This window comes from Neophocaena asiaeorientalis, unplaced genomic scaffold, assembly GCF_003031525.2.
Source record: "Neophocaena asiaeorientalis asiaeorientalis breed wild unplaced genomic scaffold, Neophocaena_asiaeorientalis_V1.1 scaffold196, whole genome shotgun sequence".
Taxonomy (NCBI): Eukaryota; Metazoa; Chordata; class Mammalia; order Artiodactyla; family Phocoenidae; genus Neophocaena; species Neophocaena asiaeorientalis.
In genome coordinates this window covers 756,645-822,964 of record NW_020173929.1, presented here as the reverse complement: position 1 = coordinate 822,964, position 66,320 = coordinate 756,645, and the positions used below count along the sequence as shown (strand labels likewise).

At 44.8% G+C, this 66,320-nt stretch overlaps 1 protein-coding gene and 1 pseudogene across 1 annotated transcript in view; one reads left to right on the top strand and one right to left on the bottom strand.

Annotated features, from left to right (window-relative positions):
- Positions 1–4,381, bottom strand: part of RCN1 (reticulocalbin 1) — a 13,176-nt gene extending 8,795 nt beyond the window's left edge. The window contains exon 1 of the mRNA XM_024752631.1: positions 4,046–4,381. Coding sequence (XP_024608399.1) covers positions 4,046–4,299 — 254 coding nt within the window. The 5' untranslated portion in view covers positions 4,300–4,381. The remainder of the gene's footprint in view (positions 1–4,045) is intronic.
- Positions 4,382–39,434: 35,053 nt separating this feature from the next.
- On the top strand, positions 39,435–40,445 carry LOC112404560 (quinone oxidoreductase-like; annotated as a pseudogene).
- The last annotated feature ends 25,875 nt before the right edge of the window (positions 40,446–66,320 follow it).

Below are 66,320 nucleotides of genomic sequence, written 5' to 3'. Positions count from 1 at the left end.
CAAAAAAAAAAAAAAAAAAAAACCAGTCAGGGATGAAAGAGCCTTGACATTTATTCAAGAAACTTGACCAGCTAAGCAGCTGCAGGAGCCTCAACCCCTTGCTCTTAAGGTGAAGACCCCTATGCCCACTGGCATCTCCTGCTCCACAGCTGGCCCAGGTTCCAGCAATTCCCCACTGGACTTCACTAAGGCACCCCAAACCCCTGTCCAGAGCAAACTTCAGGCTGGGAACTCAACAGTGTCCATCTCTAGGCCAAAAGGCCCCAAGCTAGGGATGCCATCCCTGAAGGAAACTTCAAAGACACCTGCAAGCTATTTCCAATGTTTAAGAAAGTTTTACCCTAGTAGTCCATTTACCTGGGATGATGTCATACAGGCTAATTAGGGATTTGTTTCTTTGCTTTGGGCTGGAATTTTATCTTTCTTACTGTGAACGGAAGTTCAAATCGGCAGTTACTCTTTGATCAATTAGAAATGGAAATGAATTCATTAGCACTTAAATCCCCATCTCCTATCCGAACCTGGGTAGCCCAAGCTCCTGCTTCTCAGGAAGGTGTAAACTTTACTAACAGCTTTGACTTGTCCCTTCATTTGCAATTTTAACAGGTCTCAAGACCAAAAGACTAAACCTCAAGTATCTTCCTTCCAGGAAATCACAGCTAGACACAGCAGAATTCTTTCAACCCAGTGCAGTGTTCAGCCTACCTACTGTGCGCCAGACTCTGCTCCAGTCCTGGGGACACAGTGGTGGCATGCCCATCGTTATCCAAAGCCAACTGAGAGGCAGAATCTCAAACCAGCAAAGACCAAACGACATCAGACAGTATACAACCTGTTTTTCTGGAAAGGACAGCATCTAATCTATGCCAAAGAAATATCCAGGACATAGCTCAGCCCGACACGTAGTGGGAGCTCAATAAATATCTGTTGGAAGCATATATAATCTTAACCTCTCTCTTTAAAAATATCAAACATGAGCTCTAGGGATAGGAGGCTATGATGTAAATAAACCAAATGCTATAATCAGAACACCTGGACCCCAGTCCTGTGTGATCCTGGGCAACTGACTTGACTCTCTGAGTCTCAGTTTCCCCATCTGTAAATGGAACACCTACTTTACAAGGAATGTTGTGAGGAGTAGAGGAGAGAATGTGTGCCTTTCCTCACTAAGGATGACAATCCCCTCCACAGGAGGATGGAGAACTCAACAAACAGGTAACAGGTAATGGAAGTAAGCAGAGCGTCCTGGGAGCCCGGGGATCCCCTGACAGCTGCCAATAAGGCTGCCCAGCTCTGCTCCAGACAATGACTGCCTCATGGAAAAATGGGCCATGGGTGTCAAGAGAAGCCGGAAATCGGGGGCTGTATGGGAAATCGCTTTGATGTTAAATGTTGGCAAGTAATTTACATTTTTTTCTCAGACTGCGCAGCACATTTGTGACTGCATGAAGCCTCTGGGTCCCCACTTTTTTTTTTTTTTTTTGTCTTCAGGGGCCTTAGAGCTGTCATGTTTTCAGAATCTATGGGCAGATGGTGGTGACAAAGCTGCCTGGATCCAGTCATGCTCCTGCCTCTGCAGTCCGGACTTGGAGGGGACTGTTGCACCAGGAGCTGTGGACAGAGAAATGGCTTCTTACGCTCTGCCAGTCCCATACCGCACCCATCATTTCCAATGCTCCAGCCTCCTCTGCATTTAGCCCAGATTTACCTTATAGGTGAGCGGTGTGTCCACTACCCATCCAGTGGCTCAAGACCAGAAAACAGATGCCACCCTTGACTGCCCCCTCGTCTCCCCCACCCACCCTGACGCTGAGCCAAAAGCAAGCGCTGTCAGTCCCGCCTCCAACGTGGCTCTGCGTTTACCCTCTCCCGCTGTGCCTGACTTAGGCGCGCACGGCCACCCTGTGCCCCTGGTCTTGCCATCCGTGCCTCAGTTATGTTCTCTGCCCTACTGCCAGTCCAACTTTCCTAATGAATTTTTGGGATGATGACATTTCTACCATGTACAGAATAACGTCTAATCTCCACCTCACAGAGGTCCTTCCTGCTCTGCCCTCGGCCTCCTCGCCACTCCCACCTCCCACTTTTCCTGCCCTGTCCCTTTACTGTCCCAACACCCCGAATCCACAAGAACAGATTTCAAAACCTGTATAAGCAGGCTGTTCTCTCTTCAGATGCCTTTCCCTGCTTATACTCCTGGTAACCTCTGAGTCGTGCCACAAGCTCTGGTCAGGTGACTTCCCAAACCCCCAAGTTACTTTCTCCAACCCGAAGCCTCAGGGAGCTCCTTTTCTCCGAGATGCGGTCATTGTGGCTTTTACATGCCACCATCACAGCAATGATGCGTAGCATCTGCTTGAATCTCTCCCCTCCGCATACGATTATAAGTACTTTATGGCCTAGAACGTAAGGTTTTATTTTTGTAGTTGTCAGGTATCTAACACGGTACCTGGAATACAGTAGCCATTCAAATGTTAGTTGCGTGAATCAATGGATGCAGATTGACGTATATACACTACTATGTATAAAATATATAACTTATAAGAACCTGCTGTATAAAAAATAAATAAAATTAAATTAAAAAAATAATGAATGCAGCTAAGGTGTTCATACAAGGGTCAAATGCAGACCAACTCCATTACCACTTACTCATCACCACTTGCTCTCTTACTCATCATGATGAAGGCATTGAACTAGAAGCCTTACGACTGCAAAGTGGAGTTCCCTACTCCAATCCCTCAAACCTCTCCTCCTCCTCCCTGGTGACAAACGGCTGCCACCCGGGGCCCCAGGATAAATCAGCTTCCAAGTGCCTCAAGGCAATACAATGGACTGAACTCCTCAATGGCTCCCTTTGTTAAAGCCCAAACTGGAAGAGAAAGTACTTCTCTGCAAAATAAAAGGTGACTGTTGGGAGGTGACTTTGAAGCTCAAAGATGTTTTTATCAGAGCAGGCAGATGGTGCACCTACACAATAGGTATAATTTAGCCTCATATTCTAACCAACCACATTGGCCTTTGGTAGCCCCCATCAGCACAAGGATGGCTGTGTTCTTTTTTTGTGCAACAGGCCAGAAAGACCCTCCACCCCCAGGAACCAGACTCCTGGAGGCCTGGTGCCCAGTAGGCAGGGCTCTTGGGACCCTCCCTAGACGGGTCTCCATCTGGGATCAGGCTGACTGCTGATTCCTCTGTGGAAGGGTTCCCAGATACATTTGCACAAAGCTCAAGTGTCTCCCCAGGGGCCGCGGAGAGGGTGCACTGAGATGTACCCAAGTTTTGTTTCCCAGGTTTGGTTCCTGACTCAACTGCCTTCAACAGTGAAATTCACAACCTGTCACCACACCACCCTCCAGCTTTTTGCCCCCAGCTGCCAAAAGACTGGGTGCCTCTGCTGCCATCAGAAACTACTGGAAACAGAAAGGAGGACCAGTTTCCATTTCCACCTCCCGTCCCCAAATGCCCCTCTCTTCTTAACAACAGGATTTTTATACCCCTTACTTCCGATATCGGGGCGATTAAGCAGAAGGCAAGAACACCCCAGTCCCGGCCCAGGGACATAGGCCAGGAATCAACCCTCTCCGGCTGCCCCTTCATCTTCTACCCTTTAATGATAATCCTTGAGACCTTAGCAGTGTCTCATGCCCTCCTCTCTTGTTATGCGGGGGAAGGAGAGAAACCGGGAGGGTGGGGAAGAACTCATGTCACTAAAAGGCCACCATGGACAAATTTTTCTTTTGTACGCTCTCTCCCCTCCTTTCTGATGCAACCCAGGGGAGGGGGCGGGCCCTGGCCGTCCTGGCTCCCGCGACCGCTGCCACGTTCTCGCCTCCCCCCGGGAAGCCACCCCGGCCCCGGCGGCGATCAGCACGCAGGGTCCCGGGGCCCGCGGGCAACTTTGCCCCAGCCCAGCCGCCGGGCCCGCCGGGTCCCCGCCCTTGGGTCCCGGCGCCCGATTTCTCTTTCGCTTTGCGGCTGGCGGTCCGCGCGGCTTCCGCGCGAGTGGCCCAGCGGGCACCTGCGGAGCCCCCGAGCGCGGCCTCACCCCAGCCTCTCCTTGCTCTCCTCCGAGGTGAGCTGGTCGAAGGTCTTGGAGTCCTCCTTGCCCAGGAAGGCCTCGTGGTCGTACTGGAAGCTCTGGTTGTCCTCGGGCGGCCGCTCGCCCAGCTCCGAGTCGGGCCGCACCACGCGCTCCTTGCGCACCGTGGGCTTGGCCCGCAGCGCCGGGGGCGCCAGCACCAGCGCCAGCAGCAGCCCCAGGGCCAGCCCCAGGTGGCAACCGCGGCCGCCGCGCGCCATCGTCGGGAGCGGAGAGCGGCCCGCGGGGAGGGACCGAGCGAGCGATGAGAGCGGCGGCTCGGGAATGCGTGCTCGAAGCGAGCGCGGCGGCTAAGAAGATCGGGAAGTTCTTTGTCAAGCAACAGATGTTTGGGGTAAAATTCCCTCTCCCCTTTCGGTTCCATAGAACTGAACGGAGGGAGGCGCTGGCTCTCCCCAACTTCCAGCTGGGAGCCCGAATCTCAGCCCCAGACGCCGCCCCAAGAAATGCTCTTAAAACAAATTCAACCCCACTTACGCAAACTTGGAGTGTGATTAGAAACGCAAAGAGACTGGAAGGAGACCCGGGTGGGCGAGGTCTCCTAGAAACAAGGGTCGCAAACTCAAACGTGGTGGAGGGCCAAGCAGATGACGTCAACATGACGAGGGACCATCTTAACAGAGCAGCCCTGTGCACTCCGGCTGCCGGGAGGAGTGCAGGCCCCAAGTTGGCAGATGGTCTCAAAAGAAGTCAGGATCTCGGATGTCTGCTTTCATTTCTAAAGGATGGCAACTCACTGTACAAAAGGACTACATGTCTTAAACAAATCTTGTCTGTACGTTGAATCCGGCGTAATGCTACCGCTATAGAGAAGCTCTGTAGAACTTTATGCAGTGATGAAAACGTTCTATATCTGGGCTGTCCAATAGGGAGAGGCTAGTGAGCACACTTGACAGGTAGCTAGTGTAACTGAGGCATTGAAAATTTAACTTAGATTTAAACTTAAATAGCCACGTGTGGCTAGTGGCTGTCATATTGGACAGTTCAGGTAGAGCAATGATTCTTTGTGTGTTACAGCCTTTTGAGGCTCACTGAAAGCCATGGACCCTCTTACAGAAAAATGTACATACAGCTACAGGCTTGGATGTTTGATTAAAGTGTCAGAGGATGCACGGATCTTCTGAAGCCCCACTGTGTGCCCCAGGTTATGAACCTCTAGTAATCTAAAACTGTGGTTGGAGAGGAGCCCACCCCAATAGCCCTGGGCAGCTGAACTCCTAGAGCTTCTCCTTCATCTTGCTCCATCCCCCATCCTTGATCCTCTAGAAAAGGTCCCTGGGCTGTGCTTCTTGCTCTTGCAATAAGGATAACAGGACATTATCAACAGCAGTATAGGTCCAAGTACCTGTCTTTTGAAGACTTCTTTCAATTAGTGAATAATGATTGTGTGCCTTCCATGGCCTAAGCACTGGACTGGGTGTTGAGGGTACACTGGGGAACATGACAGTCATGTTTTTTGGAGAACTATAGTGTATGTGAACAAATATTCATTCATTCACTGACTCACTAATTCATTCATTCAATATACTGAGCACCTGCTAAATGTCAGGGCTACGCTGCGCACTGGTTTACTGAGTAGCCACAGATGGCAAATCAGCATGACAAGTTGTTGGGGAGGTAGGCATTCAGTGTCATGGGTTATGTCAGAGGGGATCGATCTGGGAAGGCTTCCTGGAGGAAGGGACATCTAAACTAAGACAGAAGGTGAGAGGGATAAGCCAGGCAGCAGGAGTTTGAATATATGAGAGGAGGATAAGTTCTGTGTGAATGGGCAGAGAGCATTAGAGTTTGAGGTAAAGTCCTTGTGATCCTGTACATCCCCACTGGTTGGCAGCGAGACCCGGATGTATTCCTTGGTGCCTCACCCCCCATGCACTGCCTTTGCATGAGACAGGAAGTGCTATGCTTGAGTGTCTTGTCCCCCACTGCCTGTCCAGAGGCTTGGATTTCAAGCAATAAGAAGCATTTCTTTGGGTGTGTAAGAGCTCCCCATTGAAACGCAAGGGGCCCCGAGGCAGGTGGTTTAGTACCTTCTGTGCTCATCTGGCAAGCAGGATGTGATTTGTTGAGTGGCGGGGGTGAGGGGGAGGAGTGGGATGAGGCACAGAGCCAAGAAGATCAAAGCTAGAAAAAGAGGAGGAGGATAAAGAAGGGAATGAGAAAGTGGGTGGAGTTTGGAGCCAGCCTTTGCTTATTTGCTGTGTTGCTAGCGGCAGGCCTGGGCCCCTGGGATTGATGCAGACTCTCAGGAATGAGAATGGCACATCCTTTGACCCTGTTCTAGTTGGTTTCCTGCCAGACACTAGTGGTTTCCAACAGTTAGATTGTTCCAGAGGTAGTCTTGGCTCCCATGGGAATTACCAGAGAATTCCAGCACTGCTGTGAATGTGGTAGTTTATATCATTTCCCCTGGGCTTGCCTACATTCTATTCTTTTATATTTTCATTCCTCTACTGTCCTATGAGAGTGAAACAAGTCCTCTCAACCAAAGGATCAGGAATGAATGACGATATTAAATAGTCAAGGTATTTCACTGTGTAATTGCTTTCTTTCATTTTAAAAATTACCTTTTATTTCTTCCTATGTGCATGTATGGCTAAGTATATTGTCATTTTTAATCTTTATTCTTGATGAGGCAAAGGAACCAGAGGCAAGAGGAGTGACATTTAGCAGCAGTTTGTACCAGTGGAAAGGAAAAGCAGATTTCAAAAAGATGGGCTGGTCGGTTGGGGTATGCTGATCTATTATTTCTGGCTGCAAGTAACATCATCAAAGACAACAAAATCCAACCAGAAGTTACTAGAACAATAAGAAAACTTTGTCGTCTCACGGAACAAGAAGTCTCATGTTCGATCAACTTCAGAGTGGTTAATTCAAGTGGCGCTTTTGTTTTTTTCCAAGTGGGTTGATGACATCATCAAGAAACCAGGTTTTCTGTTTTGTGTTTTTTCTCTCAGAAGCAGGGGGGGAAAAAGGAGTGTTTCCTCTCTTAATTAAGAAGAAAATTCTCCCAGCAGACATTCCTTCACATCTCACTGGCCAGAATTGTGTCACAGGCCTGTGCCTGATCCAGTGACAGGCAAGGAGAATGGAATTTCCAGTGCTGATTTAGGCAAATCAAGATTCACTTCCTGGAGCTGGAAGATATGTAGCTTCCTCTGGAGCACGTGATTAGTGTTCTGTTGGCAAGGAAGAGCAAGCCATTGACTGTGTCTGCTAGGGGCAATCATGGTTAACTGCTTTCGAGTTTAAAAGCACCTTCAGCATTCTTCCTTTTTCTACTCCTCCATTCAAAACTGCACACAGTATTCAAGGCTCAACTCAAATGTCACCTTCCCCATGAGGTTTTCCCTTATACCTCCAGTCAGAACTTATTACTTCTCCCTAAGCTTTGTATCTCACACATAACACCTTTCACAGTTTGCTTTGGATTAACAAATCTGTCTCTGTCTCCCTTAATTCTGAATTCATTGAAAGGAAGGACCACATATGATTCGTGTTTATGTGCATAAGTCCAGGGACCAGCACATTTATTGCCTTTCCACACAAGTTGATCCCCATAAGACAGATTAGCCTTGAGGCCAGGGACCATTATTGTTGATTCATCACTGTATACCCAGCACCAAGTGCAGTGCCTCATGCAAACAGGTGCCCAACAGATATTTTGAATAAATAGTAGAATAATAATAGCTACCAATTTCTGCTTCTGGTCAAGGTGGGTGAAGGAAGGGGCTGGATTTACCTTTCCATTTGAAACAAATAAACAAACAACAAAAAAAAAAACAGACAAAATATATGAAACAACAATTTTCAATGCGCTGGACACCAGCAATGAAGGACATTGGAAATAAGCAAGGTGAGTCCTACAATTACCCCAGTTTACTTGCCTTCACGTATTTTCCAGGGCATGGTTTAGAGAGGGGAAACTAAGATGAAGCCTGGCAGATTCCCTGAGTTGAAAAGAGAAAGGTGAGGGTCCAGGGACCAAATCAGCCACATTTCTTAGGAGAGAGAACCAGAGAACACATAGCTGCACAAAGAGAGAACCCCAAAGATCAGAGAGAGGGTCCCCTTGAGTATGCAGTAGACTGCTGATCAGTGCATCCACGAGACTGAGGAATGAACCATCTGCAAGGGGGGGTTTAGAAGGAACAGTGAGTACCAGGAACAATGCCTGTTCCCAGCAGCCAGACGGGAAATTTAGTCCATGGGGCACTGGGTAAAGTGCGTACTCGGTAGGGTCTTGCCTCAGTGATGGGGAATAATTAGCCCTAAGCTGAGCACTAGTCCAGAAAATGTCTAACGAGCACAAAAGCAAGACTTGAAAAAAATCAAACCATTTCCAAGTAACTGAACTTCATCCCGGGAAAAAAGTTCAAGAAAAACTTACGGGAATGCAAAAACTATCCAGCACCCAACAAGGTAAAACTCACAATTACTAGCATCCAATCAGATACAACAAGACATGAAAGCATGACCCATAATGAAGAGAATAATCAGTCAATAAAAACTGGCCCAGAACTGACACAGATTGAAACCAAGTGGGGCCCTGTGGGGCTCCCAGGAGTGGAGGTCTTTTTGTTCCCCATTTCTTGGAGGCAAGACTCCAGCCTGCATGACCTCTCCTGGGTTCCAAAGGGCAGATTGGAACAGTTGCTAATCAAGGGAGGAGCAGCCGTGAAACCACCGAAGGCCAGATTAAGGGGACCAGAGAAGCTCATCAACCACCTGAGATGCTGCACACACCTTAATCTTGTCAGCAACCCCACCCTTGGAGATGACCAGACCCGGTGTTGTGTTGAAACTTTGCAGAAGAAAGAAGAATGCAAGACTGTTACTGCCTTGATCCTTATCACATACTCCTGACCATGAGCCCCAACTATAAGACCTCTTCCTATTCCCCAGGGAGGGGGCCACAGTTCTTGAGGTGCTAGCCTACTGTGTTCCCTCTTTGCCTGGCAAAGAATAAAGCTATTCTTTCTCTTCCTCCAAAGCTCTGTCTCCATATTTCGGTTCGACATCGGTGCACAGAGATCCAAGATTTTGGCATCAAGATGTTAGAATGAACAGAGAAGATTGAAACAGTTATAATTGTATTCAGTGTATCTAAAAGGTTCAGAGGAGACAAGGAAGACACAAAAAAGACTCAAATTGAAAGTCCAGAGATTAAAAAATATTACCTGAGATGAAAAATACACTGCATGGATATAAAGAAAAACTATTGTTTTCATTTACATCACATACAATATTCTCTGAATACCACTACAGTATTTCACTTTTGACACTTCTGACCACCAAGTGTGTCTGGGGTTTTCCCCACACCACCAAGCAATTCTGTAGTACCACCTGAGTCCTACAATTTAACTCAATTCTGACATATCTACTTGGAGATAGTGTCAGATCCCACAGATTAAGGGTTTGGTCCCACAAGACTGTCTCACCCCCAACTTCAGATGGCAATTACAAGTCCAGGTTGCTACCTGTGCTTCTGACTGACCATCTATAGGTTGAACCCCCTCCTTGGTCCAATTAATTTGCTAGAGCAGTTCACAGAACTCAAGGAGAGCATTTTATTTACTGGATTATAAAAGGATGTAGCTCAAGGACAGCCAGATGGAAGAGATGCATAGAGCAAGGTATGTGGGAAGGGACTTGGAGTTTCCATGCTTTCCCTGGGCTTGCCATTCTCCCAGGACCAGGAGGTCTTTACCAGCCCAGAAGCTCACCAAACCCTGTCTTTTTGGGACTTATGGAGGCTTCACTACATAGGCATTCTTGATTAAATCATTGGCCATGAGTGATTAATTCAAGCTCCAGCCCCTCTCTCCTCCTTGGAGGCTAGAAGTTGGAGGATAGGCTGAAAGTTCCAATCCTATAATCGCACGGTGAGTTGCCCTGGCAATCAGCCCTCATCCTTAGGTGCTTTCCAAAGGTCACTTTATTAACATAAACTCAGAGGTAGTTGAAAGGGGCTTGTTATGAATAACAAAGGACACCTTTATCATTCTTATCACTTAGCTCTGTGTCAAGAAGGAGACAAAGGCCAAATATATATTTCATAAAATAAATCACAATATCACAATGGCATTACAAAATATTAATGAACTTGAAGGCACAGCAATAGAAACTATCCTAAAAGAAATATACAGAGAAAAATGAATTTAAAAAATAAAAAGAAGGGGACTTCCCTGGTGGCTCAGTGGTTAAGAATCTGCCTGCCAATGCAGGAGACATAGGTTCGAGCCTTCTGGGAAGATCCCACATGCCGCGGAGCAGCTAAGCCCGTGCGCCACAACTACTGAGGCTGTGGTCTAGAACCTGCGAGCCACAACTACTGAAGCCCACATGCCTAGAGCCTGTGCTCCACAACAAGAGAAGCCACCGCAATGAGAAGCCCGCACACCACAAAAAAGAGTAACCTCCGCTCGCCACAACTAGAGAAAGCCGGCGCGCAGCAACGAAGACCCAACTCAGCCAAAAATAAATAAATAGATTTTAAAAAAATAAATTAAAAAATAAAAAGAGAATCAGTGATATTTGGGACAACTTTAAGTGGCCTATGATATGAGTAATTTGAGTCTGTGAAGCAGAAAAAAAAATTGGAAGAAATAATGACCAAAAGTTTTTAAACTTGATGAAAACTATAACCTGCAGATCCAAGAAGCTCAACAAACCCCAAGCACAAGAAGCATGAAGAAAACGCCATCGAGGCACATCGTAATCAAGGTGTTTACAACCAGTGATGAAGAGAAAATCTTAAAAGCAGCCAGAGAAAAAAAAGTCATCTTAAACTTTTAAACTTAAAAGTATGTGATAAGGATCAAGGTAAAACCAGGGAGAGTCTGTAGCATTTGAACCATGAACCACTCCCTCTCGCTCCCCTTCCAGCTCAGTATGGCAGAAACTCCACTCCAGGTAGGCACAGCCAAGAACAAGGCTCTCCCACAGCTCCCAGTTGAGGGGTATGGTATTTTTCAGGAGGAACAGGCCATCAGCATTTCTCATCTCTCCTAACTATACATCATGGAAGCTAAATCCAGGCAAGTGCAGCTGAAAAGTTGGGTCTCTTCTTGCATGCACCCCTACTCATAAGGTAGAGCCTCTACTCAGTCGTAACATAGTATACCTTTATATCTTTAGTTAGTATATCTAAAGTAGATCCTGATGAATTAAAATGTATAATGTAAGCCCTAGGGCAAGGACTAAAGAAAAAACTAAAAAATGAATAGTGGAAAAAAATCATTAAAAAATCATTAAAGGAATGAAAATGTTACACTAGAAAGCGTTCACTTAATGCAAAAGAAAGCTGCAAAGGAGAACTAGAGAAACAGAAAAGGCAGAAGGGAAACATTACCAGATAGAATTTGGCTCTAATGTAAAAATGAAAGTCACCAGAAATGGTAACTGAAAGGATGAATATATGATACTTTTCTTTTTTCTCTCTTTTTTTTTAAAAAAAATTAATTTATTCATTTTTGGCTGCGTTGGGTCTTTGCTGCTGGGTGGGGGGGTGGTTCTTTAGTTGCGGCGAGCGGAGGCTACTCTTTGTTGCCGTGTGCAGGCTTCTCACTGCAGTGGCTTCTCTTGTTACGGAGCACAGGCTCTAGGCACATGGGCTTCAGTAGTTGTGGCGCTCGGGCTTAGCTGCTCCGTGGCATGTGGGATCTTCCCAGACCAGGGCTTGAACCCATCTCCCCTACATTGGCAGGCAGATTCTTAACCACTGTACCACCAGGGAAGTCCCAAGATACTTTTCTTATATAATATTTTCTTACTATTTAAAACCTTAAAAAATATAATTGACTGCTCAAACAAAATGAATAACAATGTATTGTGGGGTTTATAACATATGCATAAGTAAAATGCATACTAACGATAGTATGAAGGCCATGGGGACAGAAATGGAAGACTGCTGTTTTAAGCTTCTTATATTATATATGAAGGGTGTAATATCACTTGACGACAAACTGTGATATATTGAAGATTGTGTGGTAAGGGTTAATTCCAGCAGGCTAGGCTGAGTGGTTTTGCTAAAGTTTCTGCATAGCACTGACTCCTAATGAAACCATGAAACATACCCATTCATTGTGTTGTCTTGAAACCAAGGGTCTGCGGAATCTGGGCGGTGGTGGGGGTGGGAGGGGCGGATTTTTGCCAGTTGTCAGCATTGTTTATTTGAGATTCCTGGAGGACTCTGCTGTTATGTAGCAAGAATATGCTTATAGGACCAGGCCGCGTGCCCTTTGGGGCTCATTAGTTCTGAGGTGTTCTGTATACATAACAGTGGCTCCTGACCCAAAAGATTACGTGCATTTGGCTATGGCTTTTACGGAAAGGGGGACAACAGGAGATTCCTTCTGACTTTTCCAGACCCAGGACTGTGAGATAGCCTTAGTTTTGATACATGTCTTTACTTTAATGTTGTATATTGTATCCTTTTCCTGTAGGTTTAAAAAGTACTCAGTTAGTTCCAAAGCAGGCAGACAAAAGAGAAACAGGAGAACCCAGGACCGACAAGACAAATAGAAAACAAATAGCAAGATGATAAGACTCAAACCTCACCATGTTAATGATCACATTAAAGGTAATCATATAAACACCCCAGTTTAAAAGGCAGAGATTGTCAAATTGTGTAAAAAAGCAATACACAGCTATATGCTGCTGAAAGAAAATGTACCTTAAATATAAAGACACAAATGAGCTTAATAGTAAAAGAATGAGAAAAAATAACATGCCGACATTAATCAAAGGAAAGTTGGAATGACTATATTTGTATCAGACAAAGTACATTTCAGAACAAAGAATATTGCCGAGAAAAAGTCATTTCATAATCACATAAGGGTCAATTAATCAAGAGAGCACAGCAGTCCTAAATGTTGATACACCTAATGGCAGAGCTGCAAAATAAATGAAGCCAAAAAAGCATTACAAAGAAAAATAGGCAAATACACAATCAGAGTCAGAGATTTTTAAAATGGTCCCTTAATAACTGATGGAACAAGTAGGCAGAAAATCGGCAAATAGTAGACTTGAATAGCACTAACTATGCTTAAGCTGATTGACTTTTTAGAAAATTCTACACAATGACAGCAGAATACACATTATTCTCAAGTGCACAAAATTTGCCAAGTTAGAACATCTTCTGGCCTATAAAATGTCTCAATAAATTTAAATGGATTCAAGTAATATAAAGTATTGTTCTTGGGATGGATGGGCCTGTGACTACCAACTGTTGGATTTCACAGTCAAAGCAAAACTAGTCAGTCAAAAGATTAACTTCAGGCAGTCATAAACTAGCCTGCCTTGGGACTCCCAGTTTCAACTCCAACAAGAAAAGAGCTTAGAGGTTGTCACTCCTGACCTCACAACAAGAAAGAAGCTGAAAAGCAGGGACTTTTCTTGGGCCCACCAGAAAACTGAGGTTGCAGAGCAAACCACCACCATGAAATCTGGAGAGACAAGTAAATGCAGAGAAACGAGGGTCAAGACCAGCTGACCTGGGGGAGAAGCTGCTGGAACCAAAACTTTGATGAGTTGCTGAGGCTGTGTGTGGACTAAAGGGAGACGGGGACTGCCCTGGGGGCTATAGTCTTTTTTTTTTTTTTTTTAGATGTTGGGGGTAGGAGTTTATTAATTAATTAATTAATTTTTGCTGTGTTGGGTCTGAGTTTCTGTGCAAAGGCTTTCTCTAGTTGTGGCAAGCGGGGGGCCACTCTTCTCTTCGTTGCGGTGTGCAGGGCTCTCACTATCGCGGCCTCTCTTGTTGAGGAGCACAGGCTCCAGACGCACAGGCTCAGTAGTTGTGGCTCATGGGCCTAGCTGCTCCATGGCATGTGGGATCCTCCCAGACCAGGGCTCGAACCCATGTCCCCTGCATTAGCAGACAGATTCTCTACCACTGCGCCACCAGGGAAGCCTGGGGCTATAGTCTTGAGAGCAGGGGGTCAGACGTTTTATGGTTTTACCTCCAAGAATCCCACCAGGTTCTCATGGTAAGTGCCAAGAAAAAAATCACCTATGTCTCTGGCAGGTAAACAAGGAAAGTAACCATTCTGAAATATGCCCAGAATGTTCTCCATTACACAGGACTACTCTCTAGTGGGAAAGTCTTTTCAGAGCCTTTTCTCACCTGGGAGAAGAGCAGTTTCCTGTCTCCAGCCTCCTCTACCTTTCTTGTAACAACTAAGGGAGAAGGGGTAGCAAAGAAACATTTGTAAGGGGATGCAAACCCATAGGAAGACTGAAATTTAATCATAAGTTTATACAACACTTCCCTTCCCCCACCCTTTACCACCATATTAACAGGGCTCCTGTAAAATAAGTGGATTGTAGCTGAAAGAACTTTAAGACTCAGACTCTATTTAAGAAGGAGTTCTCATCAAAAAATCTAGAAACAATAAATGCTGGAGAGGGTGTGGAGAAAAGTCAACACTCTTGCACTGCTGGTGGGAGAGAACAGTATGGAGGTTCCTTAAAAAACTACAAATAGAACTACCATATGACCCAGCAATCCCACTACTGGGCATATACCCTGAGAAAACCATAATTCAAAAAGAGTCATGTACCAAAATGTTCACTGCAGCTCTATTTACAATAGCCTGGAGATGGAAACAACCTAAGTGCCCGTCATCGGATGAATGGATAAAGAAGATGTGGCACATATATACAATGGAATATTACTCAGCCATAAAAAGAAACGAAATTGAGCTATTTGTAATGAGGTGGATAGACCTAGAGTCTGTCATACAGAGTGAAGTAAGTCAGAAAGAGAAAGACAAATACCGTATGCTAACACATATATATGGAATTTAAGAAAAAAAAATGTCATGAAGAACCTAGGGGTAAGACAGGAATAAAGACACAGACCTACTAGAGAATGGACTTGAGGATATGGGGAGGGGGAAGGGTGAGCTGTGACAAAGCGAGAGAGTGGCATGGACATATATACACTACCAAATGTAAGGTAGATAGCTAGTGGGAAGCAGCCGCATAGCACAGGGAGATCAGCTTGGTGCTTTGTGACCGCCTGGAGGGGTGGGATAGGGAGGGTGGGAGGGAGGGAGATGCAAGAGATATGGGAACATATGTATATGTATAACTGATTCACTTTGTTATAAAGCAGAAACTAACACACCATTGTAAAGCAACTATACCCCAATAAAGATGTTAAAGAAAAAAAAAAAAGAAGGAGTTCTTAGGGAAACCCAAAGACAACAGAGGAGATAAAAACAAGGACCCTAGAGAAATTTGAGGCCCTTGGCACTTACAGTTACAGCAAACATGAAACACAACTCAACTGCTGGCCAGATTTACATAAAAGTTCACTAAATGTTTTTTTTACCTTAGTTATTATTACCTAATAGGTCATGTCTGCCTTTCAACGAAAAAATTACAAGGCATGACGAAAGGGAAGAACAAACACAGTCTGAAGAGGCAAAGCAAAGATGAGAACAGGGTTTAGATATGATGCAGGGCGTTTAAAATAACTATGACTAATATGTTAAAGTCTCTAGTTGAAAAAGTAGACAACATGCAAGAAGAGTGGGTAATAATGGCAGAGAGATGGAAACCTCCAAAAGGAAATGATAAAATACTGGGGAGTTCCTGTAAGACTCTGGGCACACAGGATCAGAGAAAAAAGGATGCTCTATGTGGACAGCTCATTCCCAAGAAGCAGGGGAGAGGAAGGTACTGGACCACTGATGTGGGGCTCCTTGGGCAGCAGTAGATAGTGAGAGGCCTGGAGTGCTACCTAGTGGCTCCTTCTCCACATAGCAGAACACATCAGAGTGAAGAAGTTTCTCCTAACATCGTGATTTTGAAAGGTATGATTGGCTATAGTGCGAAGAGTATTTTAAAAGGCAGGAAGATGAGTTAGGAAACTCTTGCCACTGTAACAAAGATCACAACTTTGGCATCTTAAATCAAATTATTTTATCCTTGGTGCTATGGAATGAACTGTGTGCCACCTCCTCAACATCCCTGAAATTCATATGTTGAAGTCCTAACTTCCAATGTGACTATATTTGAAGATAGGGTCTTTAGGAGGTCATTAAGATTAAGTAAGGTTTTAAGGGTGGGGCCCTAATTCAATAGAATTGGTGGCATCATAATAAGAAGAGACCTCCTCCATCCCCACCCCTGCATGCACCTGGCCCTAGAAAGGCCATACTAGGATAAGTGAGAAAGTGGTGATCTGCAAGCCAAGAAGAGAGTTCTCACCAAAAACCAACCATCCTGGCCCTCTGATCCTGGACCTTCCTGTATCCAGAACCATGAGAAAATTAATTTCTGTTATTGAAGGCACCCAGCTTGTGGTAGTCTGCCATGGCAGCCAGAGCAGACTAATACATCTGGTAATTATATTTCATGGTACACCTAGGTTGTGTGTAGATGAAGAGGATACCAGTCAAGAAACAGAGAGCCTCGGTGCTTTGTGACAGCCTGGAAGGGTGGGATGGGGAGAGTGGGAGGGAGGGAGACGCAAGAGGGAAGACATATGGGGTCATATGTATATGTATAGCTGATTCACTTTGTTATAAAGCAGAAACTAACACACCATTGTAAAGCAATTATACCCCAATAAAGATGTTTAAAAAAAAAAAAAAAAAAAAAGAAACAGAGAGCCTAAAAATGCAGGAAAGAGCAGGTAACTGATGAAGAAAAGTCTTAGATTGGCAAGGCCTTTGGAAATTAGATGAAATCTAGAGACTCTCACCTAGAAACTGACAAAAAGACCAAATTCCACGTTAATTTCAAAAGATTCATGGATCACGTGGAGTGCCTCTTGGACTCCACATGATCCCCTGGACACTCCTTTACAGAACCTCTGTCCTAGGGGAGTTCTAGGGTGGGCTGAGACCAAGAGCTTTGAAGGGAGCTGCTATTGCTGGGCGGGGTGGGGGTGGGGGTGTGATAACAGGAAACCAGGAGGGCGGAGACATTTGGAGGAGGAGGAAGGGCAGTTGCTGGACCTCACATGTTAGGAGTCAGGGTCTCCATGGAGTGTGAGGTGCTGTGGAATGAAAAGGATGGAAAAGGTTAAGATCGAATTCACATTAGGGAAAAGGATGAGGACATAAGTGGGAATGAGGAAAGGAAATCCTGTGTCTTAAGCACAGCCAGCTGGGATCAGATTATATACAATTGCTGTAGAGTCCATCAGCCTGGTGTATAATTTTCACCAGCTTTATCTGGAGGATTTTAGCAACAGCAGCAGTAGTGGCAGAAAAAAAATGGATTTGGTGTTTACTGAAAATTGAGGATTGGCCGGGAAAGTACAGGGATAGATTTGCTATAAACTAGGAATTATTTAAAATGAAGGCCTACCTGCCAAATGTTAGACAAGGAAGGAAACAAAGAAAGAAAGAAGGAAGGAGAGAGAGAGAGGGCACTCCGTGAGTGATTGGGAGGGAAAGGAGAGGGGGCGGGGGAGGGAGAAAGGAAGGAAAGAAGGAAGGAAGGAAGGAAGGAAAGAAGGAAGGAAGGAAAGATGGAAGGAAGAAAAATAAAGAAAGTCCTTTTAGCCTTTGGAAGGATTAGAACATTAGGTAACCTTGGCCTGCCCTGGGGCATTGAATTTCTTATTCTGAATGTATGAAATTTGACACCCTGTTAGTAGGAACTTAGAAAAAGATCTCTTTTCTTTGTCCACGGCATGTAACTAAGCCCTGTAGGTAGGAAGGTTCTGGAGGTGCTCTACTCTGCTCCCAGTTTCCCCAACTGGGAGGGACCTCTAAGGCTTCCCTGGCTCTAATGGTGGGCTGGGAAGACGGGGCTGGTGTGAAGCCACCTCCACCCACAGAGCTTTTCTTTTCAGGTTTGCTGGTAGGATTAGACAGGTGTGTTCTGCTACCTGCAGTCCTTAGTGAGTCTTGGAAGATGTTATGTTTCCATGTTGCCTCCAAGGATGCTGCAGGAATAACTACCGGTGCCCTTCTCTGCAAAGGGTACTTGAAAAACCTTCAGGTGGTTACCGATAAGCCAAAGGATAATCAAACAAAATGTACTCTATGGCAAAGATTTTTTCTCCCTTTTGAACAATTATACTAGTGACATAAAATGAAAAGTACCCCAAGTCCTATCACCCAGAGATAACCATGTCAGCATCTTGTCGTATATTAGACCTGACACTTCCATATGCAGATGTCGAAATGTATGTTTTATGAAAATGGAGTCGTATTATACACATTGTTTTTCAATCTTCTCTCCCTTCTGCAATTTGTCAGTTTAGTGTGAACATTTCAGGTCAGTTTACAGTCAGCCCTTTGTATCTGTGTCTACGGATTCAACCAACTGGGGACTGAAAAATACTTTAAAACATTTTTTTTAGAAAATTCCAAAAAGCAAAACTTGAATTTGCCATGTGCCAGCTACTATTTACATAGCATTTACATTGTATAGTTATTATAAGTAATCTAGAGATGATTTAAAGTATACAGGAGAGCGTGTGTAGGTTATATGCAAATACTACTCTATATTATATAAAGGACTTGAACATTATCGGATTTTGATATCTCCGGGCAGGTTTGGGAACCAATCCCCCCACCGATACTGAGGGATGACTGTATATCTACACAGCGTTCTTAAAGGCTGCATGGCATTGCACCATTCTTCAATTGTTGAGTCTTTTAACTGCAGCGTATCGGATATCCATTGACAAAATAATGCTATGTAGTGAGAAAACCACAAAATCTCAGTGGCATACAAAAATAAACATTTGTTTAGTTTACAGGTTTGCAGGGGTTCAGCTGATCTGGGCCAGCTTGGCTGCTCTCTGCTGGGCTCGCTTCTGTCCCTGCAGTCAGCTGTGGTTGGCTGAGCCCATTCTGACTTGCTCATATGTCTGGGACTGACTGGTTATCGGCTCCTCTAGGATGGTCCCAACTGGGAAAACTAGGGCAATTCCACTAAGTGCCAAGTGAGTTATCCTCCAGGAAGCTGGAGAATTCTGGAAGAGGCCCCAGTTGGGGGCAGCGGTCCATTTCGAGTTCAGATTAGACATGCTAAATTGGATAACTTTGGGATATTCAAGGGGAGGTTTTGAGAAGTTGGGGTATGCCTTTCAGAGGACAAGTTTGGGCTGGAGTTATTAATATTTTAGTCTTGTGCATTTTAGGTATTAATTGAAATTATAGCTCTGAATGAAATGTCTTTGGGAGAGAAGAGATCTAGGAGAGAGGAGACTTAGAGCCAGGCCTGGAGGACTGGGGTAGAGGAAGAGGAGGCCTGTGTATACCACCGAGACACTCTTGTCAGAGAGGTAGAAAGAGAACAGAAAAATGATGTGTTATGGGAGCAAAAAAGTGGATAGTTGACAAGGCTCTGATAATTGTTGAAAAGTCAAAGAAGTATGACAGTTAGTCTCCAAAAGGGCGGTTGGAACCTAGAGGAGGAGGGAATTCTCATTGGGCAGCCTCTAAATCTTCAGAGATAAGGAGCAAGGTCAAATGCTACAAGATGATGGGATTGGTAATCAGGAAATTGTAGTTGGAAGCGAACTAGTAGTTGGAAGAGATTTGACAATGTTATTCAGGTGGGTGGGGAGTGAATTTAGTGGGGGAACAGAGTGGAATTGCAAGGAAGTTTAGAATAAAACAATAGACCAGAGACCTTTAGCTGGATAAGGAGAACAATGGAAGGAAAATTCTAATGGGTTGGGAGGAAAGAGAAGTCTTGCTAATCTGGCTGTACTGGTGGTGTTGAAGAATGAACCTACCTCCAAGGATGTGGTCTCAGGAAGTGCAGAATAGGGAGCCTGCACCTGCATGTTTAAAGAGTCCAGGTGATTCTGATGCAGGTGGTTCTAGGGCCACCGTTTGAGAAACGCTGCCCTAGGGGCTGGAAAGGGAGCGAAGCTGGCTTGGGGCAGGAAGCCTGTCATGTTCCAATGGGGAAGCCTGCTGGACGGGAGTATTTTTGTTGTTCCAGGGGGCTCTGTAGCTTCCTTGGCCTGAGGGATTACAATTTGACGGCCCAGTTTGTCCAGTAGGACACCCTTCCCAGAGTCCTGGGAGGGGCTCAAACCCAAAGGTGGGTGGCCTTTGAAGTAACCCTGTCTGTGCTTGCCCCAGGGGCTTCTCATCCAGGGACTGTCAAGACTGGTGGTTTTGTTGTTTGTTTGCTTTTGCAACTTTTGATTCCAGAAATAAAAATGGGCTTTCAAAATCAACCGACCAACCAATCAACACTGTTGAAGTTGGCACATTTGGTCTAATTGTTTTCCTTTTCATTTAGACTTATTTCCTACCAAGTGTGAGGTAGCGTTTTCAAGTAAATCTTTGGTAATTCCTAGGCATCAAGTAATTGCCTTCATTTCCCAATGGTACATACTAAAGTGGGCTCATTTAGAGAGAGAACAGGAATAGCAGTTTTTATAGCTTAAGGCCTTGAAAGAAAATTGCTTTTTTTCCTGACAATCATAATCTACTCATGCTTTCAAAATGCATTTCAAGATCAAAAGGACTCTGAGAGTCTGGAATGTGCTAGAAGGATGTAATAAGACATATTTTATTAGCTGGTTTATCTATAATCTAGATAACCTTACCTTTTGTTTCTCTTCTCTCGAAACTTCCTCAGCCGCAGACTCTATGTGTTGCCTGGATGTCAAAGAATTAAGCCTGTCTTGAATGAACAGAACAGGGGTACAGAGAGAAGTGCTTTCTTTTTTCCTGGTCTCCACTGTGACTCTCTGATTTGAATTTGCAGTGGCAGAATGAAGGAAAGGTGAATGCTCCCAGAGGGGAGCGTGGCATGAATAAAGGCCTGGAGGCCGGCACATCACGGGGCTGCTCTCTGGACAGCCGGAGTGAAGCAGAGTGGAAGCGGGGCTGGCTTGGTATGGGGAGCTGGATAAAGGAAGCCGAGCGGGGTGCGGGGTGGGGGGCGCAGTTTGAATGATGCCTGGGGAAATCCTGAGCCATTTAAATCTGACAGACAAATTGGTGTTTTAAGAAGATTTACCAGACAGTGATGTGCAGGATGAGGTAGAGTGGGTGGGGACAGAGTGTGTGTGCATGGGGTGTGGGAGGGGTGATGGAAGAGAGGGGAGAATGAAGCTAGGAGATGAAAGTTTCTGCTTTGAGTCAACACTTAACTGAGCATCTACTGTGTACCTTGTCTGGTGCCAGACATCACCTTCAAGCGTGCTCTCTCTCTCGGTTCATAGAACTAGCATCTGCCCTTTTGTCCAGGTAGGAACCTGGACAAACGGTGTCCTTGACACCTTCCCAGGCTGTCAAGTTGCCCCATCAACTCCACGCCTGTCACATCCTCCTCTTCTCCCTCATCCCCACTCCCTCTATCCCACTTCAGCCACTGCCATCTCTCCCTGATTAACGGCCTCCCTGTCTCCAGTCTCCCCTCTGACTCCTTCTCTATCTGGCTGCTGCTGGCAGTGAGGACGGACTTCCTGAAGCACATTGAATCAGGCCATGTCCCCCAGCAGAAACCCTGCAGTGGGCTCCCCCATTGCCTTCAAGGGAAAAATCCAAACTCCTCAGTAGTGCCAGGAGGCCCTTGGTGTGTTGGTCTTGCTTAGTTCACCCTCCTTCCCAGGGCTCGTGCCTCTCCCACCTTGAGGCTCAGGGTATGGCCAAGCAAAAATGCTGTCAGTAATCCTAAGAGGTCATGTTCTCTCTTCTCCCTTGTGGTGATAATATCCTCCATTCTACCCCTCCCCTCTGACTCATGCTTCAGAATACATTTAGTGATCCCTTCCTTCCAGCTCTTTCTGGCCCACAGGTACCTCCTGGGGGCTTTCAAAGAACTGTTTCTATTGCTGTCCTAGAGCATATCATAACACATTGTCACTGGCAGTTCTCTCCTTGGCATATGAGCTTCAAGAGGCATCTTTCAGGGGCTGCATCTTCTTCTTCATCCAGCACCCTCCTGACACATAAAAGGTGCTTAGTAAGTATTCAACAAATGGGAATGGATGAATTTACGAGAACCTGGGTGGCAGGGGTGGGGAGAGACTGTTGGTTACATTTTATAGATAAAGAAATTGAGGATCAGGGATTGATTTAAGAATTTGGGGACTTCCCTGGTGGCACAATGGTTAAGACTTCATGCTCCCAATGCAGGGGGCCGGGGTTCGATTCCCGGTCAGGGAACTAGATCCCACGTGCATGCCACAAGCAAGAGTTCGCAGGCCACAAGTAAGGACCCGACAAGCTGCAACTAAGGTGCCTGCCTGCTGCAACTAAGACCCAGACCCGGTGCAACCAAATAAATAAATAAATATAAATAATAAAAAAAGAATTTGTCCAAGTCTTCTCAGCTTTGCAGCCCAGAATCCACTTCAGGGTTGCTGATTTATTGTTTAGAGTTTTTTCTTCTTCCTTGCAGTCACAAAATGGAAATCATCAAGGAAAAGAGCTCTATATAGCGTCTTCAATTCTGGCTGATGGTTCAGAAAGCTACCAGTAGGGCCACTTCAGGAATGAGTGTAACAATAGATGAAAAGGCTTTGCTGTATTAGTAAGGGATTTCATAAACTGCAGTATTATTAGGTTTGGAGATTACAAAAGGCTAGGAGTCCAAATGAACCATTTTCCAACATAATTTGAACACTTATTTCACTGGAAATTATTCAAAACACAAATCCTTCCTGTTTCTGAAAGCCGAAGGATTGGTTGCATGTGTTCATTGCTGTTTTTTTTTTTTTTTCCCTCTCTTCACTCCAATAAATGTTCTTTGCCTACCGTTTTTGTTGTTCTTGTTGTTTTTGTTTTGTTTTTTGCAATACACGGGCCTCTCACTGTTGTAGCCTCTCCCGTTGCGGAGCACAGGCTCCGGACGCGCAGGCTCAGCGGCCATGGCTCACGGGCCCAGCCGCTCCGCGGCATGTGAGATCCTCCCGGACCGGGGCACGAACCCGTGTCCCCTGCTTGGGCAGGCGGACTCTCAACCACTGCGCCACCAGGGAAGCCCCAAGGTTGTTGTTCTTTTTTTTTTTTTTGATTGACTGGGAAAACCACATTGCAGAATGATAGATATTGTTCATTTAACTCCAGCATTTACTTTTCCCCTCAACCAGAGTTCTGTTCACGATTGATCAGACTTCTCCCCCATTTAGCACCCATGTAAAACATTGCAAAAGATTGGGTCTGCAGCTCGGATAACATGTTTGCAGCAATCTGTTCAAGCCGCAGCAGGCGTGCCGAGTGGCATGGAAGCTCTTAATGAAACGTTGGCGGACATTAGGGTTTTATGGACTGGAAAACAGTACAAATGAAAGTACTTTGCTTACTGTTTATCTGTTTAGAACATTTTTATTTTCTAAACCTAGCAATGTTCATCTTTTTCATCTGGCACTTTGGTTTGGTTCTTTACATATTGATTTTCCTGTTCAGTGGCATTCTCTGTTGAAGTCGGAGCACCCAGGTGTGCTGTCTGAATGAGTGCTGGCTGGGGGTGCAGTGTTGGGGGCATTCTCTGCCCTGAGACTTCTCAACTCAAGGGCTGGGAGAGAGTAAGGCTCACTGTATAAAAAGATTACTACACCTCTTCCCCTGTGTGGTTTCCCCTTGAACCAGGTGGGTTGACCTTTTTTATTAGTTTCCTCTCAAAATTTATGTGCAAATCTTACAGCAAAAGTAGCATTCTCTTCTTAAATTTTATGAGGAAGTATAATAGAGAGGGTCCCAGCAGGAAACAAAATCCATCAGAAATGATTTGTCCAGGAGTCAGCAATTTTTTTCTGTGAAGGGCCGGAAAGTAAATAGTTTTGGTTTTCAGGTCACATACCATCTCTGTCACAACTGACCACAGACGGCACCTAAATGATGGGCCATGGGTGGGGCTGTGGTCCAGTAAAACAGTCTTTACAAAAAGAGACTGGGAGGGGGTCTGGGAGGGGTAATTTGGCTTGTGGGCCAAAATTTGTTGACTCCTGATTTAGATAAAAAGACTTTAAGGGACAATGTGCAGACTTTATGGGACAATGTGCAGATACGTGGGCAGGGTCAGGGGAACAAACAAGGGGCATTGAGGTATGAGACTATAGCATCAGGAAGCTGTTACTCCCTCAAAGGCTGGAGGCGCAGAGGGAGGAGATGGTGTGAGTGGTGAGAATGGGGCTTTGGGAGGTACTAGAGCAGGGAGGGGGTAGAGAAGAAACACCCACCACTTTCTCCTCCCTCCCTCAGATCTGCTTATGCCTCCCCTTGTCTGATCCAACCAGTGGCCAGTGGCAAGGTGCCTGGTGAGGAAGCCCCCGGGGGACAGCATCTCAGAGCACAGAGCAGGTGGGGCAAGGGTAGCGGGGAGAATAGATGGGCAGGTGGGGTTGGGGAGAGGCCAAAGGAGAACAAGCAGCACAGGTGCTGTCTCTTTGGGGACTAACTTCTTAGAACTCACTCCTTTAGGGAGAGAGAATAAGCTTAGCTAGCTGCATCCCTTGACCCTGACTTTATTCTAGACAACTAACCCTTCCCCACAGCTCTGCCCCAGGTTTGGGCATGTCCCTGGTCACAGCGATAGGTCCAGGGATAGGCTCATGATCTAGTTCAGGCTGAGACCCAGGTGCCGAACTTTTGTTTGAACAATTTGGAAGATAAGCTCTCTTTTTTTTTGGTGGATCCAAGGCTAGAACTTTGGCAGCTACCTGACTGTGTGATGAGGGCTTCATGGGGGAGCATACAGGGGAAAGCAGACTGCCTGGTAGTGGGGAGAAAGGCAAGTCCTGATACTGTCACTGAGACCCTGGATCAAGCTGTACCTGACACAGACCCTCATTTCTCAGTGAGGTGAGCCAGTACACTCTACTTTAACTGAGACCAGTTTTCTGTTTGGAGCAACTGAGAGAATCCTGGCTAAGAGAGAAAGTCCAGATTTATCACTGGAGCCAAGGCCTGCCTTCCTATAGCTGTGTGGACCTCACGTGAGGTCCAAAATCACCAAAGCATGCAAGAGACAATGATTCTCCCGTGTGCATGGGTATGTTCAGCGGCGTGCAGCTGCGTTCCAACAATGCCGTTTATTGACAGCACGTACATTTCTCAGACACAAAAATCTTCCTTTTTTGAATATCTGCCTGGCATGGACCTCATATGTCATAAAGACAGCAACTTCCAAGGTTATTACATAGATATCGTGATAACCATAGCAACCCAGCGATTCTGCGATGTCATGTCATGCAGATCACTGCAGCTCAGGACACGGATGGCAGTATAGTACCTGCCCAGCTCTGTGTTTTCTACAGGGGCTTTTCTTTTGCTCGAACAGAGGGCTTCTTACCACACAACACCTCCCATCAGTAGGTGATTCCCAAAGGTGCCACCCCTCCTCCACATCAGCTCCCTGCCCCCGTCCATCCTGTGTCTGGTGGTCACAGACACCACAACTCCGAGAGGATGTATGTACCACATGTGTACATACCATGACTCCTAAGGCCGCTGTAACAAATTGCCGTAAACTTGGTGTCTCAGAGCAACAGAAATGTATTCTCTCACTGTTCTGGAGGCCAGAAGTCCAACAACATTTCAACGGGCTGAAATCACGGTGTAGGCAGGCTGTGCTCTCTCCAGCGGCTGTTGGGGAAAACCCGTTTCTTCCCTCAACCAGCTTCCGGAACTACATCTTTTTGGCTCATGGCCCTTTCCTCCATCTTCAAAGCCATCTTCTCATCTCTCTCTTCTTCCATCATCGCTTCACCTCCCGTCTTCTATGTGAGGGCATAATCTCTGCTTCTCTCTTACAAGGATACTGGTGATGGCATTCAGGGCCCAAGGAGATAATCTAGGAAAACCGTCTCATCTCAAAACCTTTCATTTAATCATATCTGTAAAACTTTTACCATATGAGGCAACATTCACGAGTTCCAGGGATTCAGACCTGATATTACTGAGTGGTTACTATTCAGCCTACAATAGAGGGTCAGTGACTTGCCCAAGGTCAAGCAGCAAGTGCGGGGTTCAAGTCTAGGCAGACTCTCTCCAGACCACATCTGACCACCGAGCTCTCCTGCTGAAGGGCTAACAGCCCAAACCAGTGTTTCCATCAGAAAAAGGCCTTGACTTGGAAATCCCTGGTAGCGCAGTGGTTAAGAATCCGCCTGCCAATGCAGGGCACACGGGTTCGACCCATGGTCCAGGAAGATCCCACATGCTGCGGAGCAACTAAGCCTGTGCGCCACGACTACTCAGCCTGCGCTCTAGAGCCCGCAAGCCACAGCTACTGGACCCATGTGCCACAACTACCGAGCCCACACACCTATACCATGTGCTCTGTCACAAGAGAAGCCACCGCAGTGAGAAGGCCACGCAGTGCAATGAAGAGTAGCCCTTGCTTGGTTCTGAAGAACCTAGGGGCAGGACAGGAATAAAGATGCAGACGTAGAGAATGGACTTGAGGACGTGGGTAGGCGGAAGGGGAAGCAGGGACAAAGTAAGAGAATGGCATGGACATATATACACTACCAAATGTAAAATAGATAGCTAGTGGGAAGCAGCTGCATAGCACAGGGAGAACAGCTAGGTGGTTTGTGATCACCTAGAGGGGTGGGATAGGGAGGGTGGGAGGGAGACGCAAGAGGGAGGGGATATGGAGATATATGTATACGTATAGCTCATTCACTTTGTGATACAGCAGAAACTAACACACCATTGTAAAGCAATTATACTCCAATAAAGATGTTAAAAAAAAAAAAAAGAGTAGCCCCCGTTCGCCGCAACTAGAGAAAGCCCAAGTGCAGCAATGAAGACACAACGCAGCCAAAAATAAATTAATTAATTAATTTTTAAAAAAAAAAGAAAGAAAGAAAAAGTCATAACTTGAGATCCAGACATGGCTCTTCGCATGAAGCTATTAAATTGCTTTCAGTATTGTTGGAGGTGACACCAGAGGGAGGAGAGTCCCTCTTTTTGTAAAAACTAATTTAACCAGCTTAGCCCTCTGCAGCTAAGCCACGGTCTCTGCCATTTTATGAAGTAACCAAGAGGAAATATCGGTTTGTTTTGCTATTTGTAGCTCATCGTTGGGGTTGGGACCTATTAATAAATTTGAAGTATCTGATTAAACACTAGAGAGGGGGAAGGGAAGGAAGGCTCTTAAGGAGGAATAACAATAAATACCCAAGGAAGTATGTTTTCTTTTCAGCCACGTCTTTACGCCCAGCTGAAGTCAGTGGAGTCTGGTCTCACGGTGGGTCTCAGGGCTGCTGAGTGCAGATGCTGCACAGAGGTACCTGGTGGTCTATTCACTGCTTGGCCAGCCTGGAAACTGTCCTTTATCAGACACTTTTCTTACCTTGCTCTGTGTTTGCAAGCCAGAGAACAGAGTGGAGAGTGAAGAGATGGGGTGCCGTCTGAATGATATAAAGATTCTGGTTTTAGAAGAAGAGAAAATAGGAGAACCATTCATACCTAACATTTATCGCCAGTCTACGGTTGCCAGACACATATATTAATCTCCCTTAACTCCATTTCACAGCTGAAGGAACTAGGTCTAGAAGGGTGAAGTAACTTGTCTAAAATAAAACCTCTAGTAGGCAGTAAAGCCAGAACTTGGACCCAGGTCTGTCTGGCTCAAGGCCATGCCCTATGTGATTGATTTCAGAAGGCCCTTGTTCTCCCTTTCTTGCCCCACCTGCTCTTCAGTGTAGAGGTCAAGCTCCTAGCCTCAGGAGGCCGAGTACAGAAGTCTACACCCTGGTTCTACCACCTCCAGGCTCTGTTACCTTAGCCAAGTAAGCCAACTTCTCTGTGACTGGGTTTTCTGATATCTAAGTTTCTGATCAGATGTGACTCTATTGACATTCATAGCACCTGCCTCTTAGAGTTCTTGTAAAAACGTAATAGATTAATACAAGTAACATGCTTGGAACAGTAACTGGCTCAGAATAAGTGAATTGTCATTAATGGTACATCAAATAACTTAGGCAAGACAGTCAATTTACCATCAAGACTTCACCAAAAGGCCAGAATTGGGTGGGTATACTATTGGAGGATAATAGTATAAAATCCACCTCTTTACCTGTTATAAAGGGTCCTGTAAAAGAACAACAACAAAAAGCCCAGAAGACTGGAAGAACTGAATAATATAATAATTATAATAAGATGTGTCTTTGCTTTCCTTTATCTCCTTACTGATTTCAGCTCCCTGTTAGAAGCTCTGACGTGTTTTCCAGAAAGCAGGATCTCAACTCACCCCATAGTCCATGGACCTGCGTGGGAGCAGTGTCCTGGGTGGTCACCACGGCCAGGGGCCATGCTTCGAAGGCTGCTGCTCCTTTGCTCCATCACCCACTGCAGTGGGAGCAGACCCTGCCAACCACACTGCAGAACGTCTGCATCGAGCTGTTTCAGGAACTATTTGTCACGAGGCTGCTCTGTGCCTTGCGTTAGGCTGGGTGTGGTCAGGGACGCAGGGGGCATAGAAGGCATTGCCCCCACCCTCCGAGAGCTTCAAGGTAACTTGTAGAATCAAGTCATCATACACGGAAGTCAGATGAGATCTTGAGCTCCAAGTAGCAGCACAGGGATGTAGGCAGAGCATCGCTATGGGTCACCACTGGTTGTCAAGGTGCGAATGTGCCCAGGGGAGGTGGGACCTGAGCTTGACATTGGAAGAATTGTTGGAATTTGGATAAGGAAAGAGCTCAAAGGAAAGAGCTTGCCACGAGGGGGGACTGGAATCAGCAAAAGTGCCGAAGATGGGAAACTCACATTGAAGGAGCCCCTACTATACTGGGCACTGGACGGTGTCTCTTCATTCATCTACTTGTTCAGTGTTTCCGTAGGAAGCCTCTGGTGGCGAGTCATGGACAAACCTTTCTCAGACTGATCTAAACATCAAGTTTTTCTGTTCGAAACTCAGGCGTTGGATTATTGGTTCAGGTAGATGGGCATCCAGCAGTAGAGTGGGATTCATGGTTCTTATTGGAGGAGGATGAAACAGGCTAGAATGACGGGAAAGCAAACAAAGAATAAAGTGGAGAACTTGAAGAAGAAAGGGCTCAAGAGTGAACTGGGAACTTGAAACTGAAAGACAATGAGTAAGTGGAAAACCTGTTTTGCAAAAGTCGTATTGTGATTTGACTGTTTTTGCCTGACTGGGCAGTTAAGCAGTTTACCCCCATCGTCCACTCTCTTTGGGATCTGCCTGTATGCAGAGAGCATATGTGTGGCTTTGCTCTTTGCCGAAGGTTAAACCTGGCAGTGGGATGAAGCTTGTGGCTTTTCCAGGGATGCTTGGTCTCGGGGAACACATCTGTCTTGCTCCGGGGCTCAGGTTTAGGGCGCCTGTGGTAATGGAGCTCCCATGTGGCCAATGAAACGTGAGCAGAAGTGATGTGGTCACCTCTGGGTGGAAGCTCTGAGAGTCGGTGTGAGGCTTGCCGTTCTCGCATTTTCCTCTCTGCCACCAGGATTGGCAGTGGTCTAACTGCTGGGTTCCTGAGTGAAGATGCCATGGAGCAGACTTTCAGCCGGCCCACAGTGGACATGTAATGGGGACCAGAAATAAACCTTTGTTTTTATCAGCCAGCAACATTCCTGAGCTGTTACTGCAGTATAAGCTGCCTGTCCTAACACAAAGCCTATTGTTACTGCACATCTAAGCCACTTTCTCCAGCAGCGCTATCGGGAAGAGGCTGACAATGACACCTCCATCTGCCCTACTCTTTTCCCTTTTCTAAAACTCTGATGGGATAGAGATTATTATGTGGTCTCCCTTACACCCTGATAAGGGTCCAGCCTGCAGAACTCCAGGTAATAATGAATCTTGCACCTCAGTCTACAAAAAGGAAGGTTGGAAGCATCCGTAGAAAATGTATTGGTGAGTTCTGATGCTGTGAAGTGAGTGGAAAATTATTTAGATAAACGGATTAATCTGATTGAAATGGTTCCCAGATGTAAATGTCAATGAACCAGACGTGGTAATTCCTTGCTCATGAAGTAGTGTTAGTATGCATGTGATGTGAAGTTTATGTTAAAACACAAGCACAAGATTGCCTCTTGGACTGCGGATGGTGTAAATGGGATGGGGCCACCATGAATGGGAACTGTTTGTGTCAGATATGGTTAGCTCAAGCAGGATGATGGGCGAGATTGGAGGTTCCTAGAATGTGGTTATGAATTATGAACAATAAGTCAAGCCCAGAAATATATCTCTTGTTTAGAAATTAACATCAAGCTACCTGTAAACATCTGCTAAACAAATTCCAAGTGTGCTGGAGGTTTCGCTTCAGTGCTTCAGAATAACAAGTGTTGCTTTCAGAGGGAACAATTGTCCTCTTACAATGTGTGTGTGTGATCTTAGGAGAGGGATAGTCTTGCAGTCACGTGCACGTTTCCAAAATTGGGTTGCTGTTAAAATGTGTGCTCAAAGAAGGGTTCGGTGATTAAAAAACAAACAAAAAATCAAGGAAATACTGAGGTAAAGGAAGTTCTTCTCTATAGAACTTCTCAACGGCTCTAATACATTAATGTTGATGGTGATTCTGCAGAAGTATGCAGTAATCACAGCTTCCCAGGCTTTTCTGACCATGGAACTCACAGATAGATAGATTAAGAGATGGACAGAGGGATGGAGGGATGGAAGGATGAAGAGTGAATATGGGTGTAGATATATAAATATATTTCTCATTTCACTGGACTATTTGTAAATAAAGTAGCGTACTAAATGAACCTATAAGTATACCTTTGACTGGATAAACAGACCTCCTTTGATGTGAGCTCTTACAGGGAAAATAAAATCAGTTAATTAGATTAGGATGCTTTTGGGTGCAGGAAGCAGACTTCTCTTTAAAGAGGACTTAAACAATAAGAACGTCTATTATTTCACATAAGAAATCTGGAGGCAGGGTGATTTCTGGATTGGTTAATTCAGCAGCTCTACAGTATTCTTACGAATTCTGACGTTTTGTTTCTTTCTGCTCTGTTTTGCTCAGTACAAAGGCAATGTCTCCCTCCTGATGGCAGGATGTTACTGCGGTTTCTGGCACTGGGCATATACAACTCTCCACAGAGTTGGAGGAAAATATTTCCTCCTGGGTGGCTCCTTTTTCAGGAAAGAAATTCTTTCCCCGTAGCCACCGGCAAACTCTCCTTTAGGTTCACGTGGCAGGGTTTGGGTTGCACACCAGTGCCTGAATGTAATGGGAGCTGGGAAGGGGAGTGTTTGCCATTTTGAGTCTCTATTGTGAGAGGTGGGTCCTACTAGCAAGGGGAAGTGGGGGGTCTCAGGAAACTTGGTAGGCAGGCAACCAGGGGTGTTTATCATACAATTGTGTGATCTAAGTGCATAGTCTGGGTTCTTCAGAAAAACAGAATATGATAATATTGTACTCACACATAGGCACACACGCACATACACTCACAGATAAATATATACACACACATTAAAAAATGGAGGAAATACTGAGTTAAAGTTACAGAGGTGTGTGTATGTGTATATACGTGAGCCAATTTCTTATAACAAATCTCTACGTTTTACATATATGTTTTATATATATATGGAATTGGCTCACATGATTACAGAGGCTGAGAAGTCTCAAGCCCTGCAGTTGGCAATTTCACTGACTTTTTCTCTCATATGCTGCCAGAGCCTCCAACCCCTACAAATGCCAAGGGTATGTCTCTACTTATCCCAGGTTGGCATCCTCAAGGAATCAAGAGCTGAATTTTAAGCAGAGGTGGGCAAAAATCCCTCCAAGTTGCATAGAATCTTCCATGAAAACCACTCCTTCAGCCTCTTCTGCAGCCTTTCTCTCCACAGCTCATTCATTTATTTAACAAATATTTAATGAGCATCTACTATGTTCCAACAGTGTACTAGGCAGTGGTTCACAGATAATTGGCAGTTGGGCTGAACCAAAGGTGTCTATTACGTTGGCGTTGGAAGATTGAACAGTCGGGCAGATCCTGCCTCTTCCTCAGACCCAGGTGCCAAGAGGTCACAGTGCTTGCTCTCCATAAGCTTTGGCGGCTAAAGGGATGAGGACAGGAGGGATACATAAGGATTACGCGATGATGACCTTTGAGAGCAAGAACCATTGCTTCCATGTGTACTGCTCTCTACATTGGAGCTTCTGCTGGCTTCTGGCTAGTGTGCTATTTTGGAACAGAGGTGGATTAAAACAGATAGAGCTTCTCCCTCTTTTCTTCTTTTATCTGCCTTCTTCTGAGATTTTTCTATCCATGCCTGGGCCTGAAAACACCAGAGGATGGGGAGCTGAATTTTCTTCCTCCTTCTACCCCAACAAGACTGTTAAAGGAAAAACAAGGTTCTAATATTGGTCAACATTTCCAGTGATGTCACAGCTTAAGTTGGTTGGTTTCTAAATTCAGTGAGCATACTAAAGATTACCTGCCATTAAACTAACCCTTGAGAATTCAAAACCCCATTGGTATGGTTCTGTGGATCCCAAGCCATAACGTAATATGTCCAACACAGCAGTTTTTCTGTGAACATGGGAATAGGTTGCTATTTCTGTACATGAGCACCAGACGAGATATTTGGCTTGTGTTTAGGAATCAAAATAAATGCAAACTAGCTGTGTTTTCTGTTCTTTGCTTTATTTTAGCTAAGTGTGAACAGTTTGCTTATATTTAAATAAGTGTGTGAAAAATGTGAACTCACTGTAGAGGACATTGCTGATGAATAATATGCCAGCCATTTATACATCGTGGAACATTTAAAAAATAATTTGAAACCATTTCTGGTTTCCCCCCAACTTTTTATTTTGGAAAATTTCAAACCTAGAGAAGAGGTAAAAAACAATATAATGAATAATGAATATTCATAGATCCTTCACCTAGATTCGTCAGTTGGTGGTATTTTGCCACATTAATGTTATCTCTCTCCCTAATACACACACACACACACACACACACACACACACACGCAGAGTGTACTCATTACAACAGGTTTTCACAAAGTGAATAAACGCCTGTAACAGGCACTGCAATAAGAAACAATATCATCAGCACCCTGGAATTCTCTCTTGGGTGCCCTTCCTCACATCACCCCAGGAGGGAAACCGCTATCCTGACTCCTAATACCTAAATGGGTTTTGTCTGTCTTCCAACTGTATGTAAATAGAACCATGTTTTACGTACACGTTTTGAACCTAGCTTGTTTTGCTCAATCAACATTGTGAGATTCACCCAAGTTGTGTGCAGCACTCTTTTCTGTTTAGCCCTGTGTTTCGTGGTTGCCGCTGTTCAGGGCATTGACGGTTTTAAAGAGTGCCCTGTGATCTGGACTTATCTGGTCATTTCCTCTGGATTAGACTCAGCTTAAACATTTTGGCAAGAACACGACAAAGGTGAGGTTGTGTGTGTCCCGTTGCATCTCACGAGAAGGCACATAGTGTCATCGTGTCCCTTGATCGTTGAGTGATGCTAAGTTTGATGGCTTCGTTAAGCAGCTCTCTGGCAGATTTCTCCATTGTGAAGATACCTTCCCTTTTGTGATTAACAAGGGCTCTTTGGGAGGACACTCTGAGGTCATGTAAACCTCCTGATGGCCAACCAAAATGTTGCTCAATGATTTTAGCATCTGTGGATGATCACTGCTTGAGTCAATTATTTCATTGAAGTTGAAATTCTTAGGAAATTCTCTTAAAACTAAAACACTCTTAAGTATGTTCACTTTTCCAATCCTCGAACTCTTGCAAAGGTACAAGATGAACATGCAAGTTACTCTCTCTTTGTCCCCTGAATTCCACTTTCTGCCTTAACTGTTCTATTTTGTCACCCTGGGAGGCTGACCCTGAACCCTGAACCACCTGAATTCCCTTGCAATTGGGTTTCTGGTTAGGTGCAGCCCATGGGAGTATGTTACTGGCCAGACATCCAAGGGCAGGAGAAGAGAGAGGTCAGGGTGTCCCAACCCCCCTGCTTCAGCCCTCATTTCTGTCAGTACCTGCATCCCTGATCACGTGAGTCCCCACCTGGTAACTCTCCACGGTGCAGCTCTCCTTGGCCCCAGCACCATGGTAATAGCTTCCTCCTCATCCAGTCTGGGTGCTTCAATATTTCTTTTCTTTTCTTTTCTTTTTTCTTTTTTTGCAGTACGCGGGCCTCTCACTATTGTGGCCTCTCCCGTTGCGGAGCACAGGCTCCGGACGCGCAGGCTCAGCGGCCATGGCTCACGGGCCCAGCCGCTCCGCGGCACGTGGGATCTTCCCCGACCGGGGCACGAACCCGTGTCCCCTGCATCGGCAGGCGGACTCTCAACCACTGCGCCACCAGGGAAGCCCTCTTTTTTTTTTTTTAAACAACTTTATTAGAGTGTAATTGCTTTACAATAGTGTGTTAGTTTCTAATATTTCTTGTTTGTATACTGAATGCTGTCCACACCGCTACAAAGAGTCCCTTTATTAAAAATCTCCTTAATTAAACCATCTGAGAAATTCTGCTTCCTGCTGGGACTCTGACTGATTCAGTGAATTTCACTCCAAATCACCAGTTCTGATCTGAATGGTAGGGTTTTAATTTTGTTTCTGTCAATCGCCATCACTGACAAGGCTGCATTTGTCAGAGAGTAAAGACAGTGTTCAGGGATAGAAAATAAAAAAGGAAGGGCGGATCCTCCTGGCGTTGGAAGTCCTGGATCCCGGCTTCCCTGAGCCCAGATCCACTCTATTTTTTCCTCAGTTTCAATCCATGAACCAATAAGTTCACTTTTTTGGTTTAAGTCAATTTATTTATTTATTTTTAATTTTTGGCTGTGTTGCATCTTCGTTGCTGTGTGGCTTTCTCTAGTTGCGGCTAGCGGGGGCTACTCTTCGTTGCGGAGCACGGGCTCTAGTTCCGTGGTCTTCAGTGGTTGTGGCATGCGGGCTCAGTAGTTGTGGCACGTGGGCTCTAGAGCGCAGGCTCAGTAGATGTGGCACACAGGCTTAGTTGCTCTGCGGCATGTGGGATCTTCCCGGACCAGGGATCGAACTCCCCTGCATTTGCAGGTGGATTCTTAACAACTGTGCCACCAGGGAAGTCCTTAAGTCAATTTAAATTGAGTCTGTGTCATTGCATCCAAAGGGCCCTGATATTCGGGGATGGCACAAGGAGTCAGCAGTTTGCATGAGCAAAGAGATGAGAGGATCTAGAGACACGCCACCTACGCTTCTATTTGCTTGAAGGGTGTAACACGGCTATGGCTCTTTACTCCTGTCCTGACTTTCTCTGGGTGCTTAAATAAAATACTGAATGACTTCCTTTCTTCCACCTCTCCTGTGTCCAGTTCCTTGAAAACAATCTCTGCCTGGTTGTACTGGGAGCAGGTCTTCTATGCGTCATTCATTGGTCACAGGAAGGGCCGGCAGCAGGGAAACTTCAAGAAAGGACAGGCAATGCCCTGAGGCTGGTAAAAGTGGACACTATGACCACCTTGGGCCTGAAGGGACAAGGAGAGGGGGCATTATTAAGCCTGGACACAAAGAGGGCAGTGTAGCCACTTGATGGGAGCCGTGACCTCTGGGTGAGGGACACAGCCAGCTCATGGCATCTCTGTACTGAGGAAACCAGAAGAATAAACACTCCGGCCCCATGCACCTCCCTCCCTCCTATCTCCCGCCATTGCTCCCACTGGCCAAACTCAGCAGATTCCCCCAGTTTCTTCTTCCTGGCACAGAGCAGGGTGGAGAAGGGGGAATGGGTGTGAAGCAGAGGGGCTCTGCTTCGTTTCTTCTCCAAAATGTGCCTTCACAACCAAACACACCAAAGCCCTGATGGTCTACAAGATCAAGACACCTTAACCTGGCATTTAAGAGCCATCTTTGAGAGGAGCTATGTATTAGGGTAAAGAGCGAGGGTTTTTAAATTTTATTTATTATTTGAATTTTATTTTATTTTATTTTTTATACAGCAGGTTCTTATTAATTATCCCTTGAGCTGGGGCTACTCTTCGTTGTGGTGCGCGTGCTTCTCATTGCGGTGGCTTCTCTTGCTGTGGAGCACGGGCTCTAGGCACGTGGGCTTCAGTAGTTGTGGCTCATAGGCTTAGGTGCTCCGCGGCTGTGGGATCCTCCCGGACCAGTGCCCGAACCCGTGTCCCCTGCATTGGCAGGCAGATTCCCAACCACTGCGCCATGAGGGAAGCCCAAGGTTCACTTTTATTTTTATTTTTTTTCACTTTTATTTAATATTGTTATTACCTTTGCACTTCCCTCTGGAGAATCTCAAGGTAGAGCAAATTTCCCCAGAAACTACCGTGAGGTAGAACGAATATTGACTTTGAAACTGGAACACTTGGGTTCAACTCCTGCCACAATATATGTTCTTCCTCACTGTGACCTTAATTCTTCTGAGCCTCAGTTTCCTCACTGTACAATGGAGCACAAATACCCACTTCACAGACTTATGAAGACCAAAGCAAACGAGATAAATGTACAAGAAGATGTTTTCTAAAGTGCAACTGCATTCTGCTAATGTATGGAATTATAATTATTAACCCAGCAAAGAGTGTTCTGTGGCAAGCACTTTTCTGGTGATTTTCCTTCCTGCTCTCTTGTTGACTCAGTACATGTCAATAGATGACTCCATTTTAAGCTAAATGTCCCTTGCCCAAGCTAATTGCTAATTTAGACTTAAACTGTTCCCAACTCACGATTAGAATTCAAACCTTGGAACTCCATTAGGGATGCATAATGCTACATTTTCCTTCACTGAAATTAATCAGCTGCAAATGATTAAATTACTATATATAGTGTGAAACACAACAAAGCTGTAATTTTTATATAAATTCCAGAATGTTACATTATTTCCCTTCAGCACTGACATCAGAATAATTCCTCCACAATCATCGCTTTGTCTTCTGTAAAATAAAATTTAAAAAACCCATTGCTTTTCAAGCGTACCAGGGTCTGCGTTCAATATTTAATGTGATTAATGTTTACTGTATTTGTTGTGGGGTTGTCTGTTAATTGTGGCGTTAAGCCGCACCCCCTTCATCATCTTTGGGGGCTGAGGGACGTTGGTTCAGAACCACTGTTTGAGGAAAGTATCAATTAAAATTCAGCTCCGTTGAGCACATGCATCTTTCTTGTTGTTTGTTTGTGGTGCCCGGCATATCTGGTGGCAACATTCTCCCCCTCTCCCCCTCTCCTCGCTGCAGGAACAGATTGAGATTCTAGGCAACTTCTCAGTGAGCATGTAGCCTGTGGGGAAGCCCCAGGCTTGCTCAGCAAGCATGCGGGGCCAGGGAATCTTGCTTGCAATCCCAACAGTGCGCTTCTCTGGCAAAACCCTCCACCCCTGGAATGAGACAGGTGATTAAAGGAAGGTCTGGATGTACGTGAGGCAAGAAAGGCATCCCAGGGCTAAATCTGAGAAGGCAGCCAGTGCGCGTACATGACCCGGGGAGACACTTCAGACTCCTTAAATTTTGTGTCCCAGCCACCTCCCTCTTAAGGACCACGCCTCCTTACATATTGCACCCCAGGCACCGCACTCGCATCCCACTCCAATTAAGAGGACCTAGTTGAGAGTTGGGGAACCTGAATGGCGATGCAGCTTGCCCTGGCATCACCGTGATGGACCTCGGAGCTGCCTCTTAACCTCTCTGGGGCTTTGCTTTCTTGTCTGTAAAATAGGGGTGATCATGTCTGCTGGGCAGCTTTAAGATTGAGACTGGAGGATGCCCTCCAAACAACAGGAGTAGCGGGCATTTCTCTGACTAGCCTCCCCACCGCCGCAGATCCTCTGGTTTCTGCCTCAAATCCCCTACAGCTTTTGTGGGGGAAGCCCTAGGCAAAATCTTGAAAATGCTGCCAGCCAAGAACTCTCAGCCCCCAGATGGCTTCCAAAGCCCAGAGAAGGTGTCTCCACGGTTGCTGCTGCCCACAGCTCCTTCCGGATGGTGAGGTTCCATTCTCCTGCTGGCTTTAAGTCCCAGTTGTGCCAGCTCTTCCCGGGCCACCGCAGTGGTGGAGTGATCTCTTCTCTCGCCCCCCCCCCCATCCTTGTCAATTCCGAAGGACAACTGCCTTGCTCTCCCAGGGTCTCTCAAAGAATATGTGGACAAACTTCTCTTGGTAGCCTTGTTCTCCCTGGAGACCATACACATGACCAGAAAGGCTGGTTTCCAAGTCTTCTCTCTCCGAGCTCTCATTCCTTCCCCTTATCTCCCTCGCCTCTGTTGAAACTTGCCCCCAGATACATGATCACTGCTTTCCACCCAAAGCCTGAGTTCCACACTTACACTTGGCCTCACTGAGTGCTGACTGGGTACCCTCTGTTTTGGGGGTACACAGAGCCTGTCATGCTCCCCACCCCAAGAGCTCACAACCCATGGGATATTCTTCACCAAGACCACCTCAGAAATTCCTCTCCGCATTAACGGATTCTCCTTTCATCCTTACTGGGAATAGGCTTCCTCCCAGACTGCCAGGAGCTAGAAGGTGGGGATCCCAAATATTTTAGCCTCCATCAGCTACAGAAGAATAAGGACCGACCTCGTGCCATTTTGATATCGATTTGTCCTTTCAGAATTGGGAAGAGATTTCTTCTTAAATGGTTCATACATTCCCCACTGGTTTCTTTTGCCAAAGGAGGCATATTTATAAACAGGCTGCCCAATTTGGCCAATGGGCAAAGGGATGCTCAGATGAGGGTGGGATTGAACATTACACCTTGACCTAGAATTGATGCTCAGCCAGGGTGCACCAGCATGTCCACACAGGTTATTAGCATGCTGAAATACTTCTGTAGCAGCTGGTCAATAGCCACCTCCAAAAGCCCCTCTGCATCCCTGCTGCCCAGGTCCTCTGGGTCCCCTGGATTTCCCTACAATCCAACAGAAGGGGCCCGGCCCCCCAGGGGTTCTTTAGACCTCTGCTCCAGCACTGGGGCCAGGGCTCTTTTCCATTGGCCGGTGCTCCTGCCGTGCTGGCTGTTAACTGGTCTGAATAGCATGCCAACCCTCGCAGCTATCTAATCACGCAGCTGTCCCCCGGATAGCCACTTCAAAACCTGTGACAAGAAAAGCATTGGGTCGTTTAGGACCTGTGCAGAAGAGGAGAGGCAGCACCTGTGGAGTGTGGAGTTCTGGAGTTTGGGGGTACCTTGGAGCCTAGGCCTGCTTGCTCAGTCTTCATGCCCTCCTGCAGTTCCTCTGGCATCCGGGCTGAGACCAGAACATCCCACCAATGAGAGCTGTTCTGAGACATGACTCAGTATTTGTGGGGCAACACTCAAGGAAATATAGCCACTTCAAATTTATCCTGGTTTACCATGCAGACTACTTGTGGGGAGAGAGAACATTTTTTGCCTCCTGCCAAAACAAAGTCCTTTGTGTGGGTCAAGAGGGCTTACCCTGACCCTGTAGCTTCAAGATAATACTGACCTCTCTAAGGAATATATTTTCATTTTCAGCATTTGAGAAATCCATGCACAACACTGTCGGGAAAGAAGGTATGGTATGTATATACCACAGAATATTACTCAGCCGTAAAAAAAGAATGAAATAATGCCATTTGCGGCAACATGGATGGACCTAGAGATTGTCATACTGAGTGAAGTTCTAACTAAGGTCCAAACGTGTGGTATAAACCCAGTGGACACATATATTCGCTCTGGCACTTACAGTAGAAAACCACTTCTACCCTATACTCCTGGCTTAGATGTGGCTGGGATAATAGAATCTGTTGGAGGGAGTGTATCTGCTTTCAAGAAAGGCGACAGAGTTTTCACTACCGGCACGATCTCTGGGGACTACACAGAGCATGCTCTGGCAGCCGATTACACTGTTTACACACTGCCATAAAAACTGGACTTGAAACAAGGAGCTGCCGTCGGGATCCTGTATTTTACTGCACATCGAGCTCTGCTCCCCAGTGCCCATGTGATAGCTGGAGAAAGTGTTCTGGTTCACGGGGCCGGTGGAGGGATTGGAATAGCAGCATGCCAGATTGCTAGAGCTTATGGCTTAAAGGTTTGGGCACAGCTGGTACTGAGGAAGGACAAAAGGTTGTTTTGCAGAATGGAGCCCACACGTGTTTAATCACAAAGGAGCCAATTACATTGATAAAATTAAGAAATCTTTTGGTGAAAAAGGAGTTGATATGATTACTGAAATGTTAGCTAATGTAAATCTTAGCAATGGTTTGAGTCTTTTGTCACATGGAGGATGAGTAATAGTTGTTGGCAGCAGAGGTCCTATTGAAATAAACCCACGGGACACTATGGCAGAGGAATCTAGCATAATAAGAGGTGCTCTCTATTCATCCACCAAGGAGGAATTTCAGCAGTTTGCAGCAGTCCTTCAAGCTGGAATGGAAGTTGGTTGGTTGAGACCAGTAATTGGTCCCCAGGATCCATTGGAGAAGGTGGCCCAGGCTCATGAAGGTATCATTCATAGCAGTGGGGCTGTTGGAAAAATGATTCTTCTCTTAAAATGATTAATCCTTCCACAGATCTCCTGCATAATTAAAGCTTCTTACCTCAGTTTTACATATACTAAAAAGAAAAGAAAAAAGCTTTGGGTTATACTTTGAAACATACTAAACATCTTTAAAAAATTATTTCAGTGACAAAGGTCTCGTTACTAGACAAGATGAAATTTCCCCTGAGTGGACAAACTCTAGTTTAGCAATCTCAAACTGCCCCTTTATCCTCATGCTTTCAGAAAATAATCACAGCCAACAACTACTGAGTACCATGCAATGCCAGGCACTGTTCTAAGTGCTCTGCGTGCAGGATCTCACTGAATCCCCTCTGCAACACTGTGACTTGTAGGCATTTTTATTATCATTTAACAGGTGGACTCTAAGATTCAGAGTTTAGGTAATTTGTTCAAAGTATCACACTAGAAAGTGGCAGGGCTGGGACCCAAACCCAGGCTGAGTGACTCCAAAGCTCTTAAACTTGAATCTAAATTACTTGGTATATACTCTCATACGTGTTAGTTATCTTCTTGCTGTTGTTATATAATCTTCACTATTCTAGCACCCTTAGGAATGCCTGTGTGTGTGTGTGTGTGTGTGCATGCGTGTGTGCGTGAGAGAGAGAGAGAGAGAGATAGAGAGAGAGAGAGAGAATGAGAGAGAACAGGAATGGACATCTGTGTGGTGATGTTGCATATACACATACAGTTATTGCCAGGTCCCTGTTCCCCATCATTTTATGTGGTTCCTTCTGATTGCCTGGGTTGTCTAAGATTGAAAGCTACTCTATGTCAAGGGCTTTGATTCACTTACTCAGAACCCATATGGGTGCCACATGAAAGCCAGTCCTCTGTTAAGGCCACAATAGTAATAAGTCCTCTGTTAAGTACCACAATAGAGGAATAAGAATCAGTAAGTGAAAACTTCTGGGACCGGGCAGGAGGAGCCTGCTAGCTCTGTCCCTAACTCTGTTCCTCCTTCCCTCCCTCCCTTCCTTCTTTTTCTCGAAGTCAACACCAAGAAGGGCACTGGAGGCTTATTGAAGAGCCTGTGAGAAATAGCAGTGAGGACCCAGAACATTCCATGTCTCCAGACCTGTGTGCATCTTTGTGGGTCTGGGTGGAACGGGGACCCATTTTGGTGGACTCTGATAGCTTTTTTAAACCCTGAATTCCATTCAGAGTAGTTTTCTTGGGGATATACAATTTAAGATGTGAAACAAAAGTCAAAAAGATGAAGTGGATCTGTTTCCTCTAAGGACGGTTCCCCTTCCAGACCAGGCAAAGGCCGTGCCCCGGCTGTAACCCACTTATTCGCCTGGGGGTGTCCAGGCCTGGAGAGACTCTATCCCCTTTAATCTCTGGAGGCTGGTTAGTCAGGGTACCAGGCTCCCTGCCCTCGCACCCACATGACTGACAGTGGTCTAAAATGTCCATCATCTTTTCGCACAAGGTTTGCTGCTCATTAAAAGAATCACCTTTCTTGTGGACAAGAAAATTACCTTTTTTTTTTCATCTTTGAGCTCAAAATCTCACTTATATCAGGGCTTGGAAGAGCTGCAAATCCAGTCCAATCCAGAAATGCCCAATAAAAAGACTAATTTGAATTTTGCCTCAGACCAAATTATGGGGAGGAAATTAAGCGGAGGGAGGGACCTAGAGTCTGTCATTGCATTTCTAATTACGTTGTTTCTCCTAGTGTGGGAAGAATGGAACCCTGGGCCAGGGATCTGAGTGCAGGCAGCCCCTGTGTCTGGGTGGTTTCTTCCAAGTGCCCCTCCCCACCAGGCAACAATGCCCTCTGCTTCATGGACACCCGGGGCCAGGACCTAGCAGCAAAGCATCTGAGACTGTTAAACTGGAGAGAAACCCAGCCAGAAGTTGACATCGCCATTGCGCCACCTGCTGGAAGTTTGGAAAAAGACTCTGAAATTCATGGTTTGGCTGTTAACTAGTGACTTCACAATCCTAATGATTATTTGTAATAATTCTCATTTCGTCTTATTACACAGTTACACAGGTTTTTGAAGACAATTTAAGAGGTTCATACAATTAAAACAAAACATAAAAATCACCCACAATCCTGTCACCCAGAGATTACCATCATGTATATTTTGTTGGCTTTCCTTCCATCCTTCCTGTCGTTTTTCTACTTAGATATATGCAAATTCATATACACTATTAGTCTCATTCAGTACACATTATTCTATAGCCTAATTTTTAGGATTAACAATATGTCTTCAATATTTTTGCATGTCATTAATTATAATCTGCAACATGACTTTTGCTTAGCAGTTTTTTATATCCTTATATCATAATTCTAGGTCCTCTTCCGGTGTATTAATTACAATGTGGTCTATGCTTTGAGTTTTTACTAAATCTAATTTTCCCCCTCCCTTTTCTCCCCTTCTTTCTTTCTCCTTCATTCCTCCTTTCTTTCCTTCCAGGTTTTTGTCTTTACTTCTTTCTTTATTTTCCCTCCAATAGAAGAGGTCCACAGCAGATGTTGTTTGGGGCAATTCTTTGCAGTATCTCTGGCCTCCCTCATTCCTTCATATAAGGGGATCCAGAGACTTCCTACTGAACCCTGGATCTCTCCTCTGGGTGGGCTCTGCTGTCCCTGCCTTGGAAGACAGGACACTATAAACTCTGAACCGAGGTGGGCAAGAAAGATGGGATCCCAACCTAGTGCCTCCTGCGGTGTCTAGAAAAAAAACCAAAAACTGACAATTACTGATCACTTACTCTGTGCCAGCCAGGCTCCATCATAAGAACATTACATGAATTATCACAGGCAATCATCATAAAACCCTTCTGAGACAGAGTACCTCTCCTTCCTTCTTTCCATTCACTGGACAGCTGAGGGCACCAAGCTTGAGAAAAGCAAATGAACTTGCCCAAGTGCACCAGCTATTAGTCCCAAACCTCAGTGTGCTGTGATTGTCTATTAAAAGGAAGCAAAACAAAAAAGATTTCCAAATTCTCTTTGAAAAGTTCGAACATCAGGTAATGTGGGTTTTGTTTCCCCACAGCAATAATCAGCTCAAGCAGAGTCGTGGTGTCCATACCAGATTAGCATGGACTGTTCAGTTGGACCATCTCCACCATTCGTGTATTCCCCCTACAACAGAGGAGGGATGTCTACTGCCAACAATACTGTGGGGTGGGCTGGCTTCACCTAACAGAACGAGGGAACTTACAAAAAGACAACCATAGGCTCAGGGTTTATAATTCCTGGCTCTCTCTGTCTGAGAAGCAGGCAGTACCTATGGCTTCCCTGATACAACCTCTTATCTCTCCCATCCATGAGTATGGGGATGGATTTTGAGGGTGCTAGAGCAGGAAAGGAGGAGCATAATTATAGAATAGAGTGAAATAGTTGCTAGGGGTCCACTGAAATAAGTGCACCACATGGACACATGTGGGTGGTTGCATTAGATTGGTTGGTTGACTGAAACCAGAAATCAATAGTGACTTGTACTAAATGAAGTTGATACAATATTGAACAGGCAGTGGCAAACTTTTTCTGTAAAGGGACAGGCAAGTAAAAGTTTTAGACTTTGCAGACCATACGGTCTCTGTCGTAGTCACTCAACTCTGCTGTGGCAGCGCTATAGCAGCCATAGACCGCTGCTCTATGTAAATGAACAGGTGTTGGCTGTGTTCCAACACAACTTTATTTACCAAAAAAATGGTAGCTTTCTTTACAGAAGCAGGCCATAGTTTGCTGACCCCAATAAAGAAGGGATACAAAGACTTAGGAACAGGAGCGTTAGAGTGGCTTTCTCCTTTGCGAGCCATGCACTGGTTAAACTAGGTGGATTCTATTTTCCAGAGTAGATTCACCTGTACATCAGTTCTCTACTTTCAGTGACTTTTGAAAATGGTCAACATAAGACTTCTCCCTGGAAATGACTTGGGATTGGGGATGTGAATGCAGATTTGGATTCTCTGACCTGGGTTATTTTCTAAGCTGTGTGAGTGATTGGATTCCCAGAGGATCAGAATTCTCTCTGGGTCTCCACATTTATTAGGCTGATTGAGCCAGTGGAAGCAGAATCACCCCCAGAAGGATTGTGCCTGTTGGGTACCACTGTCCTCCAAATGCTTCCCACAAGGGCCTGGCTGAACAATGTCATTTTAACACAGCAATTTCCAGGCATTAAGTCAGGTGAGAGGGAGGTAAAAAAAAAAAAAATGGGGGCTTCCCTGGTGGTGCAGTGGTTAAGAATCCATCTGCCAATGCAGGGGACACGGGCTCGAGCCCTGGCCTGGGAAGATCCCACATCCCACGGAGCAACTAAGCCCGTGCGCCACAACTACTGAGCCTGTGCTCTGGAACCCACGAGCCACAACTATTGAAGTCTGTGCACCTAGAACCTGTGCTCCGCAACAAGAGAAGCCAAAGCAATGAGAAGCCCATGCACCGCAATGAAGAGTAGCCCAGGCTCACCGCCACTGGAGAGAGCCCGCGTGCAGCAACAAAGACCCAACACAGCCAAAAAGAAAATAAATAAAATAAATAAAAATTTAAAAAATGGTTCAAATGGAAAATTAAAAAAAAAAAAAAGACTTAAAAATGCAGAAGCCTGAGAAGCCGAGGCATCTCCCATAAGTCTGGAGACTCCAGATTCAGGGGTTAGGCTCAGAAGATGAGAAAGTGGGTGAGAAGAAGGCCAGCCAGAGATATAAAGACATCAGGAGGGGACCCTGTGTTTGTGTTTTACGTGGTGTATCTGGTGGTGTGTGTGGTGTAGAGAAGAGAGGGGAAAAGACTCTTACATGCTAGCTTAGTATAGGTAGACAAAATTCTGTAAGGTTAGAGAAGAAGAGGACTTAGGAATCCAGGAATCCCCTCCATTACAGGGAACTCCCCCTCTTTTGCCTGTGGAAGACACAGCTAGATGATTATGGCGTTCATTTCCAGTGAGCACTGAAGTCTCATATCCTTGTCAACACAGCACTCCAGGCAGCCTTCCGCAATCTGTCAGGGTCAGAACTTAATAATAATAACAATAATTATAGCTAATAGTTATAGAGCATCTGTTATGTCTCAGGCACTGGGCTAAGTGTAGTTTATGCATTATCTCTTCTATTCCTCACAGCTCTACAAAGTAGCTGCAGTTATTCTCCCTCTTTTGCTCAAGATGAATTCCATCTTCGTGTCTCAGATTCAGTCCAAACGCCTTATTTTATACAAGAGGAAATTGAAACTTAAGGTCACATTGTAGCAAGTTGTAGAACTAATGAGAACCTAGGTCTGTAAATACCCAGTCCATTGTCCCACACGGATTCCTCGGTGGATATGGTACGTTAGCAAACAGGCTAAGCTAACAAAGAAACCCAAGAACACAATGGTGTAAATAAAGGAGCATTTTCTTTATCTCTCAATACATGGTCTTAAGGTGAGAAGTTCAAGACTGATGGGGTATCTCTGCTCCATCAGATAATTCAGGGACCCAGAATCTTTCCATCTTTTTGGTCCACCATCTCCTCAGGTGTTGTCTTAGGAGGACTGAGGCTGGTTCAGTTCCACATCTGCCTTCCAGTCTAGGAGAAGACAGAAAAGTCCACGGCATGTAATTTCAACTTTAAGGAGATAACCAAAAAGTTGCACACACACTCGCCACATTCCACTAACCTGATATTAACGTGTGACTTCCAACCCCACACCCCTCCCAGCTGCAAGACAAGCTGAGAAATAGAATCTCTTACCAGGAGGGCATGGGTCCAGCTAAAACTCAGGAGTTCAAATTACTAAGAAAAAGAGTCAAACAGGTAGTGAGTAGCCTAAAACTGTAGCCTGTCTATTGACCTTGGTCGAAGTCAGAAGGTCAGAGCTTTTGACTAGCTTTCTTTCCCAGAGTCTAAAGCTGCAGTGTCCAAGATAGTAGCCATGGGGACACGCAGCTGTTAGAATGAAAATTAAACTTAAATAAAATGAACAGTTTAGTTCCTCAGTCACAATAGCCATATTTCAGGTGCTCATTAGCCATGCGCAGCTAATGGCTACACATTAGCCAGTGCAGATAACGAATATTTATATCACTGCAGAAAGTTCTGTTGCATAGCACTGGTCTACAGACCGTGGATCCAAACGTAAAACACCTTGAAGCTTCCAAGCCTCTCTTTGTAAGGAAACTGGAGTTTTACTTACCGGAGAGCATTGTAAAAGGAGATGGAAATTGTTGAGGGATAAGGCTTAAAGATTCTACTCTGGATAAATTCCTGAGACTGGAGAAGTTGAGTCAAACTTGAAACTGAGATATGGTCTGGCCTGATTTTTTTAGCTGCTGTGTCCCAGGTGCTACCCCTCCCTTTTTGGGATCAGTCACTGTTGTCACAGATAATTCCGCAGCTCACGGAGAGAAGGTGGAAACCTTGGCAGGAGTTTGCGGCTAACATAATCCTAGTCTTCCCAGAGGCAGCAAATTAAGGTCTCTTGTAGACATCTGTTGTTTTCACCTGCCCAGTGTCAACCCACCCTTCTTCTGGTGACAGCAGCCGTATTTTCTCGTAGAGAATCATGCCCCCCTTTTCAGTGCATGTGGGTGTGTTGGACTCCAGGGTTGGCCATGTAACCTAGGCCTGGCCCATCAGAGTCGTGCTAATCGGCCCGAGGGTGGGCATGTGCCCCAAGAAGGATCCAGGAGCCTTGGATTTCTGTTGGAACCATGGGGAACCAGGCACTCTCCTTACACCGGAGTTGCTAAGCAGATAAAATATGGGCCTGGAGCAATTCCACGCACTTATACCACCATACGAGGAGACCCTGAGAATAATGAAAACAACAGGGAAAACTAGAGCCAAGAAAACGAGAGAAACAGAATCCCAGTGACAAGCTTTGAGCCCAAGAATCTAGGGTGTGAATGAAGCCAATCTACTCCTGGACTTTTAAATTTTGTAAGACAATGAATTTACATTTTTGTTTAAAACTGTTTACGATGGCTTTCTCTTATTTGCAACCGAAGAAATCCTAATAAATATTGAGTTATTTCCTCAAGACTCACATTTCCTGCTCTTCTTCCATTGGCATAGCTCAGCCATGGATCACAGCGCTGGTTCTGGAAGAAGAAAGAAATTCCACTGAACTTAAAAAGTCCTGAAGCTCCTAACCATGTCTTCATCCTACCCTTCCCTCCCAAGCATATCCTTAGCACTGATGATACCTCTTTTCCCAAACGCTATCTTCAGGCTGCTATTATATGACTTCTTTTCTATTTAATATTTATTTTAACTTAATTTTGTCAGGATATGAGTGTGAGTATGTGTGTGTGTGTGTGTGTGTGTGTGTGTACATACATAGGACAGTGGATTTTAATCTTGAGTGTCCATCAGAGTCACCTAGAAGGCTTGGTAAACACTGTTTTCGAGGCCCTACCCCTAGATTTTCTAATTCAGCAGGTCTGGGTGTGGCCTGAGTACTTGAATTTCCAACAAGTTCCCAGTGATGCTGGCGCTGCTGTCCAGAGACTGTACTTGGTGAACTACTGGCATATGGGATGGGGGTAGAGCGGGGAGTAACACCTCCCATTTCTAGAGTGTTTTACAGTTTGTAAAGACCTTTGCAGTTTATTTCGGTCATCAACTAAGATGGATAAGGCAAATATTATTGACATAACTATTATTCTGACAAAGAAACTGGGGCTCAGAGGGATAAGATGAGTTACCAAGTTTATGCAGCTAGGACTTGCAAAAGCTGAAACCGTAACTCAGATCTCCTGACTGAAGTATTTATTGCATTATAACATGCCATCTTGCATGAAAATGGAATCAATATTAAGAAAGGGAGGAAAGAGGGAGAGGAAGAAGAGCGGGGGGATCAAGGGCAGATGGGACAGGAAAGGAGAGAGAAGGAGAGAAGAATCTGCAGCTGAAACCCTGGGGGCATGAGGCATACCAAAACCGCGACGCATTTGTCAGACCTGGATTTGTTCCGTTTCTATCACTTCCTAGTCTTTGAACCTTAAGAACATTTCTTAATCTCTTTGATCTCCAATTATAAAATGGAGATGAAGAAAACTACCTTGAAAGATTATTTTGATTATTTAATGAAATCATGTATGTAAGTGTTTAGCATGGAGCCCAGTACACAGTAAGCTCTGCATAAATGTTAGCCATTGGAATTTTTCTTAATCCTCATAACCCTTCTGAGTTAGATGCTGTATTAGTGAAGGGTAGGCTGGGTCACTCTAACAAATTAACTCTTTAGGTGGCTTACAGAATAAAAAGTTTATTTCTTTCTCACATGACAATCTGAGGTAAGTGTTCTAAGTCGATGGGCAACTCTGCCGCACAAAGTTATTCAGGGACTCAGGCTGATGGCGGCTCTACTTCCTTCAATACTTGGTTTCTGGGATCTCTATTAACATTGCCATTCCAACTACCCAGCCAACAGGAAAGGGAAAGAAGGAGTAGTCGATGCGGCATGGCCTAGTCTTAAGGTGTCACCCCAGAAGGCACACACCTCTTCCCCTCTTATACTCTATCGCAGAGAACTAAGTCACATGGTCACATCTAATCTCAAAAGAGCTGATAGGGGTTTCCCTGGTGGCGCAGTGGTTGAGAGTTTGTCTGCCGGTGCAGGGGACGTGGGTTCGTGCCCCAGTCCGGGAGGATCCCACATGCCGCGGAGCGGCTGGGCCTGTGAGCCATGGCCACTGAACCTGCGCGTCCGGAGACTGTGCTCCGCAACAGGAGAGGCCACAACAGTGAGAGGCCCGGGTACTGAAAAAAAAAAAAAAAAAAAAAATGGTGGTTTCCCCAAGCTCAGTGCTCCTCAGTTGTAACACAAACCCATGGGTGCATAACATCTATCTGGGTCAATCGCATCATACTGATGAGACCTGGGGGCAAGAGGAACCGATGCAAATATGCTCATGCCCTTGCTGTATAGTGAGTAATAAAATCCTTTGTCTCTGACCTAGGAGTCTCATGTCTTCTGTCAGCATCAAGTATCAAGTTAATGTATTGATATTAGTTTGTAAGAGGGTAAAATCAAATTCCACAGGAAGCTGGGAAATGTGGCCCCTAGTTGGGCAGCAGTGTCCTAGCTACAATTCTAGAACTATAGAAGAAGGGCAAAGGGGACTTTGGTGATTAGCTTGCGGTCTCTTCCATAGATGGTCTTACCCCCAGTAGGAAATAGAAACTCAAAGAGGTGAAGTAACTTGCCCAAGGTCTGGCAAGCCACAGAACTGGGATTTGAACACATGTCTGATAAATTCCTTCTACTGAAAATGAGAAGACACACACAGGGAATCTATTACTGCAGCCATGCAAACATGTACAGAGCCCTGTTTGCTGTGAAGCTAATGATAACCCAATGTCCGCATTAGTCCTTACCCTAACCCTTCCAAAGCTCTGGGAGGGACCCTAGCAATATGGTCACATGACATTGGATGCCGTGCTAAGGAGGCTGGACTTTATCACATAGGCAATAAGAAGCCACCTGAAGTTCTTAAGCAGGAATACAACACTGTGACTGCAATGTGGGAGATTAAATGGTGGGAGGGAGACATTGGAGGCAAGGATACTGTTGTTATGGTGCCTGGCACCGTAGTAGGTACTCAGGGTGTGCTGAATGAATGCTTTGGTTAAAAATGATAATGGCCTGATCAAGTAGGACAGGATATGTGGGATTGGTGGCAGATTATACATTCATGTGACAACCCATGCTTGAGAATGATACACATGATATTCAATATGGGAGTTACTTCTAGGGGCCAGGAATAGGTTGTGATTGGGGAAAGGGTCAAAGGGGCCTCAGCTCCATTGGTAATATTTTATATATTAAGCTGGGTGATGGGTGATTCTTTACGTTTTGTAAATCTTAAATCTTTTATAATAAATTTTATTTTTTTTGGCTGTGTTGTGTCTTCATTGCTGTGCACGGGCTTTTCTCTAGTTGCGGCAAGCCAGGGCTACTCTTCGTTGCGGTGCGTGGGCTTCTCATTGCAGTGGCTTCTCTTGTTTCAGAGCACTGGTTCTAGGCACGCTGGATTCAGTAGTTTGGGCATGTGGGCCCTAGGGCACGTGGGCTTCAGTAGTTGCGGTGCACGGGCTCAGTAGTTGTGGCACATGGGTTTAGTTGCTCTGCGGCGTGTGGGATCTTCCCAGACCAGGGATTGAACTCATGTCCCCTGCATGGCAGGCGGATTCTTAACCCCTGAGCCACCAGGGAAATCCCTATAATAAAATTTGCAAAAGACATTTTAGAGGCAGAATAGAAAGGGAAATATTTTGGAACAACATGCGTGTGCAATTCCTCCCAGAGATCTTTGCGTATTCAGGAGATAATGAATTAATATAAAGTAGAGAATGTCTGCTGGAGGAATGTCTATTTCCAGCAACCTGTAGGTGGGAAAGATATCTCAGGGCAAAGAAGAGTCTTTGGGGCCTGCCTGCAGTCACATATGCATGACTGGCCCTGACGGTTCTACCCAATGGCATACAGGGCTGGACCTGGGGGGCCCCTAAGAAGGAAAGCTGTGCCTACCCTCTGGAGGAAATCTCCTTGGCAAGCTGGCTGGCGTTTGCTCTGAGCACCCCCTGCCCCAAGGATCATGTCAGCAGTGACCATTTTCATAGCACACCCATCACCCCAAAATGCCTGAGTTCTCTCTGTGAATTTTTCTTAATTTTTTAAAAAGCCAAGATGAACATGCTAATCTTTCTCCTCTCTGTGCTTCACAACAAGCCCTGGTGCACAGCCTTGCATTATTCATGATGGTTTACATTAATCAAATGCTTCAAAGTTTCATAAAGTTTCTATTTTGGAGCACACATTCTTTGTAAAGTTGGCACTTAGTGGACAATGGCATCATATTTTGGAGACTCTCCAGCATTCTTAATTCCCATCTGCTTTATTTGCTGCAGCTGTTTTATTTCTTCCCCAGAGACCGTATCTCGGAATTCTGCAGCATGTAGACTATTTTCAAAAAAACGCAAGCACCAGGGAATGCTTTCTGGGTTGAATGAATGTAAAAGATGTTGAAAGAGTTACACTTGATTTGTGTTTGTGATATCCTGTGATGGCCACACGTACGGCTTTTTTTGGAGAGGCTACTACTCCTCCAGTATCCATTTTCTCTTTTTTTTCCTTAAAAAATTAACCTCTAACTTTTAGTTGAGCCAGGTAGAATGAAGACTGCATTTCTCAGATTCCTATAACACTCCCTTGCAGTTGCTGTGTGACCAAATTCTGCCAATGGGGTGTAACAGGAGTCTTGCCTGTGATTTTTAGGGTCTGGGCGTGCCCCGCCTCATTTCCTCTTCTGCCTTCCTACCCACTGGAATGCTCAGTCATGGCTGGAGCTTAGACTACGAGGAGGAATCAATGTGCTGAGGATAGAAAGCCACAAGACAGAAGTCACTGAAATCCCTAACCCTCAGAATGCCTTAACAGCCCCGGACTTCCTCAAAGTGAGGAAATGACCACTGTGTTTTCTGGGGGAGGGTGGAGGCGGGGATGTAGGGGAGGGTTGTGAGACACAGGCCGAGCTAATCCTTAATAATTCACTCTTTAAAAAGATAAGGTCTTGGGCTTCCCTGGTGACACAGTGGTTGAGAGTCCACCTGCCGATGCAAGGGACACGGGTTCGTGCCCCGGTCCGGGAAGATGCAACATGCCATGGAGTGGCTGGGCCCGTGAGCCATGGCCGCTGAGCCTGCGCGTCCAGAGCCTGTGCTCCGCGACGGGAGAGGCCACAGCACTGAGAGGCCCGCTTACTGAAAAAAAAAAAAAAAAAGATAAGGTCTTCTAAAAGTTTTGTAAGAAACACTTTAACAATTACTATTTAACTTGTTTAATATTGGAGGTCATAGGTGGGAAGGACTACGCCAAGGAGCCGAGTCCTGGAAGCATAAAGAACTTCCTGTACCGGTATCTGACCAACTCCCTCCATGTCTCCTTTAGCTAATACCCACAGCACTAGCATTAATGCACGGAATCACCCAGGGATGTTCCTTATTGTACTCGAAGAAAACAGGGCCTGATCCAGCTAAGCAAGAATAATGATGCCTCCAACACGACTAAGTTGCAAATGGTTGAATAATACTGGATTACTCGTATTTTTCTCATTATAAAAGCACAAGAAAGAAAATCACCAATAATCCCACTATCAAGTTATTGTTTTGATCTATTTCTTTTCAGTTTCTTTCATTGCAGATATAGATGTTTATCTTTTCATAAATGGTATCATAGGATATATATTCTTTTCTTTTTTTTTTTTTTTTTGGCTGCATTGGGTCTTTGCTGCTTCACGCGAGCTTTCTCTAGTCACGGTGAGCAGGGGCTACTTTTCGTTGTGTGTGGTCTTCTCATTGCAGTGGCTTCTCTTGTTGCAGAGCATGGCTCTAGGCATGCGGACTTCAGCAGTTGCAGCACACGGGCTCAGTAGTTGTGGCTCATGGGCTCTAGAGCGCAGGCTCAGTAGCTGTGGGGCACCAGCTTAGTTGTTCCACAGCATGTGGGAATCTTTCCAGACCAGGATCGAACCTGTGTCCCCTGCAGTGGCAGGCGGATTCTTAACCACTGCACCACCAGGGTAGTCCAGGATATATATTGTTGTAGTTTCCCTTTACATCTTTTTATATAGTGAACATTTTCACATATCATTATGAATTATTCTTACAATAACATTTTTAATCATTTTTGCTCCAGACCATCATATGACTGTACTCTAATATAGTCTTGGATACACTTTCCTTCCTTCCTTTCTTTCCAACTATATATAACACTGACATGAACATCCCTGTAAATATTTGCACACATCCTGATTTTTTATTTGGGTGAATTCCTAGAACTGAAATTCAGGAGGATATAACCACAGTTTCTACTACCCCCCCCCCTTTTTTTTTTTTTTGTGGTACGTGGGCCTCTCACTGCTGTGGCCTCTCCCGTTGCAGAGCACAGGCTCCGGACGTGCAGGCTCAGCGGCCATGGCTCACAGGCCCAGCCGCTCCACGGCATGTGGGATCCTCCCGGACTGGGGCACGAACCCGTGCCCCTGCATCGGCAGGCGGACTCTCAACCACTGCGCCACCAGGGAAGCCTTACCCCCTTTTTTTTTTTAAAATAGGATTTACTCTTTTTTTTTCTTCTTCTTAATTTATTTATTTATTTGGGGCTGTGTTGGGTCTTCGTTTCTGTGTGAGGGCTTTCTCTAGTGTGGCAAGTAGGGGCCACTCTTCATCGCGTTGCGCGGGCCTCTCAGTATCGCGGCCTCTCTTGTTGCGGAGCACAGGCTCCAGACGCGCAGGCTCAGTAGTTGTGGCTCATGGGCCTAGTTGCTCCACGGCATGTGGGATCTTCCCAGACCAGGGCTTGAACCCGTGTCCCCTGCATTAGCAGGCAGATTCTCAACCACTGCGCCACCAGGGAAGCCCCCTACCCCCTTTTTTAAGACCCATTTTGATGTCACTGTTTCATCTGGTTTCCAGAACAATAACCTATTGTCTGATTCATGTTAAATAGTAAGAGAATTTGAACAGTTCTTGTTCTGAAATATTCATAGGTTTTTGTTTTCATCTTCCACCATTGCAAGCAGTTAAAAACACAGCCTGGAGAAATGGCATTTTTCTTTCAGAAAATGAGTTGGTAATTTATTCAAATGAGTATGGGTAGTTGTTTTAAATTATTACCTTATACAAAGCTCTAATGAAATGAAGTCAGTTTACATCTTTAAATAACCTTTAATATTTGTACAAGTAAATATCTCCACTTGACGATAATGGAAATTGTCAGAAGTGTTCATTTTCTCACAGTTTAGCTCACTCACAAAGGCTGTCAGACAGCCAACTGATGTGACTCAGAGCATCGCTAGTTATTTCAGCAGAAGACAGTATTTCAAAGGTAAGGGAAAGGAGGTGCAGACACTAATGAAGTTTTATTATCAGAACATAGAATTAGGATTGTGACAAGAGACAATGGTGCCAATGACATGTAGTTAGAACGTTCAAGCTTGTGAAGTCTCTAGCAGAATCTCAGGGGCAGAAATGTTGCAAAGGGTAGACTGATAAATTCCACTAAATGGATATAGACCAGGTCTCAGCGTATCTGGCTGAGAAAAAAGCAAAAAACAAAGCAAAACCAAAAAATCCAGGGAACAAGAAACAGATCCAAACCAATCTATGATCTGTAAAATAAACAGGGTACAGAGTTGTATAATATCCAAAGGATGAAGGATATTCATATCCAAAAGATGAAGTTAGTGTGTTTGGGTGTGTTTGTTCTCATGAAAAATGAGGTAGTGAAAGCGGACTCCAATGGATCACAATTCTACTAAGGACTCCAGGTTGGAAATACTGTCTTAGCAGGGATTTGTAACTGTTTTTGTAGGGGAGGAGGGAGGGAGGTGAAGAGAAAAGAGTAGAAAAAGGAAGAAGAGGAGGGTCCATCTTCATCCGAAATGGAACCCAGAAATATCAATCGTGAAGAGATGTCTACTTCAGAATAGTCCTTATCATTTATCTTTCATTCATTCATTTAATAAGTATTTATTGTCTACTAAGTGTCAGGCACTGCTCTACTCAACACAGGGGATACAGTGGTAAATAAGACACATGAGGCCGCTGTTCTCAAAATTTTGCATTCTTTTGGGGGTTAGAGAAACAACAAAGCAATAGGAAAAGATATCAGCTAGCACTACATACTATGCAAAGAATTATAAGTGAGGTGATGGAGGGCTTGGGAGGCTATTTCATCTATGGTATGAGGCAGTTTTAAAACGAGTCCATACATTCTTTGACACTTCTCCTATTAAGAGGGAGAATCTAGGTCCCTTCTCCTTACACCTGGGTGGTCTCTGTGACTGCCTGGATGGACAAAGGGCAGAGGAGGGGCACTCCAAGTAGAGGGGCTTCTGCTGGGTTTTCTTAGAACACCTACTCTGGGCATTTTCAGCTAAATGTAAGGAGTCCAGCTTCCATGAGGCCACAATGTGGAGAGGCCCCTCAGGGAGGCCACACAGAGAAAGAGAGAGATGCCTGAGCGCTCAGCTGTGCCAGCTCCTGGCTATTGGGGGTCTTCTCAGCCCAGACACCAGAAGGAGGAGGATAGTTTAGAGACGCCCGCTGGACGGCACCTACCTGAGAGACCAGAGTGAGAACTGCCAAGCCGAGCCCCCAGCCCCTCAGATCCTGAGCCAACCTGTTTAGGCAGGTGGGAGATGTCGGGCAGATAAAAGTCTTAACGTCGTCCTCCCAAAGAGAAAGCATTAGGCGTTGTCTGAGATCACAGATCTGGAAGCTCCACCATCCCCCTCTCTGCTGCCCTAGACGGAAGACTTAGGGCTTACCTGCTGGTGACATGGAAAAGGCACAGTTTCTACCATTCAGCTCACTCGGGGTATGGATTTCCCCTTCTAAAGAGCTTACATGTCAAGAACACAGATTTCATAGAACCATTGGCTTCTCAGATGGAAGAGCTGGCTTAGCCCGACACCATTATTTTAGGATTCAAGACATTCACATATAAGGATTCAGCGATTTGTGGGAAGGTGCAGAGGAAGCATACAGGGAGCAGCTGACATGCTCAGTTGGTTCTGCTGAGAAAGATGAGTGGAGGGAATCATCTGGACCCTGGCTGGAGGTCAGGCTATGCAGTTCTCCCCCTTGGCAGTCCTTGTACTGTATTTTTTTTCAGAATTGGATTTGTGTTTAGATACATCCCAATGTTACCAGTGACTGGAAGCAGCCTAATTATAGTATCTGCAGTGCTTTTGGCTCACTTGCCATCCCCCACCTCTCTCTGCCCCCCAGAAGCAGCACCCCTCCCCCTCACACACATGCACATCCACATGTGTGCATTGTTGAGCAGCCACCAGCCCCAGCTTTTTGCTATGTTAATGCAGATGCAGGAAAGTGGTAGGAAAAACGTAGAAGCCAGCAAGGCAGCGATATTAACATTGGAAAGACAGAGGACTACAGGCCAGAGGAAGAGAACAGATAAGGAAAAGTGAACAGAATAGATAAAATAATGTGAAGGGGAATAAAGAGCCTCTTTGAGCTGTGAGTTTTAGGCAGAGTCTTTCGGGATGCTTAGAGTGAGGGAAGGGAAAACCTTTGAGGGTAAGTAAGAGGTAGAAAGAAAGAGGGAGGGAGTTACAGAAAAATGATTTCAAGACATTTTCTTGTGTATTTTTAATGTAATCCCTTTCATTCCTAGGTATACACTCAAGAGAATTGAAAACATATGTTCATATAAAATCTTGCACACGAATGTTCCCAGCAGTACTATTTATAATAGCCAAAAAGTAGAAACAACCCAAATGTCCACAGACTGATGAATGGATAAATAAAGTGTGGTATGTTCATACAGTGGGATATTATTCAGCCATAAAAAGAAATGAAGAGCTGAGACATGCTACAACAGGGATGTAGCTTGAGAGCCTTATGCTGTGTGAAGCCAGTCATAAAAGAGCACATATTATATGATTACACTTGTAGGAAATGTCCAGCATAGGCAAATCTTTAGAGACGGAAAGTAAATTTGTGGTTGCCTAGGATTAGGGGAGCTGGAAGATTACTACTAAGGGGTGCGAGGTTTCTTTTCAGGGGGTGAAAATGTTCTAAAATGGATTGTGCTGTTGGTTGCATAATTCCATGAATATACTAAAAGTGATTGGATTTTAAGAATTTGTCTGTGAATAATATCTCAATAAAGTTACAACAACAGCAACAGCAATAACACACACACACACCAGACTGACATGTGGGGGGAAAACGTCCAGAATCAGAATAGTTGTGTAAGTGCAGCAGGTTTGACTGAGCAGACAATCTTGCAATTGCAGGATCTACACAGAAATGACCTACGTGTGTGAGGCTTGGTTTGTGGCTTGCAGTGGTTGTGGTTCCTGCTATAAAGCCATAATGTGATGGCCCAAAGGTACCTATTAAAAACAAACAAACAAAAAAACCAGTAGCTCACACGTCCAGGAATTGTCTTCCCTCGTTTCTTTGTATATCGCATAGTCCGTCGTGGATGATGTTTTATAATAACCAGTCATTTCGTAAAATTTAGGACAGTGTTTCTTCAAAATTGCCTGCCTTATTTTTCTGGTGCTGGTGGTGATGGTGGGAAGGGGGTTTGAGTCTGTTCCTCTGCCCAGATTCAAAGTAAGTCATCTGGGGCACTTTTGGATTCCATCCACGATAGAACCAGATTTTCAGACCAAAATACAAGGCTGCCACATAAAGCAATCACGGCAAGAATGAAATGAGCTCTGTCTCTGTTGTGCATTTTGTGTGTTAAAAAATGTAGTGTTCCACTTCCAAATGAAAATCTTGAATGTGTATTAGTCATTGTTACTTCCTCCACCAACTTTCTGAATAAGTGATATTAATAGTCAATAGATTGGCTAATAAGGTACAAAGGAGAGCTTTAGTTGTTTAAAAGAAATAATTATTTCCTCACTTTAAAAGGACAGAATTTCTCCTTTAACTAGAAGATTTGTACTCTTGACAATTGTTAGGGGGAAAAAGTTAGTGCTAATTGCTAAAATGAAACATAACAAATAAAAAACCCCTATATTTGTATATATATATGCATGATAGTAATCTGTTATTTAAATAAGTTCACTATTTTTAGCCCCTGGAAGAGGCACTAACGCGGAGAGAATACAGATGTGACTGTTGCCTAAATGCTGTGTGAACCTTGGCAGGTTGCTTAACCTCTCTGAGGTTTAGTTTCCTTAGCTCTCAAATAAAGATAATAATTTTTGAGCTTCTATTCTATATATGTGTATCATTGCTTTTCCTATCCAAAGGCCCAGCTAGCCAGTGAGTCATGATTTGCCATATTTTAAATGGGTCAACATTCAGACAAGCAGGTTACCCCTTCCAGAAATTTGACCTAAGAGAGGCAGATATTGGTAATTGGTGGTACGTAGCAGAGCTGAGGAGTCATGATGGCTGCCATGTTGGACCACGTATGAAACGAGGAAGGAGGGGAACTGGTCCAGAGAGAAAAGTAGGAGCAGAAACCCACAGAGAAACAGAGAAAAATGGAGATCACGTGGCCTCTAGAGGCAAAGTAGCCTTGGATCTCAGCTTTCCCAGGCCAGTTCATTTGAACACTGCTTATACTTCGGTTGCTGTCCTTGGATTCCTTGAGGTTTCTAGATGTCTATGCTGAGCTTCACTTTTACTCACTTTGATCAAGTTTGAGTGTGTTCCTGTTTCTTGCAAAAAAAAAGTATGTGGTGGGGGGAAGGTGTGGTGTAGCCTTGTTTAAAGCACCTTCCTTGCCACGTTACAAACTTAGATTTAGGATCAAATGACTTCCCCTGATTGAACGTGGGCAGGAGCCATGCCTTTTAAATATAGGTGTTACTAAAATATTTGCTTAATTGAACTGAAATTGGTAAAGTGTATGAAGATACTGTGAAAACTGCAAAGCACAATGCTGACGGAGAACATAAGGGATTATTAATAATCTGATTAAGATTTTATGAAATCTTCATTAGTCAGTTTTGTGTATCTGCTGCAATGAATAAAGCCAAAAGAAGCAGCTAAAATATATAGAAATGAGATGAAATTTTACTACTTCATCAGAGCAATTTTAACTTTAACCCTCTTCTAAAGTGAAAGTAAAATTTAAGGGAATTCTCAGCCTATAAACAAGACATTCAGGTCCCTTCGGGCAGAAAGCATGCTTGTTTTGTAAACTTTCTAGCATGGAGCTGTCAGAGTCGAGGGAAGAAACCAGATTTGCCATCACAGCTAAATTCCTGGTACCTCTGCTGGGGATGAGCTACAATAGGAAGTGAAGGGTTGAGTTTATCGGCTTCACAAATCTCCATTTATTGTACATGAGCATTAAGATGATAACTAAATCCCCTGTTCTTGAAGAAGTGCTTTGGGGATGCACAATTGTCCAAGTTACCTGGGTTGGCCAACTTCACCTGTCACTCCTCTTTACCTGCGTAACCCCCAGGCTACACATTAAAACATGGAGTAAAAGAGAAGACATGACCATTAAGATGAAGGAAAACCTGGACTCTTCTCTTCATTGCGTGGCTGGCTACCTACCACATCTAAACTTCTGGTTCTCATTCTGCAGCAGCAGCAGTCCTAGCTGCTGGGATGCTACAAAGAGCACGTACACATTCGGATCAGTGCCTAGTAGCTGACTGACCCACGTGCTGTCTTTGGTCCCCTTGAGGCTCCCACTGTTCCTTGCTGTCCTCAGCACAGTCTGGCCCACCTCCGTACCACCACCACTTTTATGAGGCAAAGACACGCATCAGCTAGGATGGAAGGGAGGGACCACCTTTCAAATGTCCACAAACAACCTCGCCTCGTTTCTGATACAACCTTCTAGGTTTTAATTACTCTCTGAAAGTGAGAGTCATCCCAGGATCCTTTGGTGACATTTTCCAGTATCCTGTCGGCTCCACTTATGAGAAACAAATGGGCTGGCTGGCCTCCCTCTAGATTGAGTTTTTCATGAAGTCATTACTTCTGTCACAGGGAGTATTTTCAAATTGAAAAATCTGAAACAATAAATGATGGTGAAGCAGTTAATAACTGTTAAGAAATCACATTTGGAAAATTGCATTTAAGCAATAACCTTTCTCCCTGTAATTAAATGACAGAAAGGTCCTGGTTTTAATTAAGTCAGCAATTTATAGTTATGAAGCTCTACTTCACTATGCACATTAGCGAATGATAGGTCACAGAACACCCTGAGTGCATTTTGAGTGGGCCTGATATGGTAATTACTCCACTGTTCAGTGGTGACCACATTGAACCGTATCTCTAGATGAAACAATTTTCTTTTCCTTGCTCCATGATGTATAACTAGGACGACTAAATGTACCACGAGCACTGCCTTGCGCATCTTTAAATTAAAATGGATTTTAAATGAGGGGGCAGGAGCAGAGGGAGTGTGTTTGAAGAACGGCACCAGCAGTGAATGGCACACGAGTCCATGCCTGCGAGCCGAGAATATATCATTGTTTTACAGGGCTTTCTATCTTGTGCCTGAGTGTTTGCTGCAGATTTATGAGCAAGTAAAATGCTAATGTTAGTGTATTTATAAACATATGATGGGGGTTTCATCTATAATTTATTTGCCGGCCCTACTCTCTGCCTCCTTGGAAAGGAAAATGAAATGCTATGTTGGACGGCCACAAGGGTCATTAATACGGCTTTCACATTTTATTTAACTAACCCCCAGCTCATATTACACATTGATGATCACAATTGTGAGATGGTTTTTGAAATGCTTATTGTGTCTCGTCTCTTGTCTGCCCCAACCTCAGCCATGCAGAGTTCCAGCAGTCACCAGAGGGCTTCAAATAGCCTAGTGGGAATCTGCTAGTGGACGACTGTGTGTGTGTGTGTGTGTGTGTGTGTGTGTGTGTGTGTGTGTGTGTGTGTTCAGGGGCCTTGGAGGGAAAGGAAGGCCCAGCTCCTGAAAATCATGTATTTTTTCATTTATCTTAAAAGTTTCACAAACAACTGAATTCTAAGAAATGACTTCAGGTGTTTGCTTTCTTCCTCAAACCCCGTATTTCCTGGCCTCTCTTCATTAAAGCTCATCTCCACCCAAACACATGGAGAACATAGATGCAGAAGAAGAAAGCAGAGCATCAAAACAAGCATCAAAAGACAAGCATATCCCACATGGTAGAGGGGGCTGAGGACGGAAAGACCCTCACCCAGAACGCTTATGTGGTGGCAGTATTTCTCCTGGATAGGAACACTGGCTGTTCTGTTTATCAACACTGGTTTTATGCCCTCTGTTCCCCCCACTGCACACACAAGTGAAGAGGTGAAATGAATCAGAATTGATTTAAGCTGACTGGTAAATCACTGAATGCGTCATAGCTTACAGTAATTCACTAATAGTGAATCCCTGTTCCAAAGCATTGGAACCAAACCAAGATTTTCCTAAGAGTTTTTTATTTTAAAATATTGAATCTTCTTTTAGAGGAAAAAAAAAAAAGCTACAAATGCACTTCCCACCCATCCTCCCTTGGGCTTTTTGGAATTCTAAAGAGGGGTCAAAATTATTGTATTCCCAGAAAAATTATATTATATTTAAAAGGAAAAATATTACCATAGCATTTTAAAGAATCATAACACACATGTTGAATTCAAATGACAGCTACACGGATATTCCCAAATCATCCAACCTGCCAGGGACATGCTGGCCTTTGAGATTTTTTGTCTTGATCTCTCCTTCAACTTATGGAGGGAAACACGAGGCGGGGAGAGAGGCTTGGGATAACACAGATTTTCCAGTCACCTCTGATCTGAATTCCTGATTTTGCTAAATTCTACAGCCCCTCTCTGTTTTGCTTTTCACATAAACCACCTTTTTTCTGCTCCGGGTCACCACATTGGGTATCATCACAATTTCTTTCTTCCCCAGAGTGCTTCTGGTCCAAGCTTTGAGAGGTAGCAGTGCCTCCTGAAGGCTTGAGGCACTGGAGGGAATGACTTCACGCTCTGCAAATAAGTTAGGATGGAACTTTGGGCAATGTTGTTAAAAGCACCCTGCATGTTCCTGCTATAGGGAAGTTCTAGAAGGAGAACCCACTTCTACTGCTGTGTTGATCTCCATCTCCCTTCCCTCATCCGACTTGCTCCTCCCTCCCGACTTCCTGTTTATCACTTAGACCACACTTTGTGGTCCTCTCTTAGCCCTGCTTCCCAATGCACTGCCTATCTGCTCCCGCCTTGCCCAGAGGACCTCATCCTCGAGACCTAACCACCCCTCTCTTCCTGAGAGAAATCCTGCTCTGATCTTTGAAATGATCACGTAGTTTCCTGCTAACTATATAGAAACAAAAAAGCCCCCGCTGCAGGCGTGACACGTCTGCAAGGAAAGCACCTGGGCATCCTGGGGAGAGGCAGGGGGGTTGAGACTCTGCCCAGCTCCCTTGGGTCTGCCTGCACTTCTGAGACGCTGTGTCATTAGCCGTCTTCTTTAGAAGACAATTTGTTCTGCAGTTGTCTTTCCTGTATCTCAGATCCAAGAAGCCTATTGCCTTCTGAACTCAGATGGTTCCTTGAAGCCTCAGCCTCTGTCAGAGCCTCAATACATGTGTCAAAATGATGTCTGGTCCCTGGCACCAGCTTAGGGTGCAACTGATGAGAATCTCCAGGCGAAAGAGGAAGAAAGTGCTGGCCAGAGTTTCCTGTGGATTCATCCATGTGAGTGGTCCTGATCCCAAGCCCGTGCCCCTGCTGGCTGGGTGGAGAGCAGTGCAGGGCAATGGAGGAGGAGAAAAGGAGTCATCCTTGCTTGTGTAGACTTGAACACATGGTTTCAGAAATGGGTCCCCATGATTTACAAAATAAAGTAAAACTGTACATGTCCAGTCTGACTGCAGATACGTTTCTTTGGGAGAAAGCTTAGAGAAATATTCCTTTTTCAACTTCTCTTTGCAATCTTCTCTTGGAAATGGCCCCACAGTTGGGTCACCTGATGTTATGTCAGTGATGTCTGTGGCTGAATTTCTGAGTTAATAGAGATACATACAAGGGACTCCTCTTCTGCCTCCTTTGAAGGTGTAATGTGTCTTCAACCACAATTAAAATATAGATTTTATGCAAACCGGTGAGTCTGGCAGAAAGAGTTACCGCAAGGAGATACTTTTCATTGGTTGAGCACCTGCCATTTGCTATATGCTGCGCTACATGCTGGACAATAGGGGTAAGAGAGTGGATAAAACCAGCTCACGCCAGGCAACGCACCCCTCCACCCACCGGGAGTGGGGTTGGGGGGAAGCAGAAGGGCAGCAGACACAGAAACAGATCATAGTAACGTTCTATCAAAGAACGTAAGAGCAAGGCTTGGAGTCAGACCATCTGAGGTCAAACTCTACTTCCAGTACTTACTGGCTGTATGATCTTGGCCAAGTCACTTAACCATGCTTTGCTTAATCTTCCTCTTCATTAAAGCGGGGACAATAACAGTATCTACCTCACAGGGTCATTAGGAAGACTGAATAAAATAAAATATCTAAAATTCATGATGCACAATAAGTCCTCAAATGCCCCATATGGCGTGGGAGCCGTATGGCAAGGAGATGCACAAGCCGTTATATGAGAGCACAGAGGAAGGGCAGGCCTCCAACCCAACCTGCAGGAATCAGAGAAGGCTTTTTAGAGGCTCTTATCTAACTTTAAATCTGATGGCGGTTCAAGTAGTGCATTCAGTTAAGGAGTAGCAGGCTAAGGTATTCATGGAAAAAGGGAGAAAACTTGAGCTTTACTCTATGATTCTAATTCTGAGTGATGGATCAACAAATTTCAATTCACTTATTCCTTATTGGAAATTATTGGAGTTAAGGCTAACGTTTTGGGGAAGGGAAAGCCATGTTTTTGGTTCTGATTGCTGTAAAGAAACGTTTATCAGTGCTTCTTCCTTCACTATATCCCAACAAATGGTCACTAAAGCCTCCTGTAATGCTGAATTCCATGGTTCCATTAGGTGGATAAATCCTGAGACTTCAAGGACATAAAGCATGTCTCTTGCTTCAGGAAAGGCAGTGTGAGACATCTTCCTGTCCTCTGCACCGATATAGGAACTCTCCCCAAAGAGGTGCCAAGGCAAACAGAAGTTTAACTTCCCGATCTTCTTGAATACTCCAGTGAATTATTATCAAGTGGAAATGCATGTAATTAAGGTGGGCGGAAGGCAGGAATTGAATTATGATAAAACTCATGCCTGCTGATGTGTTTGATGACAAAGGAGAAAATCATAAAGGGAAGGATGATGAATTTCTGTTTTTCTCTGGGAATAACTGACTTAGAATCGATGTAATGAAAAATTGTCAAGTGAGCACAGAATGGCACTGGGGAAGGATAAGTTTCTGATGGAAATATACTAGCTCACAGCAGACCCACACTTTCAATTTTGATCTCTGGGGGAAAAATACGACCAAAAATGTATTATTTGGAGAACAACTATGATCATGTCACTTTCCTTTTGTACTAAAACTCTCAGTGACTTTTCTTCATTTCCTACAGAATAAAGTTCAAAAGTCCTGAGCACAGTATTCAAGGACTGTTAGGATGGACCATAATCTCCCTCTCCAACTTTATCTACTCCTCTACCTAGTGGACACATATGGACATGCGTGTGCACATGTGTGCAAACACGCACACACGAACGCATGCATCCTAGTACATTCTAGACCAAGTACATTATCTTTTCTTAAATATGATGTATTCATGTACCTCACTCATGCCATAATGCCCTTCCACCACTCTCCGATGATCAGATCCCAACCCCACCTAACGTCCAGTTTAAATAACCTTTCTTCCATCAGTTCTTTTCCCAGAGCTAGAATTAATCTCTCTGCTCTCACTGTTGCCATGAATTTTCTCTAGATGAAAATTAATAATGCTTGTATTATTTAATAACACCTCATATTACTACTATTATTGATGGATTTTTTCCCCCTTATTATTTTGTAAAATCTTTGAGGGCAGGAGCCATGTCTCATTCATGTTTGTAGTTTTCACAGTGCCTGGTATAGTGCATTGCATGATACTGGCTTTAAAAACAAGTTTTCCTTTTTGCTTTGGCTCTCAGGAAGCTCAGAACTAAATTTTGGGGCTCAGTCACAGTAGCTCTTTGTTCAGATTTTCTCCACCTTCCTTACTTGACTCTTATCCTTGCACTCTTATTTAATTGTCCTAGTGTATTTGGCCTTTTATTATAAGTTACCCCAAATCCATTTGGAAGTAGACTGGTAGAAATAATAGATATAACAGTTGAAATGGAGTCAATACTGTATGATGAAGTTAAATGTAGACTTAAGTTATCAGATATTAATGTTGTCCAGGGGAGAGACTAGAGAGATAAGAAATAAAAAAACTGATCCGGTAAAGATAATAATAACATCTCATTGTGATTTGCAGCCCTTCAGAGTTACTTTACATTTGATCTTCCCACAGGTTCTGTGAAAAAATTGTATGAGATAGGAATCTTCATTTAATCCATTTGGCATGGATTGAGGCAGATTAAGGCTCAGAGAGGTTAAGTGTCTTGCTCAAGGTCACACAGTCAATTAGAAGCCATGCCAAGAATAGTTCTCTGAAGATCTTCTTTTTTTCAAGTCTCTTGATGTGAGTAGCAGTCACAAAAGGTGAAGTTTGGCCAGTGAAAATCCATCACAGGGCCTGGTGTGCTTGTAGCGGTGGGCTCGGGGTGGGAGAGGCTATTCACTGCTAACATGGTTGTAATTTCCAGCTTCCTCCATTTCTTCCCTTCCTGACTTCAAGCCTGCATTGGAGAAGAGATTGCTCCTTGGCTTGCTTCAAAGAGCAGTCATCATTAAGGGCAAATGAGTTAGGATACTTTTGGCTGCAGGTAACCAAAAATGCAGCTCAAAGTGGTCAGAAAGACAAGGTTGTTGACTGACTCTCAAACTTGAAGTCTAGGAATCAGATGGGCTTCAAGGGATATTTCACCCAGTGGCATCTACCTCCGGTTACTCTCTTGATCACACTATCTCCCATGTGTTGGCCTCATCCTCAGGCCAGTAGCAGGATAGTAGCAATCTTTCTGGGCCTCAAAAGAAGAAAGAAAATCACTTTGGGGAGCTCTCCCAGGACAGGAAAACTCCCAGAAATCCCTAGCAAACTTTCTTTGCACCCCACTGACCCCAATGACTCATACAATCATTCCTGAACCAATCACTTGCAAGAGGATGGAATTACTCTCAGCCAACCGGACCCACCTGGGGGTGTAGTCACTTTCTCCTGAATAAGGGGTGGGGGGGCGACTGTGGGACATGGGAGGGGAGTAGGCGATGGGGAGAAGAATGACCTGGATTAAAACAGGAGCCCTGAGCTTCTGTTAATGCTCTCTTCTAAACAAACACATCCGATCCTTTCTGCTCTCTCACTGGGCTATGGCTGCGAC